The 60,948-nt window shown below is 45.1% G+C and overlaps 3 protein-coding genes and 1 long non-coding RNA gene across 5 annotated transcripts; 1 reads left to right on the top strand and 3 right to left on the bottom strand.

The window, feature by feature from the left end:
• Nucleotides 1-2,649: 2,649 nt before the first annotated feature.
• Nucleotides 2,650-23,898, bottom strand: LOC131504197 (pepsin B-like). 2 transcript variants are annotated; one of them, XM_058716223.1, is made up of 9 exons: nucleotides 22,212-23,898; nucleotides 10,309-10,465; nucleotides 8,985-9,102; nucleotides 8,361-8,479; nucleotides 7,479-7,678; nucleotides 5,826-5,948; nucleotides 4,150-4,297; nucleotides 3,187-3,285; nucleotides 2,650-2,957 (listed from the first exon to the last, which is right to left on the bottom strand). In XM_058716223.1, exons 1-9 carry the CDS (start codon nucleotides 22,253-22,255, stop codon nucleotides 2,805-2,807), a joined length of 1,161 nt encoding a protein of 386 aa, XP_058572206.1. In that variant the 5' UTR covers nucleotides 22,256-23,898; the 3' UTR covers nucleotides 2,650-2,804. The 2 variants fall into 2 exon arrangements, with proteins under 2 accessions (XP_058572206.1, XP_058572207.1); XM_058716224.1 differs by lacking the exon at nucleotides 22,212-23,898 and adding an exon at nucleotides 17,674-17,780.
• A 5,964-nt stretch (nucleotides 23,899-29,862) lies between these two features.
• On the bottom strand, nucleotides 29,863-32,394 carry LOC131504198 (uncharacterized). The gene is made up of 2 exons (XR_009257854.1): nucleotides 31,705-32,394; nucleotides 29,863-30,132 (listed from the first exon to the last, which is right to left on the bottom strand). It is a non-coding gene; the product is annotated as an uncharacterized LOC131504198 (long non-coding RNA).
• Nucleotides 32,395-34,410: 2,016 nt separating this feature from the next.
• WDR77 (WD repeat domain 77) lies at nucleotides 34,411-43,213 on the bottom strand. Its single transcript, XM_058716221.1, has 10 exons — nucleotides 42,946-43,213; nucleotides 42,506-42,691; nucleotides 41,366-41,507; nucleotides 41,034-41,083; nucleotides 38,153-38,223; nucleotides 37,964-38,018; nucleotides 37,419-37,490; nucleotides 36,743-36,851; nucleotides 36,125-36,193; nucleotides 34,411-35,533 (listed from the first exon to the last, which is right to left on the bottom strand). The coding sequence occupies exons 1-10, from the start codon at nucleotides 43,058-43,060 to the stop codon at nucleotides 35,374-35,376; spliced, it is 1,029 nt and encodes a 342-aa protein (XP_058572204.1). The 5' UTR covers nucleotides 43,061-43,213; the 3' UTR covers nucleotides 34,411-35,373.
• Nucleotides 43,214-43,307: 94 nt separating this feature from the next.
• On the top strand, nucleotides 43,308-57,954 carry ATP5PB (ATP synthase peripheral stalk-membrane subunit b). The gene is made up of 7 exons (XM_058716222.1): nucleotides 43,308-43,456; nucleotides 43,736-43,772; nucleotides 47,695-47,840; nucleotides 49,993-50,156; nucleotides 50,697-50,822; nucleotides 56,080-56,259; nucleotides 57,551-57,954. Exons 1-7 carry the CDS (start codon nucleotides 43,417-43,419, stop codon nucleotides 57,626-57,628), a joined length of 771 nt encoding a protein of 256 aa, XP_058572205.1. The 5' UTR covers nucleotides 43,308-43,416; the 3' UTR covers nucleotides 57,629-57,954.
• Nucleotides 57,955-60,948: the final 2,994 nt, after the last annotated feature.

Below are 60,948 nucleotides of genomic sequence, written 5' to 3'. Positions count from 1 at the left end.
GACTGAGTGGAAGAGAGCCTTCCACTTAATACAACATGTGTATGGGATCTTGTAGAGAACCTTGCTTTCTACCTGGAGACAGCCTCATGGAGGGAATGGTGGACATTTATCCAAAGACATCCATGAGACTCTGGAGGTTACTGTTTCTCCCCCTTCCCACAAGCCCCCAAAATTGTCAAATGCATCACCTATTAGAAAACAGAAAATGGGATCTCCCAAATGGGGTTGACTTGTCCCATTCTAATCTCAGGAGGAAGGCAATTCTTCTAGAAAGTTCCTTAAGTGAGGTGAATTTCAGTCAGTCTTTGAAATTACTTTCCTTTTAAGTCCCTCTGGCAATTCTGGACTTTTTTTTGCTCACTGCCCTTGGCTAAGGAGCTTCAGAGGGACACAGACCAGAGCACAACAGGGGCTTCCAGTTTAGAAGTAAGAGTAGGGAATGAGAAATAGAGGATTAGAGCAAAGAAGCCAATTTTTCTAGAAGATAAAATTACTGCCGAGGAAAAGGATGTCATTTTTATTTTTGTCAAGGTAGCTTAACATTTTCTTTCCTCTCCTCCAGAGCCACCCTTTCTATACTGTGTACTTTAGTCCTGAGTGGGGAGGTGGTCCCCAATACTACCTTTGGATTTCAAGTCCACCCAGGGTGTCTGTCTTGTGACTCTCCCAGGTATTTCAGAACAAAGTACTGACTGCTGCTCGGGGGCCTGGAACTGGGAAATAGGACATCATCATTCCACTCGCAGGGCATGATCTTGTGATTGATCAAGCAGTGAAGGCATAGGTGAGGTCTACACACAGGCACAGTTCCACATTCTCTGGCATGTATTTGGCAGGATCTGGGTACTGGGACCCGTTGGTAAAGTAACACACAAGTTTCATAGCTACACCCAGACGGGAAGACCAGAAGGTAGGAGTTGGAAGTCTTGAAACTCGCCATCTCCGTGCCCTGGGACTTTTCCGTGGGCTACCAGGAAAGGAGCAACAGAAACACTCTGGGGATGCCAGTTCTCCCTCTGGTTTTGGGGCTGGGGATGTGAGGAAGGCAGACAATGGGCCAATTTGGTGAGGTAAGACTATAAGCCAAACCCCCTTTTCAAAGACCTAGGAATGGAGTGAGAGCAAACAAATAGACGATAAAAATGGCAACTGTTTCCCACGAAGATTTCTAATTTCTGGAAAGTTAGTGATGGATCTGTTCTAAACTAGCACATTCTACTGCTACCTTAATTCCACACCCTAACAAGAATCATCCTGATCCTCAGCAGCCCTCATTACCAATGCCATATGTTCCCAGTGACTACGGATGGTCCCCTGCTGATGAATTTCAGGTTACTCATGATAACTTGGATTTTCTGTATCTCAGGATTGAGAACGTTCCAGAAATTTTACCACTAATGAAAGATCATGGCTTTATATCATTGAGGCTAACCACTAGAGAATGAATAGAGGTGATACTGAGGCAGGAACAGTAGCTGACAGGGCAGATGGTGAGGATGTAGGTGAATTGCAGCTGAACTGAGATCCGTCCCTTTGGCAAAAAAAATTGAAAAAGAAAAGTCTGTATCTCTTATAAGGAAACACAACAAAAAGGAAAAGGAATGGCCAAAGTGCTTACATTAGTCAGTTCCATTAGATCAACAACATCATAATGTCGGTAGAGGGGAATGATGCGATGCTGTGGAGAAAGGCACACCTCCGTCCACCACCACCACCCGTGCACATCTGGACTGAGAATTCTTTGCATCTTTCTTCCCAGATACATCTTTCTAATTACATTTCTGGAAACAATTTTGAGTCCCAGAGCCACACCAGTTCTTAGCTCCCCAAAGGCAGCATTACTGCAGTCGAAGAACCCACTGCAGATGATTGCCCATAACCTACCGTGGAGGGCAAGTTCAGCTACTGGTCTTCCTGCCATCAGAAAACCACTCTGGAGCCAGAGGCTCTACTTGATAGAAAATCCCTAGGGAGCCAACACCACGCCTCATTTATAATTGCATGCGTCCATGGCTTGCACATAGCAGACTTCATCACGTGGCAGCACAATAAAAGTATTTAATACCTTGAATCTGGATCTGATTTTAACACTAACTGTATGACTACCTGTCCACACCTCACTTTCTTCCACTGTAAAATGAGATGGGGTTTCTAAACTCAAAAGCAGTCAGGCCCAGGCAGGTAAAGTGCGTATGTGAGCAGCCTGAGAGCACCATAGGGAGGATAATGTCTATGAAAATACCAGAAAATATTCATTAAAACTGTGCTGCTCCCTTCAAAAAGAACCACATTTTCTGATCAGATTTGTTCTCAGAGCACCAGTTGGAAATGTTCTCTAAAGTTTCTTTTTCTTCTCTAAAATTCTTGAGTCAGAGACTACTCTGGTTCACGTTCTTGTCTAAGAATGCAAAGAAGAATGTGTTGGAAGGGAGAGGGCTGGGAGAGCTGGTCACCTCCAGCCAGAGTTCGTCATGAAGGGACTGTTGCGTCCTTAAGGTCTGTGCAGTGGGTCCTCACTCAGAGATCTCTGCTCCATGTTCTCTCCCATTGGTCAATTCACAGATTTCCCAACGAGCGGGCGCTAATTTTCAATTTAGAATAAACTACTACAAACATAAGGCAAAGAAGACATTTGGAAGGAGCAACAAAGACATTTGGAGATTCTTGATTTATTAGTTGCAGGAAGTAAGACTCTAGTGCACAGAAGGGTCAGATTAGTCTAAAATGCTGTGGTCAGCCCAGAGAAACTGTAGGGTAATCCCAGAGTCCTGCAGTGAGGGTGGAGACAGCTGCCTCTCACCTGTCTAGACAGAGAGGGCAAAGCCCATTCTATTGTTGCCCATGTCATAGATAGTGTAATATTCCTTGAGGAAGACATCTCCCAGAGTCCACAGGGGCTGCCCACTGGGGGAGGGCAGGTAGGTGGCCTCAATCCCAAGGGTGCAGTAGCCATTGTTCTGAAGAGACAAAAGACATAGGGATATAACATTTTTGCATATAAAAGCCTTTCTCCACAGGAAGTTCCCACCCTATATTCCATGACACCTGCGGGGTCTCTGGCTTCTTGTTCACCCTCAGCCCTGCTACTGGTGACTCCCCATAGGTGTCCAGACGTGAGCTGGGACACGGAACAGCTGTTTGGGCCCATCCAATCCCATGTCCGTGGAGCCCGGAGTGCATACGTACGTTGAGGACATAGGCAGAGGGAGGCAGAGGTAAAGGAGACCCGCTGATGACGAAGGTGATGGTGGGCATGCTCTGTATGGAGTTGCAGTTGACCACAAACTGAGAGAGAGGAGAGGCAGAGCTGTAGCGTGCCAGGACACGGGGGGGCCAGACAAAGGGCCCCAATCCCCCTTCCCCTGTGAGACTTCCTTCCTGACCTTCCAGCAGAGGCTGTTTGAGAGCATGGAAGGCAAAGCCCGATTCCCAGGCACAACACTGACCAGGTGCTCTGCTTTCCTGGGTCTCCCTGAGCACATCTCAGGTTTGGGATGTGTTGGTACGGCCGTAAGGAGTTAGACTCATTCCAGAACAGATTTCTACCTTCAGAAAGTGCAACTTACAGAGAAGAAACACAGGCCCAGCCTGTAAAAGCATGCTCTCACACAATTCATATCCCTGCTTGTGTGCATCTGTCCACGTACTCATCACACACACACACACACACACACGCACACACCCTGAGGAGCCAAGATTTGGTCTGACTAAACAAGACTCTTGCATGCTGGAGGAGCAAACTGCAGAAGTGTGTACAAGGGGAGCAGGGGTGGGGACGGGAGGCTGCTCAGATAAAAGCCAAAGGAGTATTTCTAGGTAAAAAGAAATCTCGGTGGAATGGGGAAATGTGATACGCCTGCCTCTATTGGCACACGTCGAATGACACTGGCCACACCAAGGTGAAATGTGCTCCTAGGGCCTGCAATGGAACAGCCGTCCCTCCTGACAACCATTCAGCCCATACTCACCGTCTGGTTGGTGTTACTCCCTCCCCTCACCCCTCCTTGCTTTGACGGTTCATGCCTGAAAGGCCATGCTGTGTCCCCACTTAATCTGTCCTGCCAGGGGTTTAGCCCCCCATCCAAACCCCTCTTCCTGTGCTGAGGCTGCATCATTGTGCAGAGAAATCCTTGGCTTCTGGTTACTCACATCACCGTACTGAGACACCTCGGCTCCTGTGGCCTGCAGGAAGGAGTTCATGTACTGCTGGGGCACAGCCAGCACGTAGGTCCCTGTGTCCACAATGGCCTGGCAGCCCTGGGAGCACAAGCCGGTGGGCTGGTTCCCAACGAGAAACCTGAGAGGAACACCAGCACGAGAGAAATGAGTGGACTACTGCCACACGCCTGTGCCATGTTCACCCTGATCTCCCCAACCTCGGAGCTCCGACATTCTGCCTCTTCTAGGAAGCCTGGCCACCCCACGACACAGCTGCCCTTATAATGTTGCTGTGCCTTCTTGGTCGGGTAACCCTTCCAGCTCTGACTGAGAGGCCTGGGGAAGCAGGGCTTATCTTCCTTTATCTTATCCTCCTTTTTCTGTGTCTTACCTTTCTATATCTACCTATGTGAGGTCCACACAGTGCCAAAGCTGGGAATCACTTCATAAATCACTTGCGCATCTAATATGTGCAAGACATTCTTGCAAGAATTATCTGCGATACAAACAGGAGCAGATTGTATTCACTGTTTTTAAAGAGTACCTTCTAAGAGACATGAGACAACACCATACGTTAAGCTACCACTTAATGCAGTAGCTGGTAATCTCCGTAATGTGGTCCTATGTGATTCAGTCGCCGGCTCCTTCTCTACCCTTCCTCTTCAGTCCATGTATCTTTTGGGTACTGTTGGTGAACCAAGGTACTTGGATGTAATGGTGAATAAGACACCTAACCAATTACCTCTCTCTCTACTCTTCACATTGGGCTGGTTGCACTGTGACATACCCAAAGATGAGGAGATGCAAGCTGGTAAGACTATGGGACTGAAAGAGAGACTGGGTCCCTGAGAGGGCTTTTCAAGGGAGGTAATAATTCATCTGGGCGCAGAAGGATGTGCAAGGACACGAGGACCACTTCAGGTGTTATAGTCAAAAGAGAAGAAGCAAGAAAGTCATGGTGAGGTGCAAGGACATGGTCAGGTCCGTGCTGCACATCCGGAAGTGGTGGGAAGGCTGTTCTGATACGTAGGGCTCAGCTGTTGGATGGTCTCGACTACTGGCCAAAGACATGTATCTTTATCTGGCAGTGATGGACATTTCCTGAAGGCTTGGGGTGTAGAAGTAACTGATTCATGTTCGTGGGTTAGGAGATCAAATATGCTTGGGCTCAAATTTTGAAATGTGTGAAATGTGTGACTTTGGATAAGTCACTTAACCTCTGAGCCTTGATTTCTTTATCTATGCAAAGAAATATACTGCTGACCACCTTATAGTGTTGTAGTGGAGATTACATGCAATAATATATTCAACAAATATTTAGCACATTGGGCACATAGAAAACACCCATGACGGCTATTACATTTCCTGATGAAGGAAGCGGTAAAGACTATGCTAATTGGGATAATGAAGCTTCCAGGAACAAAGATGTAGATTCACAGAGACCTAGGAATGACCAACCTGCTGACACGGCAAGGCTCAGTGACCAAGTCAAAAAGTTCAGTCGAGAGCTAGATGCCAAAGTCTACTGAGCTCCAGGAATAATCAGCCTGAGGGTTTGCTGATTCTCTTTAAGGGGTTTATGCCATGACAAGAACAGGAAATAGAGTCACACTGGAGGGACACTCTAGGGGTGTCCATAATCCATAGGAACTTTCCTCTGTACTTACTCATCGATGGCAACCTGCCAGTACATTTCCCGGGTGACAGGAGTCCAGACGATGTCACCAGAATAAAATTGGCTGTTCATTCCTCCCAGGATGAGCTCTCCACCATACTCATAGGTTGGTTGGCTAGGGAGAAGAGGAGAAGAGCGTGAGTTCCCACAACACACATGGCCAGGCAGCCCCTCCCTCCCCTCTCACTGTCCCTCTCTCCTTCAGACACAGTGGAACCAGAGGAAGAGGGGTCCCATCCTCTGACCTGCTCTTCAGGCTCCGCCAGGCTTAAGGCATAAGGGAGAGGAGCCTCCTCGGAGGAACACCCAGAGTATCAGAGAACTGGAAACACAGACTATGCCCATAAAAGAGGCGATGGGATTGGAAACCAGGCCTGTGAAAAGAAACTCTAAAAGCCTCCCAGGGACACCCTCCTGAGGACAAAGTGAGAAGAAGAAGAAACCCCTCAGAGAGTACCTGGAGGGGGCCTGGCCTGACAGACAGAGATCTCAAGTGGGCAGTGATGGGGATGCTCCTGTCGTGCTCAGGTTGGTAACTAGACGGTGTTAAGAGGATTCAGGCCTCTTCTGTTCCCTAACCTGGGCCTGCCAGTCATTGAACATTTGGACTCAGGTCCCCTGGGGATCATGAGGTTAGGAAGATGAAGCAGTAAGTAAAGTTTGCCACAAGAGTTCAAGGCCAGCAGAGTAAGAAAAGCACTGGATTTGTGACCAAGGTATTTGCATTTGAGTCATGGCTTCACCCCTATAAGTGATGACTACAAGAACTCTTTTTGGAGCCAGATATGTTCTTATAAATATCATTTTGTTATAGTTCTCTTTATTCTAAATTTATATTTATTGTATTAAGAAATGATCATGTGGCTGGTCCTATAGCTCTGAATTTGGTGAATCTAATACAACAATCTCCACATTTACTTATTAAATGTTGAGGGATTGTAGTCCATTTTTAAGAAAAGAGTCATCTTGTGGTGCCTGGTGGCTCAGTCGGTTGGGCATCCAACTTCAGCTCAGGTCATGATCTCATGTTCACGAGTTTGAGTCCCACGTTAGGCTCTGTGCTAACAGCTCAGAGCCCGGAGCCTGCTTTGGATTCTGTGTCTCCCTCTCTCTCTGCCCCTCCCCTGCTTTCACTCTACCTCTCTCTCTCCCAAAAATAAATAAACATTAAAAAAATTTTTTTTAAAAAAGAAAAGAGTCATCTTATGGCTTATGGCCTAAAATAAAAATTCTTCTAGTGCATTTAAATAAAATTCCCCCCCAAATATATTAGAAATCTTCAAAAATAAATGGATTGCATATGGCAAGTTATCCCCATTATGTCAGGATATGTTAAAACCTGGGCCTTGTTTGATGTTGAAAGCCCCCCCTCCCAGTGGCTCCTGGGTGGCTCAGTCGGTTGAGCATCTGACTTCGGTTCAGGTCATGATCTTATAGTTTGTGAGTTCGAGGCCCATGTCAGGCTCTGTGCTGACAGCTCAGAGCCTGGAGCCGGCTTGGGATTCTGTGTCTCCCTCTCTCTCTGCCTCTCCCCTGCTCGCACTCTGTCTCTCAACAATAAATAAATGTTAAAAAAATTAATAAAGTAAAATAAAAGCCCCCACAGTGCCTCATTTGCTGAGCCCTACAGGGCAAAGATGCTCACCGAGAGAAGTAGAAGCTGAAGATGGGCTTGGTGAGCTGGCCCTGCTGCATCATGCTCTCCATGACTGTTGGGCTATTCCCCACTGCCAGGTTGGGGTAGGCCATTCCCAGGATACCATCAAAGTTTGCATAGTAGAAGGGGTTGCTAGGTTCAATCTCACTCAGACCAAACTCCTGGTTATGGATGACGATGTTCTGAACCTGAGACAAGTAAAAAGAAAAGATTAACAATTCAGGGTAGACAAATCCTTCCCAGACTTAGGTGTCCGGGGAATGGAACCCAGACCCTTTTTTAAGGAGAAGAAATTGGCTTCTTTCATTGAGTTGGCTCAGTCCTAGCATGGGGCATGGAAAAAGAAGGGACAACAGCATCAGCCAAACATACATGTCTTGGAAAGAAGAGTGTGGGTGTTGGCGAAGTAGAGGCCATTGTTTTTTGGAGTTAGAGTTTCCACTTCCATGGACAGTGAAAGGACAGTGGCTGGTTTTATATCGAACAATCTGTGTGCACAAATGACATAGGAACTGCGTGTGCTTGATGTAAAGGAAAGAAAATAGTGAAAGGAAGGTCTTCAAATACCCAGAGTGAAGTCCTGTGGAGGAGGAAGCAGATGTGCTCCAGGTGGTTGAGGAGGGCAGAGAAGACCAAGGAGCAAATTCAAGGGGGAGGCACAACGTAAAGAGCCTGCAGCAGTCAGGACTGCTGTGGGGCAATTCTTGTCTTGGGACAAAGGTTTAATTAGATGGCCTGTGTCACTCTTTCCAAGAGTCGGCTTTTAGAAATGTGTACCTAATTAACAACCTTTGATATCTCTGACAGCTTAAGAGTCTAGAAAAGGGGAGCCAAATGGCAGACCCACAGAAAGATGAGAACAGCGCTTACAGTCACGGTGTCATATCCCAGGAGCACAGTCAGGCTGCCACTTCCATAATATAGTGTATAGGTTTGCCCATTGTTTTGGTAGGTGGAGGACATGCTGGGGTTGAACGTGTTGTGATTGGCTGTGCAAAGAGACAATGCAATGTTAGTGTTAACACATTTTCCAAAATACACGGAGGACACTTATCCCTGATGGCCTGGGACCATCAGACCAAGCCTGGGATTGGGCTTCAGCCTCAGACTCTGGGCTGAAGGCAATCAATAGCCCCAGAAAAGTCTGTCCCCTTGGGAAACAGATGTTGCCCCAATTCCTTCCAACCTACCATTTCCTGAAGCATGGGTCAACTCAAAAGTGCCAGGAATTGGGGCCCACAGGAGAGAGCTGAGGAAAGGGATCAATAGAGAAAGGAATGGAAGCCCTGGTCTACTTCTTTCGTTTTCTAGAGATGCAGCACTTGTGAAATACAGACCAAGAGCAAGATTTCCAGATGTTCTGAATTTAAGGAGGCTGAGATCATAGATATGCACCAAGAACTCTAGACTTGGATGATGGGCTTGTGCTTAATCCCGACTCTGCGTCGCCCTCTGCTCCTATCCGTGGGTGGGTGGTGATGGTGGTATACTCACAACAGGCCTGGCTCTTGCAGTAGGTGGAGGGCACCCACAGGTTGGATGAACCCGTGTCAAAGAGGACCAGGAAATTTTGTGGTGGTGTCCCAATGCTGATCTCTCCAAAGTAGTAGGACTGCAAAGAAAAGTTTGTTACCCCAGTGTATTAAGCAGCCAAGCCATGTCCTAAAGATTGAGATGAAGTTGACTCACTAGAAACCACATTGTGGCCAAATTATATTCTTCTCTTTCCAGAAATTCTCTTTCACTTCTGGAGCCAGACCCCCTCGATATTCTCCATTTTTGTCCTTATATGCAAGATTTTGACCAGGTGAGAATTAGTCTGGCAAGACAATCTCTTCTTCCAAATGTGTTTTCTCCTTTGCCATAAGGTGATACCTCCATGGATTTGCCGTTCTATGCCAGAACATGCAAAGCTGGAGAAGCAGTCACTCTTTTCTCCATTCCCAGTGCCCATCACCTTCCCCATCTCTCTCTCTCTCTCTCTCTGTCTCTCTCTGTCTCTCTGTCTCTGTCTCTCTCTCTCTCTCTCTCTCTCTCTCACACACACACACACACACACACACACACACACACACACCTCTTTCTCTTCCGGTGTTAGATATTTCCACACCATTCTCCTCCCTTGGTCACTTAGTAGCCAAGGTGCCAGAAATAAAAAAAGAAAGGTGGCTGGAAAAGCAAGAAGAGAACTTCACTGAGACATACTTTGAGTTCTAAGTGAATTTTAGCCAGTCATGTCACTGCCCTGCCTCTTCATCCACCATCTATAAAAGTGGGACTTGAGATAGGAGATTCCTGAAGTGGCTTCTAGATCTGACACTCATGTAACATCTCACTAAAGACAGTCCATAGGACACCAGTGTGTTGGGATGCCCTGAGCAGACACTGCAGTGTCAAGAACATGCAAATACTTGCTCTGAGCACCAGTGTATGTTCCCAAATGGGGAGCTACATAGCATCTGGAGCTACTGGAGATTTTGCGTGGCCGCTTTGCCTGTGCTTTCCCTCTTTCCCCTACAGCTCATCACTAGGACTTCCTTTCGATTGCTCAATTGACTGGAACATGGTCATTCGGAATCTCCTAACCATGTAAATGGGGCTTCAGAGACTGAGCCAGTAATGACAGGAAAGAAGGAAGGAGAGGGAATATGACAGTGTGAAATGGTACCAACTCATAACTTCTCCGGATACTTTCCTGAGGAAGGAGAGACTTGGGTTTAGTAAAAAGCCCAAAATCAGAGCTAATGAGAGGTCTAAATGAGTATCTGAGAATGGTTTTCAGCCAAGGTTTATAGACACCACCTTGACCCTCACTTACATTCAGGTAGTTGGTGAAGGGCTCATAAGCAACAGCATCATTATTGAAAAGATACTTGGCAGCTGGATCAACCTTTGGGTGGTTCTTCAGGAAAGTCTGTAGTACACCCCGCTCTTCCATCACCTGGCGGATGGACTTGCCTTTCTTCAGAATGATTCTGCAGAGAATAGGGCAAAAGGAGTGACCCTCACCTTCCCCATGAAAGCAATGCCTTCATTGATCTGATGTGGGTTTTCAAACCTTCTTATACTCTACTCAAGAAGAGCCTCTTATGAGAAATCCTCCTGGATTTTAGTGAGTTCTGACCACTGCAGTCACTCCAGCATTTCCAGCATGAAAATGCACTGCAATAGGTATTTGGGGTTTTCTGCTTACATATTGTTTACACAGAACAAATATCTGTTCCTTCCCAGTCCTTGCTCTAAGCTTTATAGATATTGTACATCCTTCCTTCTTGTCCCACAAAACACCAACCCACCTTTAATCACACACACACACACACACACACACACACACACACACCCCATCCATTGTAAGTCTTGGCTCCCTGGGTTTTTCAGTTCATGGTGCCAAACTATGATCTGACTGCCTCTCCATAAGATCTGTATGGGAGGCCTTTGCTCTACCATAGCTTCTGATGCTCCCTCAGGGCTGAAGCTGAATCCCCATACAAACCTTTCCACACCCTGTGAGAGGTGTAGACAAACCAACAACAAGACCAGGATCTTCATGGCGTTGATTTCAATGGCCCAGAGACACGTAGGACACAGTGGCAGACCCAAGGGATGGGACACACAGAGGGAAATTGGATCTCTCTTTTATACCCTGATCTCCCTGCTCTTTTCATCTGAAAGCACGTGAGTTTCTTAACCTTTGTACCAGCTTGTGCCCCTACAAGTCCATGGATTCTGTTTGTTTTTCCCTCTGGTAAGTATCATGGCCTTTCTTATCCACTCTGTAGTCAACTTAAAAAGCAATTAGTGGATTTGCTGATCGAATCCACAGATTAGGATGTGATAACAAATGTGAAATGCACTGGGAACAAAGGATCCTGGTGCCCACATCTACCGGGAAATGGGTGCTGACAACTTCTGCCAAAACAATGGAACAATTTGTGCTTTGACTCCAAAGGGCATGTGCTTTTGGGAGATTTACAATAGACTCTCCACTTCTTCCCCTTTTCCTTCTTGTTCCTCTCATCAGACTCATCTATAGTCTCCTGAATGCGATTCTCACAGTCCATGACACTGATCTTTATTTTCTATCTCTTAGTTCACAATTAGCCAACACTTATGGAATATCTACTCTATGCTCACCTCTGTGCTAAGCTCTGGGAGCACAAAATAAAATCAGAAATGGTCCTTGTATGCAAAGTCGGCATCCTGTCAAATGACTGACACCCTAGCATTCACATATGTGTTGAGTGAACAAGAGGGAGAAGAACAGTACGATAAAGCAAGCAGAGACAAGGCGTAATAGCTTCTGGAAGGATGGAAAAGCCTTCAGAGAAGAGGTAACATTTGAGGAAGGATCTTGCCAGATGGTAGTTGAGAAAGTAAGGAAAGTGGAAAATCCACTGGCGGCAGAAGCAGAGCCTGGACAACGGCACCCAGGAGTGAAGTGATGTGATGAAATCAGAGAGCATCGTGACCAGCGTGGCCAGAAGAGCAATTTTCAACGTGGCTCCTCGGAAGCCAGGACCCAGCCCAAGAACCTGCACTGGGGCTGAGCGGTCCTCATCATGCTAACTGTCGCTCTGGAAATTATTTTCTACTCAGGACCCATCGCAATGGAAAGGCCTGTAATGCTAAAATCGGAATACTCTTGATTCTGCAAAACTGTATTAAAGCAACGTATGTTCAGTATCCACAGTATTTTAACTTCTAGTCCATTGAACTATTTGTTATCATGCTCCATACTGATGGAGCACACCTTGGAGCACCCGGATCAAACTCCTGGAGCGCAGCACTAGGTGTCTACACAGACGTGACCAGATGGTGAGGCAGACCCGGTATGCCATGCTAAGCAATATGGGCTATATTCCATAAAGAGTTAAGGAACCGTTAATTTTTTTTCATCCTGGAAATGACACGCTTAATACACTTTACCTATTTGTAGGTATTTGTACCTATTTGTTTTCCTATTTGTAACACTTTGCCAGCTTCTAGATTGTAGTGTTTTAGAAGCATGTGGTAAAAGTAGCCAGTTTACGAAATGATTCCCTGCATAAAGTTGTGGAGGCAGGAACTTTGTCATGAATAAAGTTGTAGCAGCATGAGAGATTATTGGAACATTGTCATAAATCTACTCCTGAACACTTTGAGCTATGCACAAAACCTAAAGAGTTTCTAATTCCATATTTCTTTCTTTATACAAAGAAAGTCTTTAAAAAATTTTTAATGTTTATTTATTTTTGAGAGAGAGAGGTACAGGGTGTGAGTGGGTGAGGGGCAGAAAGAGGGAGACACAGACTCTGAAGCAGACTCCAGGCTCTGAGCTGTCAGCACAGATCTTGACGTGGGGCTTGAACTCATGAACCACGAGACCATGAGCTGGGCCAAAGATGGACACTTAACTGACTGAGCCACCCAGGCGCTCCAAGAAATACTAAAATGGAAACTTGAAGGTCTACAGAAGATATGCTTATATCAGTAACTCCCACTTATTGGCTTTGTACCAGATACATGTTTCATTTAACCATTGTAACAACCTTAGAAGCTGATTCAACTACCCCATGATCACATAGTTAATCAGAGCTGGGATTTCAAGTCTGGTTTGTCTGGACTCAACCTGTATCTCAGCACAGCCCCTCCTCCAAGCCCAGGGCGCTCATGCTTTCTCTGCTTCAATGTGCACAAAAGCATCAACTGTATTTTGTTGTTGTTGTTTGTTTGTTTGTTTGTTTATTTATTTATTTATTTATTTTTGAGAGAGAGAGAGAGAGAGTAGAGCACGAGCGAGGGAGGGGCAGAGAGAGAGAGGAAGGGAAAGAGAATCTCAAGCAGGTCCTGTGCTGACAGCACAGAGCCAGACATGGGTCTCAACCTCAGGAACCATGAGATCACAACCTGAACCAAAATCCAGAGTCCGATGCTTAACCGACTAAGCCACCCAGGTGCTCCAAATGTATCGACTTTAAAGACAATGACAGATTTAGATTTGATTTCATTTTCTGTACAGAGGTATTCTAATTGCTTTTTTTCTACTCTCCTAGAAAGTAGGAGAAAATGTAACCCTGTATGCTGCTGCCTCCTGGTGGCAATATTCCTAACTCAACAAAAACAGGGTTTGGGAACCTTTTATGTAACTCTTCAAAGTCAAATGAGAAAGTGACAACAGCTCCTAACATGGTGTCCACAGATCACCTTCCTGTGCGGAGACAACCGGTGCCCGCTCATTAGTCGTGCCCGTGGAGCTCGCGTCCTGCCCCCTTGCCCATCCGCGTCAAACCTTGCCAGGTGTTCCTGGGACTTGATCGCACATCTGTGCCTCTGGCCACCTGCCATTCCTTACTCCAGGCTCCCTTACAGCACTTACCAAGGCTTCTTTGCAGCGAGATAGTAGTACATGAGCTCTCAGAGTCTGTTTCCTCAGCATGAGATGAAATGGTGAAGCACAGACCAGCCACTGGCTGCTCCCAGAGGTACATCACTTGAGTACTTTTCTCTCTCCCACCTGCGAGTCAAGTCTTGTAGAAGCCTGGTCTTGAAACATCACCCACTGTCCTCAGCCCAGCGGCCTCCACTCGGAATCACCACTCAGAATCATCCACCAGGAGAGGGGAGACGGGAGCAGTATACACAGGCCTCCTTCCCCAGTTAGTCCGGGGGTGTTTGGGCACCTTCTCCTCAAGGTATGGGGCCTATTCGGATGTCACTGCTGTAGCCCCTTCTAGTGGTCCAAAAATAAATGTATGGATACACATATTTCTATATCAACCAATCCATATATAGTTTTAAATCATGATTTCATACTGATACTTCTGAGCCTAACGCCACAGGGTTCTTTCTAGCCTTTTCTGTTTTCCTATTTGTAACTACTTTCTCTGGCAGTGAGAAACATGGCCCTTCTTACCCACAGTGGATTTCCTTCTGTGTTTAATTCTGGAATGCACAGAAAGCAGTTTCAGAATATACGTGTCAAAAGCAAATTTGCTAGAGGCCAGTATTTGTCCATGGTTCCTCTTTAGCTTTTCAATAAGGAGGCAAAATGCCGTTTTCCAAAGTGACTAAGGCTAGCTCTTTTCTTCCCTAATCCCTTCAATGTGATTACGCTGTTGGTGCATTTTTAACATGGCTAAATACATTTGTCGCTATTTGTGCTTTAATTTTGAGTTGCTCTAGCCCCACCACCACCATCCTTGATTTTATTTATTTGTGGGATGTGAAACACTCTCATGGTTCGAAAAGTCAGAATGACACAAACACGTGTACTCAGGTAAGTGGCAACCCGCCCCCCCAACCCTTTGTACCCCGTTCCTGATCTCCCATTCTCTCCACACCACCCTCACTCCACACCTGCCAGTACCGATTTCATTATTTCCGTGTTTATCCTTTCTGTTACTATTCTGTTTCTTTCCTTCCGTAATCTTTCTGTTACTTTCTATTACTCTGTGCACAAACGAGCAGACGTGTGTTTTCTTATGTCCCCTTTTTCCTTACGTGGAAGATAGTGTACTACGGACATTTCTCTGCACTTTTGTTCTCTTGACAATAATACAGATGCTGTTTAAATGATGTGCTTAGAGGACAACACCAAGAGGGTGTGAATGTAAATACCGAAGAAAAGGGACCCAGGGAAGAGACTTGGAGCTCCCCAACATTAAGAGATCAGGGATAAGAGGAGAAATCAGCACAGAACGCTGTGAAGGAATGACCAGTCAGGTAAAATCAAAACCCAGAAGCATAGTTAAGGAAGTGTGTCACTGGGGCACAAGGTGGCTCAGTCTGTTAAGGGTCCGACTTCGGTGCAGGTCATGATCTCACAGTTGGTGAGTTTGAGCCCCACTTCAGGCTCTCTGCTGTCAGTGCAGAACCCACTTCAGATCCTCTGTCTCCCTCTCTCTCTGCCCCTCCCCCACTCGCTCACACACTCACTCTCCCAAACATAAATAAACATTAAAAAAAAAAAAAAGAAAGAAAGAAAGTGGATCAGGGAGGACAAAGTGACCAAGTGTGCCAGTGCTGCTGCTGCATCAAGGAGAATCAGAAGTGAGACTTGAACTCTGTATTTAACAACGTGGGCATCACCAGTGACCTTGGCAAAGAGTAGTTCTGATGTATTAATGGGAGGAGATGTTACACCGGTGTGACATAAGAGGATTGTGGGAAACCGCCCTGGAAGAGATTCTGGCTCTGACCACCGGCAAAGTGAGTGTTGTTCAAGGCAGAGAGGGAAGCAACATAATCCACACTGGAAAACATCAGCATGGGCTAGACCCAAACTCCCTCCTTCCAAAAACAGCAGTAGGGGAACGTGAACTTGAAAGGCAGAGCTGACAATTGCATTGCTCAGGTCATTTCAAGAAAAGAACTCCAGGGAACTCAGATGGATCCTTGTGTTTCCAGTTTATTCAACAGAAAAGAGATGAACTCCCTGTGGCTTTTGGGCCTGCTCATAACCGTGAACGGTTTACGAATGTCTGGGTAAGAGCAGCTCCTGTCAGGGGATCTACAAGAAAAGATAAGGGCTTTCCCCAGCTTCTGCCTTCAACAGAGCTTAGGCTCCTTGACACACAGCAGAGTTTTCTGGGTTTTCTTTCTTTAGACAGAGAGAGAGAGCACTTGTTGGAAGGGTCATCGAACTGACAGAGGACTCGTTCCCATTAATGGGAACACAGGGGTTGTCCAAAGCAAGAGGAATGTGTCCCGGGGCTAGATGACAGGGCCAGAGGATGGCCTCCTGCTTTGGGCTTCTGTCTGAAGACCAACGTGACCAACCGGGTGGTCTGTGTCCACCTCAGAAGTGGTGGGCTCTCTTCTAAGAGTCTTGGTCGGCCTGTCAGGAGTGACTGTAATATTTCTGGAGGGGGTAGTCATCATTCCAGGGGCTACAGCTCTCTTTCCAAGGGGCACGATCTTCTCTCCAGGGGACTTAGTCTGACCATGCATAGAAACCGTACTCATCTCTCCGTGAGTCATAGTGTCTCCGAGGGTCTCAGTCTTCGTTTCCACAGCCACAGTGTGCTTTCCAAAGGACATAGTTTCACTCGTAGGGGTCACAACCCCACTTTGGTGGCCTCTAGTCGTATCTGCAGACTTCCTATGGGTGTTAGAAGCCATAGACTTTCCTTCTGAGGACAAAAGCCCCATATCATTGGTTCCAGTCGGACTTTCGGGGTCAGTTCTTAAAGAATTCATAGCAGTTGAGAGCCAAAATTTTGGTGAAGGAGTTGAGCTGAACTCTAGAGGAAATCATCAGAACAGGATGAGAGTCCTGCCGCTTCCTCCCCATCCTGTTAATTGCTGGCAGGACTACGACCACTCCAGGGCTGAAGCACTTGCTTCCAAAATCCAGAAGTGAAGGATTTCATAATGCACTGACTTGAGGGCATAGATAAAATCCCACCACATTGAAGCCCTGCTCCCTCACCTTATCATGTTGATATGATCCCAGGCACCTATGGGCACTCAGCACATTTACATTTCTGGGGAATGACCCCGAGAAGCCTGCCAGTTTTCTATGCTTAAGGCCTCACTTTGACCTTACTGATGGCACCTTCGGCAAGACCTTGCTGCCCCCCAAGGCCTAATAACAGAAACCTCCTGTGTCCCCCATGGTAGAAGGCACCAGGAACAACATGGAGGGCAAGGAGACCACTCCTGACAGCATTTGGTAAAGAATTGGGTTGAAGTCCCATCTCTGCCCTTGACTAGCAGTATTGCCTTTCTGAGCCCCAGTGTCCTTGTCCCTAAAATGATACTTATAAATCATCTCAAAGGATGCTGTAGCTGTAGCATGCCAGATTCCATCTCCTAACTACCAGGGCAGTCTCTCCTATCAAAGAGGTTATCAAAAGAAATCTGACTTCCTCTTCTGGCCCTTGTCCCACGAAAGCAGGAGGAAGCCACAGAGAAATAAACTGACATATATCGAGCGCTAACATTGAGCCAGCAGTTTTCACTTCTTATCTCATATAGTTCTTATAATAATGTCATGAGTATAAGGATCATTCCCATTTTGCAGATAGGCAAAACAAAGCTCAGAGGGTCAAATGGAGCCTGCCTCTAAGCCAAGGAAATGGACCGGCCTAACATCAAAGTTTGTTCTCTTCCTTCGGTGCCATGCTGTCTCACCGAAGCCTGCAGATCTAAAAGAGCCTCGTTATACAGCTCCCAACCCCACTTCCAAGCCATAGGTACTTACCAGCTTGCGCCAGGAAACTACGCAACTTGGAGACAAGGGGGAAAGGGCCAGTGCCACAGAAAGTGCCCTTAACGTCATCCAGGTCCAACGTCCACACCATGGCTCCCCCAAAATTCTCTCCTTTTATGAACCTTGCCTGAAAAAGGAGTAGTCAGTCAACCTGCTGTGCTGGCCATCCCCCAGACTGGGTACAATGGCAAAACACGGAAGACAGACCCTCAGAAAACACTACAGTAGCATGGTTGGTAGTTGCAGCCTGTATTTGAATCTAGCCTTTACCACTTATTAGCTAAGGGATCTTGAAAAGGTCACACAAACCTTTGCCTCATTTGTAAAAAAAAGGGATAACATTTCCGATATTTTTTAGGAACCAAAGAATCCCTTCATGCAAATGCTACAGCATGGTTGGAGCTTGGAGACATTATGCTGAGTGAAATAAGCCCAGCACAACAGGACAAATATTGTACGATTCCATTCGTAGGAGGTAGAGGAGTCACATTCCCATAAATGGAAAGCATAGTGGTGGTCACTATCGGGGGTGAGGGAGAAGCGAATGGGGTTTCAGTTTGGGGAGATGAAACAGTTTTGGAGATAGGGGCGCCGGGGTGGCTCAGTTGGTTCAGTGTCCGACTCATGATTTCGGGACAGGTCATGATCCCAGGGCCATGGGATCAAGCCCCACATTGGGCTCTGTACTGACCATGAAGCCTGTTTAAGATTCTCTCTCTCTCTCTCTCTCTCTCTCTCTCTCTCTCTCTCTCTCTCCCTCAGTCCCTTTCCCCTGCTTGCTCTCTCTCTCTCTCTCTCTCTCTCTAAAAGAAAAGTTCTGGAGATAGATAGAAGGTGGTGATAGTTACAAAACAATGTGACTGCACTTAATGCTGCTGAACTGGACACTTAAAAATGGGCCAAATGGCAAATTTTATGTTTATGTATATTTCACAATTTTAAAGATGATTTTTTATATGAAATTTATTGTCAAATTGGTTTCCATACAACACCCAGTGCTCATCCCAAAAGGTGCCCTCCTCAATGCCCATCACCCACCCTCCCCTCCCTCCCACCCCCCATCAACTCTCAGTTTATTCTCAGTTTTTAAAAGTCTCTTATGTTTGCCTCCCTCCCTCTAACTTTTTTTTTCCTTCCCCTCCCCCATGGTCTTCTGGTAAGTTTCTCAGGATCCACCTAAGAGTGAAAACATATGGTATCTGTCTTTCTCTATATGACTTATTTCACTTAGCATCACACTCTCCAGTTGCATCCACGTTGCTACAAAGGGCCATATTTCATTCTTTCTCGTTGCCGAGTAGTATTGCATTGTGTATATAAACCACAATGGAAGACAATTTTTTAAAAAAGAATTCCTACATGTAAAATATTTGGATCAAAACCTTGCACATAATGAAAACTGTCTCACCAGGGTCCCAGTGCCAATCATTATTGTCATTATGCTGAAACACAGATGTTGCTATATTATTTTAAAACCACTTCCTCACACCGTATATCACAGTGACACTATAAAGAAGAGATAAAGCGGGTAATACTGTCACCTTTCCACAGATAAGAAAAGAGAGGCTTTTGTCCATGATTTTTAAAACTTCAGATATAGGGGTGCCTGGGTGGTCCAGTTAGTTGAGTGTCTGACTCTTGATTTTAGCTCAGATCATGAACCCAGGGTCATGGGATTGAGCCCCAAGTCAGGCTCTATGCCCAGCGTGGATTGGGATTCCCTCTCTCTCTCTCTCCCCCCCCCACCTCTGCATCTCTCTCTCTTAATAAAATAAAATAAAATAAAATAAAATAAAATAAAATATTTTTTACAAATCATTAAAAAAAAAAAACCCTCACCTATAACTAAATGGCAAGGTTTAGACCCAAATCCGGGTCCTATTATTACTTTGCTAGTATTCTCTGTCATGGCTGATGGGAAAGACAGACTCCATCACATCCAAATAACTACATGACTTGGCCAAATCAATGGGCTCCTTTCTGAGATTTACTTTCCCCAAATGTAAAATAAGAAGGAGGAACCCAATTATAGATAAGCTGAAATTGTCAAGATTCTGAGATTTTACTCTGCTTACAAACCAACAAATTAGCCTGCCAGTTTACGTGTGCGCACACATGATCTCTGGATCAGAGGACAGACCATTATTACTCATGGCAAAAGACCAATCACAACAACACTTTGACTTTGCCCCCCATGGCCTAACTGCCCAAAGAATGACATGGCGAGGGCCAGATATACACCTGTACATGCAGTGAGGTGTGCAGCACAGGAGAGGGATCCTGAAAATATGAGCCTTGAGTTTATGTGAGACAGCTGGCAAATCGGACCTTTCTCCCCTCTGGATGGCTTGAGAGCTTCACTGGGATGTAGACAAGTCCCTTCTGGGGAGGGGACTTCTACAATCTCTGAAAGTCAGCAAAGGCTCTGGGGGAAGAGGGGAAGGCAGCTTTCTATTTTTATTATAGCTGCTCTGTTTCTTTTGCTCAGAATGCCCAGACAGCGCAGAAACGCTGAGAAATCCAGGGATAATTATCTCCCGATGATGATCTCTGAGGTTTCTTCCAGCTCTGGGGTTCTGTGATGAAATCCCTTAATCACCCTCACACGGGGCTCTGTTCCCCTCTAGTTCTGCAAGGCACAGTAACTGCCCCTCAACGCGAGAACACCATCCCTGCTGGTCTCGGGCTTCCCCAGACACACAGGTCAATGCCCTCCCCCATGTCCTGTGGATCATATATTGAATTCCATCCAACTGGGTAATTCCACTGAGTCACTGGATTTTTCTGTGTGTGTCCTCTGTTCCCAAACTGGAGTAAGATCCTGGAGGTTGAAAGCCATACTCTGCACCTCTCTCTGCACAGCGGGCCTCCCCCAGTGCTGTGCACAGAGGAGGTACATGGTGGGTCTTCACGAATGCTGCCCTATCACCTTGTGCTTTCTACCCCAAACTTCCCCTAAAGAACAGCCAATACCTGTCGCTTCTGCATCACCTATAGTAGAGGAGACTGTGACTTTTCTCTAATGAGACCCGATATCCAGGCAGTTGCCAAGTGCTGACAATTTCTCATTCAGACCCTACCTCCACTTCCAACCACCTGGTCCAACCCTCAGTATGTCACCGGCACACTTCCGAGTCTCTCTCAGAGCTTCCAAAATGCCAAACCGGTTACAGCAGGATCACATGGAAACAAAGTAAAAACAGTTCCCAGATTCTTTCTAAGACCTGCTGAATATTCAGGGGTGGAGCCACATCTTTCTACATTTATCAAGTCTCAGGTGATTCCAAAGCAGAGGCAGGTTCAGAAATTACCAAAGCATGTCATTTCTGTTTTAATTCACTATTAAAAAAAACCTGCCAGACTCGACTTCATTTAACATTGCTTGCATGGGGAGAGGAGGTGCTCACCGTTAGGCTCTAAAGGTTTCAAACTTGCAGGTCATGTACCTGCACGGAAACCTGATTTTGCCTTAAAATGCCTGCAAGAAGAGGTCCAAATGTCTTTGCCAGCGTTCAAGTCCCTCTATAAACTGACCTGCACTTTACTGCCTTCTCTTACGCTTTACAAAACTTCTCTGCCCCACCCAAATTTTTCTTTGAACCTACTCTGAATGAGCTTTCAGCACCCTCTGACCCCATGTCATCATCTCCTGCCGCTCACCTCCCTGAGGAAGCCCTCCTTGACTTCCCTACTCCTGACACACATCTCAGTGATATTCATGGAGTGCTTAGCAAGTTCTACCTCATATTGGTATTTAGCTGTTGTGAAGTTATCTGGCCCAAGCAGAAAAGAAGAAACTGTTGCCAAAAATCTGTTGCCAAAAATCTGCATAAACTGAGAGAAGTCATTTCTCCCCTCAAAACCGCGACTCCTTTTCTTCCAAAGAAGAGGGTTGGGGCAGGGGGCGCCTGGGTGGCTCAGTCAGTTAAGCATCTGACTCTTGATTTCGGCTCAGGTCATGATCTCTTGGTTTATGAGTTTGAGCCCCACATGGTGCTCTGTGCTGACAATGCAGAGCCTGCTTGGGATTCTGTCTCCCTCTCTTTCTGTCGTGCCCCCACTTGCTCTCTATCTCTCTCTTAAAAATAAAAATTTAAGGGGCGCCTGGGTGGCTCAGTTGGTTAAGTGTCCAACTTTGGCTCAGGTCATGATCTCACCGTTGGTGAGTTCGTGCCCCACACAGGGCTCTGTGCTCACAACTCGGAGCCTGGAGCCTGCTTTAGATTTTGTGTCTCCCTTTCTCTCTGTCCCTCCCCTGTTCACTCTCTGTCTCTCTCTGTCTCTCAAAACTGAATAAAAGTAAAAAAAAAAAAAAAAAAGGAAGAAGAAGAGGATTGGATAGATGGATTTAGGAAACCCCAGTTAGGTCAGGTATGCCTGAAACTCACCTGATCTAGTAAATCTCACCTTTTCACCTCCACCCAGTACACACACACACACACACACACACACACACATCGTACAGATAAGAGCTTCATGGAAGCCAGAGGGAAGCTATATGCTGGAGCAAGAAAGGACCAATGTCTTACCTTGTGACTGAAGCTGAGGACATCATCATAGCCAACCCACACATTCCCCTTGTAGGCGTATGGGACTTGCTGATAGTCAATCCAGCGCTTCGTCGCTTTCTGGACGAAAGAGCAAATCTGCCAGGAGGATCACCAGGTTAGTTCCGGGAAGTCCATGGAGAGAAGCACCAGCAGGCAAACTGCTCTTTTCCCAGTGACAAAGCATCCAAGAATCCCTTGCCAGGGAATGAGAAGAGGCAAACCAAAGAGGGAGGGGAAAGCCACTCACAAAGGACCTCCTCTCTTTTCTGAGCAAAGTCGTATTAAAATATGTTCCTTTCTCTAATGTCCATGATGGAAAGAAAGAGAGAAACAAGGAGTGGCTGACATCCTTAAAAATCAAATCAGGGTTTTCTAAATAATGCCAATATCAAACTAGAATGGTAACCTAATCTGACCCTTGACCAAACCTGTATCTTTTTCAGAGAGTTCCCATAAACAAACCTCTCCTGTCTTCTTTAGAAATCAGCATAAAGGGGCCCAGTCTTGGAGGCCATCAAACTAGCTTGTGAATCTCTAATAAATTTCAGGTTTCTCACAAGTAAGGAGAACTGGGTTGTTACAATCAGTCAAGCATGTGAGTTTGGCTAGGTGCCCGGCATTGTGCTAGAAACCATACACCACGAAGAAGCAGAGGTATTCAAGCTGGTTGCAGAAGCCAATGTCTGAGGCTTTTCTTTCTTTTTCTTTCTTTCTTTCTTTCTTTCTTTCTTTCTTTCTTTCTTTCTTTCTTTCTTCTTTCTTTTCTTTCTCTTTCTTTCTTTCTTTCTTTCTTTCTTTCTTTCTTTCTTTTTCTTCCTTCCTTCCTTCCTTCCTTCCTTCCTTCCTTCCTGTTCTTTAAAGGTTCTGTCTATCAAACATGTCTTCAGTCTATAATGTCTTTCAAGACCATTATTTCAACTATGCCATCACTCATAACCACACTTCACTGGATTAGCAGGAAAACATTTCTACCCAGTCAGCGCAGAGCACTGTGCCTCCACTCCTACCTAAGGCACCCATGCACACCATGTGCCTCCGTACCCGTCATCCTTGGCCTTCGGGGCCCTTCCCTCCTGTCATTCCTGCCCATCAGGATCATTCCTGTGCTCCAAAGCCCTGCTCTAAAGCTACCTGCTCCATGAGACCTTTCCAGATCCCTAAGCCACACACCCTGTGCCTCTTATTGTCCTCTCTTATGTTTTATATTCCCTTGGGTCCAAGTCTCTTTCCTCCACTCAGTAGCAAGCTATGTTGAGATGGGGATTCAGGGAGTGGAATCAGGGTAAGAGGAAAGAATCTGTAGTAGAGGAGGTCTTGGAACTGCTTCAACATAATCTCGTAGCAGTAGGGAGGGAGTCAAGGAGCGGGCATGAAACAAGATGGGCCAAGAGTGGTTCGAGATTGAAGCTGGTGACGGGTAGGTGGTAGTGGCAGAGGAGGGGAGGAGGTGATACTATTCTTTTGCTTTTGCAAATGTTTGAAATTATATCTATTTCAGGTACTAATAGTTTTTATTTAGGCCAGATAGTAAGTCAGGATTGACTTGTATAACAGTTAAGATTCTCTTTATATAGTGGATTTCTCTTGAGCTAGTAAACTACCTCTTTGTCCTCCCGCCGTCACCCTGGCTTTTGCCCTGTTGTCTTTGCTCTTGCCCCAACAGAGGATGGAGACCTGACTAATAGACAGAGGTCTCTATTCCTGTCACCTCATAATAAGCCAAGAAGCCATCTTGCTTGGTGTACTTTCCTGAAAGCGCAACACCCTTAGCTTCAGCCTGTAGCCCATTATTAGAGGCCTTGAGGAGGTTAAACGTCCGTCCATAGGTGGGGAGCCCCATGAGGAGCTTCTCTGGGGGTGCCCCCAGATTCCGCCAGTATTTCATGGCATGTGCCTGCAGGTGGGAAGAACACAAACCCCTCCTTGTTACTGACGGCCAATGGCCTGGGCTCAGGGGCAGGTGTCGGGGCCCCTCGAGATCTTTCCTTACCGAAGATTTGGGGTCTCCAGGCAGAGAGAACAGGGGACTATTGTGTCCTGTGAACTTTTCCCAGCTTCCATGAAAGTCATAAGACAAGACGCTGATGAAATCCAAGAGCCTGCAAGGGCAGAAGGAAGAGATACGAAGGTTGGGCTAAGCAGATTTTCGAGTCAGGTCGCCAGAGGACTAACCAGCTGACTGGTTGTGTACTGGCCACTCCAGCTTCTCCCCCGTTTCGGCCTGGGGTGCCTGCCCATCTGTGCCAGCCACTCGAGATGTGTCACCGCAGCAAAATGCTGGCTAGGGACAGCAGTGCATGAAGACCAAGGCCATCCTGAGAGTTTCCATGGAAGTAGACGGGAGTCGGACCAAAAAACACATTCATGCCTGACACAAGTGCCAACCGAGGTCACTTGTCATGACCTCGGTCATGCTGTCATGAGGAAGGCGGTACTCCCCACAGCAGCTACACAGCTTCCATGCTTCTGCCGTTCAAGACACCAGTGAAACCATCTCTTCCAGGACACTCTCAGGATGACCAAGTGTAACCAAGTACTTACCAGGTCAGCAGTGCACCAGTGCACAAAAATGCCAGCATTTAATTTTGATCTGGCCGCTGGCCTCAGTACCATCGCTCTCTCCGTTTTAGAGCTGAAGCCGTTGAGACTCCGAGGTTAACTAACTGGCCTCAAGTCACCCAGCTGGCCTGCCCGGCTGTTGAGACCAATGCTGACAAACTCTATGCCCCATGGGGTCCCTCCCTTTTGTCCCCACACTGAAACCAGGCTCCCTGGTGTAATCACACACCGAACCACGCCATCCTCTATTTTGGTCTCTGTTAGCCTCAGCGGCTCCTCTGTCAACACTCGATTCTTGAGGTTCAAGAAAATTAGCCCAGAATTGGCGTGTCCAGAGAGAGTGAGTTATGAGCGGTTCTTTGTTTAGCTTTGTAACTTTTTTACAGAGACCCGCGCTCTGAAAACTAGGCCTGGTTGGGCATGCCTATTTCTGTTTTTCTGTCAGTGGCTGCTAACTCATCTGGCTCTCTGATGCCCACCGTGTGCCCCACAGTGTATGTCTACAGCTGTACTCTGGGACGGCAGAGACCAGGCCCCTGGTATTCTCTCCTTCGAGACTCAGCAAAGAGCTTTGCAGAAGGCTCTGCCCGAGATGATGTGACTGTGGGCACTGGTCCTACAGCTCCATCTGGTCTCCTAAAGAAAGCCCAGGGTATGTGGGGCTGGTCCCTGTCCCCACCTATGTTCCTCTGCCGGCCCCCCCAAATAGCACTTGCACATGGAGAGCTCACAGGCAGAGTGTTTGTGCCACGCCAGGGTTCTGAGCGTGACGTGCCTCCTTCCCTCCTGCCCCCCAGGCAGCACCCACTCACCTTCCCAGAAGGAGCACTTCATAAGCTGTTTTGATGATTTGTTCATCCCCAGAGACAGCGGCAGAGAGCAGCAGCTTGGGACGCCTGGTAAGCTGTGCCTCCTTCTGGAAGGCAAACAGGAGCTCCTGCCAAAAAAGGCAGACGCACAGATCCAGACAGAGCAGTCAGGGAAAGAATCATCCAGGATACCTTTATTTACAGAGCCCCTTGAGCCAGGCTCTAGGGACACAGAGGTGAGTCAGACACAGCCCCTGTCCCAGGCTCGTGACAGAGGTGGCCTTGAGCCAACGTGGTAAGTGACTTAATAAGAGGGCTGGCTGGGCAGGGGGAGCACAGGCTGCCTGTGGGAGGCCAGGAAGCTGCACTGAGGAGGCATCACTTGGGCTGCAGTGCTGGAGCAGGACCTGGGTGTGACAGTGAAAAAGAGCCACTACAAGGACTCCTGCTCTTTTTGCCAGACCCTTCTAGGATGGCAGTAAAAGAACATTCTGCTACCGCTCTCCTGCCCCTGCCCCCACCTGGCCTTCTGCTCCTCCTACACCCCGAGCCCAGATATGATAAAAGTAGAATCATTTCTGGATTCTGGAGCTGCCAGACTTGGCCTTACTTCAATTAAGAGGAGAAAAGTCCATCGGTCCGTCATGGGACTGCCTCTTACTCCAGGGTACAAGAAGAAGAGGTCCAGACCATCAAAGTTATGTGTCCTCAGGAGGGATATAACTGAATCAATAAACCTTTCCCGGTTGGCCGATGTGGAAAGCATGGTGGTGAACCTGCAGGAGACCCGGGGTGAGGCAAGGAAGGCTTGTCTCAGAACCACAACCCCCACAAAGCCCCTTGGTTTGCACCTGGCAGCTGGCCCGCAGACAAGGGCTGGAAGAAAGAAAGGCAGGTCTTTGAAACTCTCAACCCTTCTTAAAAGCCCCTCCCAGCCCTGGGGGCCCAATACCCAGGGATGGGGAATTCAAACAGCAGGGAGGGGCCCCAAAGTGTCACCTGGTTGTGCCAAAGTTCCACCCACCAACGGACAGCAGTGTTTTCAGCTTCCTGTTCCTGTGATGCGGGATAGAGGGAGGTAAGCTGGGTCCCCACTCCAGTGGGCCCCTGGGGAACAGTGGAAAGTTAGGGGGGGAGGGGAGTGAAAGGGGAAGTCAGGTGGAGGGACGGGCAGAGAAGTGCAGAGCAGAGAACAGGGAAGAAAAGAAAGGAAAAGAGGGGAGAACATTCAACCCATGCATCATCACAACCTGACCTCCCAGGCTGTCCAAAGTCCACCAAACTCCCCCACATCTCATGATGCTCTCGTGCGAAGGAAAAGAAGAAGTAGTCTCAAGATGTTTCTCTTCACTGTTTTCTTAGTCAACAAATATTTATTGAGTAATTACTATGTGCCGTTGATTGCCTTAGGTGCTTGACTGTGGTACAACAGAGAACAAGACAGACAAGCTCCCTGCTCACAGGGAGCTTGTGATCGAGTGATGTGGGATTTATACCCTGGCCATCTATAACTATTAGCGCAGTGACAGACCTCTCCTTGGACAGGGAGAGAACCCAAGAGAGCTGGGGACAGGAATACAAGCACTTACTGAGCACCACTTCTGCTCAAGGCACTCACCTAACCACTGGTACGCAAATATACAGGAGACACTGCTCCTTCCCTCAGGGACCTCACTGTCCTGGGGGGGTGGGGTGCAGGTGACAAATGGTAATAAAGACACTAGCATTTGTGAAGCATCTGTGATATGCAGACCCTCCTTGAAGCATTGTTTTTTTTTGCATTTAAAAAATTTTTTTTAAGTTTATTATTTATTTTGAGAGAGAGAGAGAAAGCTCAAGTTGGGGAAGGGCAGAGACAGAGAGGGAGAGAGAGAGAGAGTCCCAAGCAGGCTGCACGCTGTGAGTGTGGAGCCTGATGTGGGGCTCAAACTCACAAACCATGAGATCATGACCAGAGCTGAAATCAGACGCTTAACTGACTGAGCCACCCACGCGCCCCACCCCCCTCCCCGAAGCATTTTAATAGCATCAGTACATGAACTCCTTCCCTCTGGCTTGAAGGGTGAGCTGAGGGTTACCAGGCAGAGGCAACAAAGGCAAGGAGGCAAGAATGAGTTCAGGGTGTTATTCCTCAGGGAATTCTCAGGCAGAGATGATCCCGAGCCCCCCGTGAGAGGAGGCTAGGACCCGAAGAATCAGAAGAAAGTTGTTAAGTCACAAGAGAAATAGGCTTAATTTTCTTCTGTTTGTAAAATCTGAAAATCCGATCCCCACAGGCCATCGGAACACACTTCTCCTTGAGCTTGTTGAACTCTGGGTAGATAATTTTCTCATCCCGGAAATCCTTAGCAACGATGCGATTGTTGTTCATTGAGGCGAAGGCAAATATCAGGTGGGTACAGAGGAAGGGGTCCAGGTCACGGGGCAAGATCGAGGCAGGGCCAGGTCGACTCTGCGCCCAGCCGGCAAAATAACACACCAGTTTGTGGGCGGCGCCTGGCAAGGGAGAACGTGCGTTAGTTGGCAGAGGCCCAGGGAGAGGGTGGAGCTCAGCTTCCACAGAGTGGTGTGAACACAGCCCGAGAGGCCAGGCCACCATAACCCCCACATACAAACACACCCCAAAGCTAGACTGAGGTCTGATTCCCCCTTCACCCCAACCGCTGAGGCCCCAGGGGGGAAAGAACGCCTTATAAAATCCTGATAGGATGGATCCTCAAGTCTGGACCCTGCCAACGCAGAGTGACAAGTGGCAGGTGACTGAAAATCTGCTCAACTGCAGTGGATGGATGGTCCCTGACACAGGGGCCTGGGCAGGGAGGGGCTGCGGGAGACACTCAACACAGAGCGATCCTCAGCTGGGGGAGCTCCCTGGCTCCAGAGAGGAGGACACACTCTCCTTACCATCGTGGTGCCTCAGCACAAGAACCAGCCCTGCAGGAAACAAAGGGTGGAATCACGCTCTGATTCACATGCATGCCCGGAGTGACCTGCCCCGGCCACCCTCCAGTCCTCCCGGGCACCCACCACCCATGCCCCAGAGCCAGACACAGATGCATAAATGGAGACAGCCTCCCTTCACTTGTTTCCTCTTCTCTAAGTTGAACCAGTGGAGCCAAATCTATCAAAGCTCCTATTTAACCCCAACCAACACCATGTGGATACACACAGGCTCAGCACAGGGACAGCGATGACTTAGAAGTCAGCGAAAGCCGCAGGCCAGTGGTTGTCGCCTTGGCTGCAAGTATAAAAAGTGATACTCTGGCTCCTCCCCTGGAGATTCAGATTTCACTGGTCCAAGGTGGAACTGGGCATAAAGATATTTAATGGGCAGCTGGATTTGAGAACCACTGCTCAGATGACTCCTGCCTGGGCTCCTCTGTGCCTTCCCCATGTCCCATCCCACCTCCACCTAAGCTGCCCCCCCCCCCCCCATCTCGAGTCCTAGGCTGCTTCTCAGGCGCTCAAGAGGCCTTGAACATTGCCGTCTGCTGGACTGAGTGACCTTTCAGGGGCTGGGAACTGCCACACTCACCAACCCACAGCAACAGCTTCCCCATCTCAAAGGTCTGAGAGCTACAAGGCTAGGGCTCGAGTGCCTTTATAGGAACTTCCCCGGGCACAGCCCCGGGACAGTGCTGACATAGCCTGGCTACACACACACAAAACCAGGGGCGGTGATGAATGGGCTGCTGTCGCGTCACAGTGACCCCAGCGCCTCCCGTCCTCCATCAGAGCCACAGTGATGCCAGCAGCCTCCCGTCCTCCCTCAAAACCAACAAAGCAGCAGCTGGGTCTGACCCTGGCACACGGTGGGTGTCCACCACAGGCCATGGCGAGGGCAGGACAGCGCTCAGCCCATTTCCTGGGATTCGCGCCACAGGGACTGAGTATGAGGAGTATACACTATATGGAGGCAGTCATTCCATTGTTACCAGATTATTAGTTGGGGAAGGGGTGGAATATAAAGTTTAAAAGTCCCAGCCTTGGACCTAGGCACGGTAAGGTTTGAACCTCCGTGTTGCTTAGCTCTTTGAGCTTCGGCTTCCACACTCGTAAAACAGCTCATACGGTTTTATAGGAGTCAACGAGATGACGTACAAAACATTGTTAGTTCAGGGCTTTGCTTGTAATAAGGGCTCAGCGAACGGTAGCTGTTACTAAGGATGTCAGAACAGTTGCCCAGCAGAGCAGGGTTCTCAAACTCCCATCCGAGACTCGCCAGGCAGGTAATGTAAATGGGTGAAGCGGGCTCAATAAAATAGCTCACTCTCCACTTTATTAGAAGGATAGCAGTCCGAGCCGAGTGACATACACCAACTAACATGAAGCCTCTTGGTCAGGAGACACTAGGGATGGGTATGAACAGAGGCAGCTGTTCTGAGTAACCACTCACGGCTGCCATGTAGTGAAATAGACCCAGTGTTGGAAGATCCCTTAGTTTCTCAAGAGAAGACAAAAATCTGAATTTTCCTGTGGGTCAACGGTGTTTGAGCCAGTACATGAGCCAATGCTGAGAACGTGTTATGAACCTAAGGAATATAAGGAATACAATTCTGGATACCTGAAAGCCAATATTTTAAAAATACAACAACAACAATATGAAAGATAAACAAAAATAGATCTGTAGCCAGATGCTTTTATGATCCGCCAGTTTTCTTTTTCTGCTACGGAGGATCTCAAATCATGAGTAGGTCCCATATTTCCCCATCTGAATCTCAATCATGGAGGACCAGAAATCGGATGCTCATCTTCTCAGAGACTGACACTGCTCACCTCATCCACACTTCACCGAGGTACTAACCAGATGTCAATATAATAAATGACATGGCAAAATACAATGACTAGTGGTTAAATTAGTTTCACTTCCAGTATGAAGAAACCAGGAAGATCAATTTTTTAATCAGAAGATTGCTTGGGGGCATGTGGGTGGCTCAGTCAGTTAGGCGTCCGACTTCAGCTCAGGTCATGATCTCACGGTTCGTGAGTTTGAATCCCACCTGGGGCTCTGTGCTGACAGCTCGGAGCCTGGACCCTGCTTCGGATTCTGTCTCTCTCTCTCTCTCTCTCTCTCTCTCTCTCTCTCTCTCCGCCCCTCCCCTGCTTATGCTCTGTCTCTCTCTTTCTCAAAAGTGAATAAACTTTAAAAAAAAATTTAAAAAAAAAGAAGACTGCTTGGATATCATGGAATAAAAACAGTAGATGTTATAGGATGTGTAGGCAAGGAATATTTCAGTAAAACTCTGGGTAAGCCTGATGGAATACCCCACCTAAAAGAGACTGTCTCCACTTACTCATCCATCTTTGGCTTGCCTTAAGTACTCAACGAATACTTGTTGAGCATGTGCCAGGCCCTGCTAGGCACTCTAGATGCAATGGTGATCAAGACAGTTTCTGCTCTCAGGGAGCTTCTAGTCTAGTGAACAGGTTGTTCACACCCCTGAGTGTATGTCTCTCTCTTGGAGATGTATGCATCTCTCTCATCTCTCTTGGATAGGTGCAGTGGGGAAAATGTGAGTTTTATCACCAAACAGACTTACTCTGTACCGTCACTGAGGCCACTGGAGTCCCACCTACCTGCTCAATGCCACCCTCCATTCCTTGGGCTAACAGTAACCTGAATCAGGAAATAATTAAGCCTCCTGAGGGCAACACTGGATTAGGATGGGCAACAACTTGTACCACTGGCTACATTACCCCTGGTGTGGTTTCTAACACTAAGGACCATGTTCTTACTTGTTTCCCAATTTCTAGCCCAGGTCCCCTAATTCTTGTTAATGGGTCTCCACATTCATTTTTCTTCCTGTTCTGTAAACTGTAGGCGCTACAGTTGTTTCCCAGGGCCTGGGTCCTGACTCAGTCTTGCCAGGCACCTGGGGCCTTTGCTGGCTATCTTTTAAGACCTCCCGGATGTGGATGCATGCCTCTCTCTAATTCTGAGCCTCCCTCCTGCCACCTCCTGTCCCCCAGATTCCGTATCACTGAGATTTCCCACTAGGTTTGTGCCTTTCCATCCCGACTCCCTCCAGGAAGCACTAGCTCCTAATGCTGTCCCCAGCACAGAGCTCAGTCTGCCTGCCAATCTGCACCAACCTCATCTGTACCTGGGTCAGTCCTCTGGGATCCTATTCTGCTGCAGTGGACAAGGCAGGATCTCAGACCTAACCATTGATTCCATGCCTTTGCTATGGATGCATTGATTCCTTTGCTATGGATGCAAAGAACACCACGATGTAACAATGGATGCCCGGGAGGGACCTCTGCTTCATTCAGGGACGATCATGCCAAGGATAGGAACTATGACTCCATGTGTATAGCAGATGATGAATAGTAAATGCCGAGTGAGGGTTCTGTTGAAAGTCAGTATGCCATGTCACTCTGTCTGCTCTCAATCCTTGACATTTTGCTGTCAAAAAATACCATTGTTATTTTACACACCCACCCGGATACTTGAAAATACTCCTCCCTGGTGCCTAGCCTGTTCTCATGGGAAAACATTTACAAACGTCTTTTAGTTGGCTTACTGAAGAAATGCCTATGGCAGCGCACCCCCTCCCAGATTTTACAATACCCAAGTAGACGAAGGCAAGATCAGAGCCAAAATACCTCGGTTTTAGCAAAGCATTTGGCCAAACTTTTGTGATACTCATGTGGATAAATTGGACAAGTATGACTTGAACAAAATCAATTGATTGAATGAATCCAAGAGCCCAGAGTGTTGACTATGGATTGGTGCAAACTTGAAAGATCTTAACCATTTTACATCTTTAAAATGAATGGGATGAGGGTGCCTGGCTGGCTCAGATCAAGAGCATGTGACTCTTGATCTGGGGGTTGTGAGTTCAAGTCCCACGAGTGGCATGGAGTTAACTTAAAAAAAATGTTTTTAACAATAAAGTGGCTAGACAGAGCAGTGTTTCCCAATATTCAAGATAAAAGATTATTTTTTGTTGTGCATGAGGATTTAAAAAAAAAATTTTTTTTAATGTTTATTTTTGACAGAGAGAGAGAGAGAGACAGAGCATGAGCAGGTAGGGGCAGAGAGAGACACAGAATCCGAAGCAGGCTCCAGGCTCTGAGCTATCAGCACAGAGTCCGACGCACATCTTGAACTCACAGACTGCGAGATCATGACCTGAGCCGAAGTCAGATGCTCAAGTGACTGAGCCACCCAGGTGCCCCTGTGCGTGAGGATTTTTAAAATACTAACGTGTACTAGAAAATGTGGATTATTCCCAAACCTCTAATTTCATATAGTTTAAACATTGAGGCAGTTCAAAAAAGAGTATTTGATGAAGGTAGTACTGTTCGGGTATTTTTGCTGCTGTAACTTGGGGAGTCAGCATGAAATGCCTATGTAGCTATTTATTAAAGAGCTGACCTCCTGTCCTGTGGGGCAGGAGAGAGACCTTGGGAACCAGAGCAATGTCTGGTGCCACCTGAAACCATACTTGAGCCTCCTTCAGCATTCGGCTCTGGGCACTCACTACCCAAGGAGCAAGCTTCCTGTAACCACGGACTGGGGATTAGCAGTGGAATAGAGTGAGTCAGGCTGATGGGCTTCAGAGTAAGAACAATGAAGTCAGGGAAATGGATTCATTCCAGCATTAGACATCTGAACCAGTGAAATTAAATGCAACATAAACGCCCACAGTTTTAAACAAAGTAAAATGACCGGTTGGAAATCAAACTCACCAGTAAGTCTATGCTCATGCTACTGAAACCATTCCCACATCCAGGACCCAAGTGAATAACCCTACGTGTAATACCGCATTTCTCATTGTTTGCTCACTGTAACACACACACACACAGCCCGGGGGCGGGGTGGTGATTTTGATTAGGTTTGCAAATGTCTCGGTGGCAATCAACAGATGTGATCACTCTCATCAGCACAGATCAGAATCTAAACCAATTTTTTTTTAAATGTTTATTTTTGAGACAGAGAGAGACACAGCATGAGCAGGGAAGGGGCAGAGAGAGAGGGAGACACAGAATGTGAAGCAGACTCCAGGCTCTCCGCTGTCAGCACAGAGCCCGACGTGGGGCTCGAACTCATGAACCGTGAGATCATGACCTGAGCCGAAGTCAGATGCTTAACTGACTGAGCCACCCAGGCGCCCCCCCCCCCTTTTTTTTTTTTTTTTTACAATAATGTGGTTCTTCAAAACCTAGGTTTTCTTTCTTTCCTGTCATTTTAAACACTTGGGTTCTCATCTCCACTGCTTTCCTCTCCACCATGGCTGAGTTCACCAGGAAAAGGACTAGGCAAATTTAGTTCCTACCCACCTCACCCTTCCTTTCTCTAGGCCATCACAACTTTGTGAAGTTTACCTCTAAGAACTTAAAATGTTTCTACCCACCCACCCTATTACCTTCCAAGAAGCTGTAGTTAAGAACGGTGAAGGGTTTCATCCCACCTACCCCAAACCCAGTACAGCACAAGACTACAAATTCCACTGTTTTTACTTGGGGGTTATTGTGACAAGAGCTCATGCTTGGCAAGGGTGCAGCATGGAAGCTTTATTTATATTTCGTCCATATTCCTTCAAACTACCTCAGTTTCATGTGATTTTAGCTGAGCTAAACTTGCAAAGCACTAAAGTACATAATTGATTGTACTAAGTTTCATAATCCGTAATTGACCATGATTTATGGTGGTAGCCAGCCCATCAACCCAAGTGACTCAACATTTACTTTAAGTTCCAACTAGCTGCTCTAAGGGCTGGGGAAGCACACAGACAACGGGCTAGAAGACGAACACCCTGATGCCTCACGTAAGTGAGATGTGTCCAACTGCACATAACACACGCTTCAAAAGACAGGCCAGCAAAGCCTAAACTTTTTATTTCACCAACCAGTATTTCTGATTCTCTGATGCTGCATTTAAAATCTTCGGAGTCCACAAAAACAGCATTCAGACTTTCTACATCCAGAGAAAGGGATCCAGAGGCCAGGAGAGATCAGGCCCCAAGCTGGGGATGGGAGACGTGGCACATGTTTCTCTGCAAGCCTGGGTCAGTTTTTCACTTAATCGAAATGCCTTTAAGCTCTGTACCACCCCCCAACTTTTTCCATGGAATCTAGGACAGGAAAACACTCATCTTTCATACACACAACTCCACGAGGGGTGGGGAGCATTACACAGGCACCAGCCAAAAAATGTTTTTTTGAGTCAGTTTCACGGCAAGGAGATGTGCAAAACTATGATGAGTGTTCTGGCTCTTCCTCAAGGTGAGTCGGGCAAGAGTTTTGTGGATGGAAGCATTGCCCATGAGAAAGGTAGATTAAGTTTTATAAAAAATAAAGTTGCTTCTATCTCCATGAGTAGTATATAAGCTGCTTCCAAGAATCCAGGGATGCCCACATCCCACATTTCATCTAACCACGGCCAATTCCTCATGCACAGCTACATAGGAAGCATAAAACCCTTTTGTGAACTTTTTGGGGGTGTTTTGGTTTTGGTTTTTGGTTTTTTTTGGTGGGGGAAGGACTTGGGAAAGACATAAGATGGATTTTAATCCCCCCCCCCCACCAAAAACTATGCATCTACACACACACTCAGACACACATACATATCCAATTTTAGGAAAGTTTTTCTTCTCTAGGACTACAGGATCCCAGAATCCAGCCTTCCTTGGGCTGAGAGACAATGCCTATTAACTGCCCAGATCTAGTGTATCAACATAGTGTATAAGGCTCCTGTGTGGTCTCACAGACTGAGAGGGCAGGGCAAAGGGAGTGGTTACTCATGGGGGATTTGTTTTTTGTCTTATCTACTCGGCAACACTCTTAGGTCCAAGGGCTGGGAGAGGCTCCGTGGGCACGATGTGGTGGGTGACCTGATGGTCCCAGCCCACTGTGGTAAGGAGGGAGTGATTGAGCGGGGACCACGTAGCATCTCTCACAAAGTCCCTGTGGGCTCGGCTTCTAAACCTAGAAGAGAAAAAAGGAAAGTCTGGGCACGGTGAGAATGAGGAGAAAGCAGGCTTGGAGAAAAGAGAGAATCCAACACATCCAGGGCAACTTTTTGGGATGTGTTATACCAACTTCACCAGATGTGTGGCCTTGTCACCAGGATAGAGTGTAATCATCCAGAGAACTTCATCGACCCTTCAATCCAGCACCCTAACTTCATGAAGAAATGGTGGCTAGAGCAAGGGTAGTAACATGGGCCAGGATCAGAGAGCACATCATGGCAAAGAAGGCAGTGTAATTCAGGGACTCTGGTGCTTTTCACTGCACAGCAGGTTGCATTTCATATACGTGTTCTTCGCGTGAAAAGGGTCGACTGCCCCCTTCTGGGAGACAGCTGGAACACCAGACTTGGAAATCCCACCAACCACCACACCCCTCCTCTACCAGGGCCAGTTGTGAGCCAGCACTGGGGACGGGGAGCCGGTCGGTGTCAGCTGGCTCCCATCACCCAGCCCCCTTGAGAGAGACAGTGCATGGAGACAGAAAGGACCCAGCCACCCTCCGCTCTTGTCCCCGATTCCCGGTCACAGGACCCCACTTCACACTTACACCTCGGAAAGGCCCGAGTCCAGCACAGCAAGTGAGCAATCCTCACTGACAGAGGCCAGGAAGGGAGAGCTAGGAGAGCAAGGGGGCAGGGGGCGGTTATGTGAGGTAAAGCCATGGTTCCAAGACAAATCCTACCTGGTTTGCCCTCAACCCCCACCCCAAAGTAACCCAGAGGAGGTGGCCTGATCCCCATCTCAGGTTAAGGTCTGGCTACCACTCAAGTCCACATTACAAGTTGCAGGGAAGGATGAGGGAAATGGAGCGAGCCAGGGTTGACCGTCATCCTGGCAACTAACCGCCCCATCTAGGCCCTCCCTGCAGCTTCAGCAATAACCCAGAAACACAGGCTTTCCCAACCACACAGTCCCAGAAGCCCACGATATTCATCATTTTGGGTGTTGTGCAGGAACAAGACCCTATTTTAGCCATGTGAACACAAGACCGTGCTACCCAAAAAAGGACTATGGTCTTAAGAGATCTTTAGTGTTCTGAAACCTTAATTAGAGCACCGTCTGCTTTAAGGAATGACCTAATCAGCTAATGCTTTGCAAACATAAGCACTCCCCGTGTGCAGTTCCCATTCATACCCACCAGGCCCTTGGGAACAAAGGACGGTACCTGTGTGGGGAGAACACCAGTCCAGTGACACACTGGGAGTGCACAGCTGAGCTGAGGGCACACCTTGCACTCTTGGTGTCCACAAGGGAGATGGTCCCACTCTCATCACCTAGAGAAAAGAGGGAGCCCATCACAGTGGGTAAGAGCATGGGCCCTGGCGTCAGCCAGACCTGGATCTGAATGCTAGTTCCTCAAGCTTGCACAAGCTAACCATTCTGAGCATCAGTTTCTTCTTTTGTAAAGTAGGGATCGTTAGTCACTGGTGGTTGTTGAAAATTAATGAACGAGGTAGTTATTATTTCAACCACAGACTATGTCACCACACGCACAGCCTCATCACCACAAGAGCACGAGAGTGAGCCCTATTCTGCAACAGAAGTCCCTATACAGCAATCCACTTGTTTTGTACTCCACCGACTTGCAGCCAAGCCTGGAATATAGGAGCTGGAACGCACAATCAGCAATCAAATCTACCAGGAAAAAAGTCGTCGTGGTTTTTTTTTTCCCAAAGCCAAACGAAAACCACTTCTGGATCATCCCACCTTATCACTGGCATAATACAGGTGATGCCCAAGTGCACTGCTGAGATTGTGCAGCTGGAGCCTTGTGCGTTACAGGGTCAGCGTGCCCTCGTCCTCCCCCTTCCTGGCATAAAAATGTGGTGTGACAGGCTTACCAAAGACAAAGACTTCACTCTGCTGAGGATGCCAAGCCAAGGAGGTAGGTAGGTAGCCAGAGGCAGTGCAGCCTGCAGAGAGAAGAGGGCTCTGAAATAAGACTCAGAGCCTAGCTCTGTGAAGAAGCTTCTCAAACAAAGTCACTCTAAGTCCCAGAAGCACCTTTATTCGCCTTCCCAAACCCTGTGAAGACAGTTGTGTCCTTGCCCTTGACCCTCAAAACCTCATTGATCCCTCAGCCTCCTGCCCTTTCTGGACGGACCCGAGTCACAGGCAAGTTTCAGGCATAAAGCATGAAAAGAACAATTCTGGCCCCTCTGTCCACCCGTCCCAGGAACGGAATCGGCCACCCACAAGCCCACCCTTCCTTTTGGTCCCCACTGCACAAAATGGAATCAATAGAACCTCAGAGGGAAAGAGAGTGATTACGTCCCCTATGTCACAATGACTGAGGATCTGGTGACTGTGCCTTTGTCTCTCGCCAAGGAAGCCTCTTCCAGGTGGGTTGCCAGTACACCTTCCCACCACCGGCTCTCAGACTCACCCATCTGTGATGCTGGCTTGGGACAGCGGGTATCCCAGAGTAGAATTCTGTTGTCCTAGAAGGAGGAGGGATGGAAAAAGGGCTTCACAATCCCCAAAGCAGCTGCCGGCCAGGTGTCCACTCTAGACTTGTGGCCGGAGGTTTGAGTGTGGTTAGGAAGTGGGGAGGGAAGGAGAGGCTGTATCTCACCTCACTGCATGAAAGGAACACGGAATCCTTGTGGGGAGAGGCGGCGACACAGGTGACCTGCCCGGAGTGAGCTGTGAAGGAGAGAGAAAGTGAAGTAGGACAGAGCAGAAGCTGGACGCATTACTACCGAGCAGCTCAGATACTACCGAGGGAGGTGTGAGAAACGGGCCTTGTCTCAGGATGCGACTTAACCCGTTCTGTGAGAGATTTTGGATTAGACAAAACCCTGGAGAAAATGTTGGTGGAGTTACAGAACCTAAAAAGGCTTGGGGGAGAAAAATGAATTAGTAAAGACAAGAAAGAGGAATTAGGGGCTGAGCAAGAAGCATGAAGGAATGTACACCCCAGAATAGCAACTGTATTCTGCTGTGTAGCATGCACACACCTCCAGGTAACACAGAGCCTTTCAAGGGACTTCTAGACGCTGTTACTTTTAGGGAAGTAAACTTTTCCGATGTTCTCTTTCCTGAAATCGAACCGAGAAGCTGCTGCAGTCTGCCTGTGCCCCTTGCCCCCCTCCGCTCTCACATTTCCGTTTTCCCAGGTGTAGAAGGCACACGCACCTCTCAGCCGTCCCGCACCTCACCATGGCACGATGCCTAGGGGTACAAAACCCACAGGCATAAAACAAAGGGGCTTTTCTCTAAGAACCAGAGAGTAAAAGAAAGAGCACCTGGGTACAATCCAGTGGAGGGGCTGGCCCCGTTTCACCAGACCACAAACCACAACACACCACGAGCACCAGGGTGGCTCTGGGACTTATCTCTGTTTCTGCCTAACAATGAAAATTTTGAAAAATATGGCAAACGTTTGTGGTAAGGACACATCTGACAAGTCTAACTGAACCTAAAAACGAAGTCGGACTTTTTCTGACAGGAAGTGAAGTCTAACTTGGCCAGCTGGCATAACAGTGCCGATTGGTTTTTAGCCAGTTAGGTTATTCGGTAGATATTTTGCATATTGAAGAGGCTTAATCTCCAAGTCCAAAATTTTGACAAACATATCCTTGAAACCAGTACACAATAAATGACCAGAAATTACTTCCTTTGCAACCGTTTAAACTTAAATTAGTTGCCAATATAAAAACGTGTAAGAGGGTAATTTTTTGAAAAATTTTCAGGCTGACATGCTAAAAATTCTGAAGATCGCTGCTATGTGTTAATTACAGGCTGTGGAAACCACCTACTATAATGGCATCTGACCAGACTACCTGAAGTGGTCTGAATATGGCTCTACCCCAAGACAGGAGAATGTAATCAAACCACCTTCCATAGTTCTTTCCTTGCCCTAGAATCCATAGAAAGCCAACACAATGACAAAGGATTGTTCAAGTGAAAGCAAAGCTCAGACACAGGCACCATGGGAAAGTATAAAAGATAAAGAAGACGTAGGGTAGTTCTTTTTTAACTTTTTGAGGAACTTCCACACTGTGGAGAATGGGTGATGGGCACTGAGGAGGGCACTTGTTGGGATGAGCACTGGGTGCCGTACGTAAGCGATGAATCACGGGAATGTACCCCCAAAACCGAGCACACTACATACACTTTATGTTAGCTAAACTGACAATAAATTATATTAAAAAAAAAAAAAAAAAAAAAAGATACTACGTAGTGCCTCTGCCCTCAGGGGATTTGCAATTCAGACAAAAATACAAAGAACTAATGAAAAAAGCTGAACAGAGGAAGTACTGAAAGAGTTAGCACAGACCAGGAAAACCCCTCGTGGGCCTAAGAAACAAAAGGCACATGTAATAGACTCCAGCACCAGCATTTTAACATTGTTTGACTGCTTACGAGTCTTGGACCCTGAAGGTCCAGGATGTGTATGAGTTTGATTTTGCTTTGGCACATAGTGAATCACGCACTCCAAAGTTATAATTGGCAGGGAAAGGCCCTTAGCCATTGAATGAACATCTCTTAGCCACACACACATTAATGTTCTATGCGTTATCTTCGCGAAGATGTCATCTTCATGAAGAATGGCTCTCCGAATAAAGTCAACTGGTACTGCTATTAATGAAAGTAAGCAGAAAAAGTAACATTAATACGAAGTGATGGTTCTCACCAGAAAAACAAAACTTTTGTGGAAGTGAATACTCAAAAGCTCACGATTCCCAAGTTTCAGGTTTATACTTGGAGAAGGCCAAGGATCTACTATGCTTGGGTTTAATTAGAGCAGTATGTTTGAAGGGAGAGTGACAGAAGGGCTTGAATGCCAGGACAAGAAAATGGGATGTTAATCCACAAGCCACAGAAACCACAAAAGATGAGGGACTACAGGTAGAGAGATGAGGTGAGTACCACCATCTATGCGAGGGAAAGCCTGAAAACAAAAAGCATCAGAAATGGAAAGCAAGAGGGCGCCTGGGTGGCTCAGTCGGTTAAGCATCGACTTCAGCTCAGGTCATGATCTCACGGTCTGTGGATTCGAGCCCCACATTGGGCTCTGCTGACAGCTCAGAGCCTGGAGCCTGCTTCGGATTCTGTGTCTCCCTCTCTCTCTCCCCATTCTCCACTCATACTCTGTCTCTCAAAAATAAACAAAACAAAAAAAAAAAAGAAAGAAATGGAAAGGAAGATCCCTGACCAAGGGGAAAAAGGTTCCAAAGAACTTGGGGACCCACTAATAGTGAGGAAGCAGGAGGGGGGAACAGGACTGAGAGGTGGAGTCCCCTGTGGCCAAGAAGATGGTGGGGCCATCACCAGAAACAGGGAAATTCAGAAAAGGCTAGGGATAGATACTGGGGCCTGACTATAGTTTTGGAAGAAAACCATCAGGCAGAGGGCAAGGAACTGCTGCCCCTAACATCCAAAGTCAATGAGCCCAAGGGGAGAGTAACAACAAAACAGCTAAGGCCAGACTGAAAAGAATGTGTACTCACCCCGGTATGAATTCAGTACCATCTGCTGGGCAAGGTCCCAAACCTTGATACTAAGAAGCAAAAGGAAACAGAGTCTTAATTTTGACCTATACTATCTACATAAAAACACGTGTCCAAACAAGAACTTCCTTTGACATGTCCTATGTCATTGCTTACTGGGCTGCTACTAAGGTCTATTCACAATAGATTGCAATATCTCTAAGAAAATCTTAATCATAATTAATCACCGGGTTCTTACAATAAGCCCAAAACGTTACTCGATGAGGCTAATAAGATAGTAAAGGCACCCAGCAGAGGTCTAAAATACAGGAGCGATGAACACAAGGACCCACCAGAAGTCTTTGCTACCGCTGACAGCTTGTGTGCCAGAGCTGAGGACACTGACTGTAGACACGATGTCATCATGCTCATACTTGCAGAACTTGCTGACAATGAGCGTCTCATTCTCATCCAGCTCCCACAATTCAACAGCACCTGTTGGGAGTGGGGTGAAGGTTGAGGGAAATGAGCATGGACAACACCAAGACAGTAACTCACGTCTAAGATTCAAGTGAATCCATTGTCACTAAACTAACAAAGTAAGCTATCGCTATAACAGCAAAATCCATTATCATCAGAGGATTTAGCTAATTTCCAAGCCATCTGGCTTTATGCTGGCATTACTGTTTTCTTAGTTAACAATCCAGAAAACGAGGTGGGGAAAACTTCTAGAAAGACAAGGAAAGGTGGAATGACTGGCAAAATCCATTATCTGGCTTCCAGTGAGAAAACACTGGAAAATAAGTCTCAGGAGACAAGGCTAAAGTCTCCACAATCTGCGTAGCACAGAGCCCAGTGTGGTTAAATCTTCCCAATTGCTTGAACATTAGTATTTGTTGAACAACCTGCATAAATGTCTCACAGCATCTTTAAAAATATGCTGAATAACTGAATGTCTTGCAAAGGCACAGATTAAGTACAGAAAACACCCCAAAAGTTGTCTTGAATATGTAGTGCTCATGCTCAACTGTCAGAGAGGCTCAGTTTTTAATACCCCACTTCTATGCATGCCTTCCAACACCCAAATACTGATTTTTTTTTAATGTCAAAGACTCCATTGCTGAACCTGACTTTCAAAACAAAGGAAGCAAAATAAAGACATTTAAAAAGAAAATGGGAAGAAATGGAAAGAGACAACACAAACTGACTTAAGCATCATCTTTAAGATCAAGATTGTCTGCGTTTGAGGAGAGATACTGGGAAGGTTACTGGAAACATAAAATGGTTCTTATCCATTCCTTAATTTTGTTAGAAATTCCCCCCATGCAATTTAGAGTCTCCGAAAGGTATTTTCCCACTACACAAGAGCTCTCCTTTGGCCAATACCCTCAAGCCCCCCCAAGCACTGATTATGGAACATTAAAGATTGAGTCCAGCCCTACCAGTATCCCATCATCTATTTCACCTGTGGGGTCGAGGAGAAAGTGACTCACCTGAATCGGAAGCCACTAGGATACCTCTGTCCCCAACCCAAGTGAGGTCAGCCACTCCGGCCTCCGTCTGTACTCCAGCGGAACAGAAGCCTTCGTTGGGGGCGGCACAAGGGTCCTTGAACAACCAGAGGGAGCCAGCCCAGCAGCGGCCACTCAGGCTGGAGGCCCCGAGCAGGAGCGCCCCATCTAAGGGAAGTACAAGCTGTCAGCACTGGACGAGTGGAAGGGCTCGTCTCCATGGTGACCACACTGAACAGCACGCGGGCCGGATCTGGGTCTGAGCTCAGGAACGCGGGGTTAAGATTGGGGACTGAACTAGGCGACGCGAGGTGGGGGTCAGGAAGGCGTGCGGGGCGGGGAGGAGCGCTGGAAAGGCCAGTCCTGGGAAAGGGCATCCCGGGCAGGATGAGGGAGCTCCCAGGCCCGGGATCTTGGCTCACCAGAACGATACCGCGCAGCCTCCAACTGTCGTTCCATACAAGCGGGCGCATTAGGGGGAAGGTTCCACTCGCGGGCCGCCGAGGGCACTAGTGGGGGCGGCGTTTCCTTTCGCATCTCCACGGTTCCAACTCCAACCTAGACCCAAACTGAACGCCCGCCCGAGACAGCTCCGGCAGTCCCCACGTGGTGCCCCTCTGGGCCTCCGCCCCTCTCCACAAGCTACGGTCACTCTACATCTCGCGAGAATTGCTTGTACGGTTCCATTCCGCAGTCGGCTGCGCTTCGGCAAAAGGTTCTCCGCGTTCCGTGCCTCTTATCGCGAGAAAAAAATCCGAGGCCAGTTAATGGCCAGAGGACGCAACGTTGTGTTATCGCGAGACTTGTGAGCGACCATCTTGCTCCCGCCCCTGACAGTGTCTCTTGCCCGGGTCACTAGGACGCGGAGAGTGCTACGTGGACTCTCGTTGACTATGCTGTCCCGGGTGGTGCTTTCTGCGGCCGCTGCAGCGGGTGAGCCGTCTAGTCCCTAGTCCGGGCTATCAGGATGATTGCAAAGGAATGCGTCTAGGATTCCATGGGAGGGGTGGGAGGAAATGGGGTGTAGAAAGGCGCAGCAAGACTTGGGCCTGAGTGAGAAATGAATTACGTCTCTCGTAAGGGGAGCGCGGGAGTCCCGGGGGACAGGAAAGAGGAGTCCATGGTCTTAGTGGGCGGGCCTCGCGGGGACCGAGGGAGGGGTAGACTAGATTTCACCTTGACCTTGCTGACCTGCGCCTTGTTTCTGTGTAGCCCCCCGTCTGAAGAACGCAGCCTTCCTCGGTCCAGGGTAAGTAGGAGAGGTGTAATACTGCCCTTCGTTCTTGTTTTATCACCTCGTTTCATTTCTCTGTAACCCCCTTTTAGCTTTAGGCCTGAAGTTACCCTCTTTAGGTAATTTTGAAAAGCTTAAAGCCTCATTCAAACATTTCTGTTGTTCTAACCGCCAGGAACATTGTGTCATCTCACGGCAAAGATTAATAGGCTAAGTGATGTGTTCTAACTAAGCTGGAAACTGGTGTTTGGTGTCTTCTAAGCCCCGCCCCTTTCCCTTCTGACCTTCAGCTAGAGGTAGCTGCCACAGTCCACAGCCGGAATCGGAGTTGATAGATTGCATACCCCAAAACGAGTTCTATTAAATAAAAGAAGAATGTTGTTTTCAGTCTCTCCCAGATTCCAGCTTATACTACCAAATCTTAAGAGTCAGAGAAATCATTCGTTCAGTAAATATCTTCCTACCTACATAACCGAAGGTAGAAAAATGAGGAAGGCTAACTAACTTGGTTTTGTGGAGCTCAGTCTTCTAGAGAAGGCAGTGGTAGAGAGTAGTGGTTTAGAGCAAAGACTCTAAAGCTAGAACGTGATACACCTGGTTCCTCCACTTGTAATGCTGTGTGACTTCAATTTCCTCATCTGCAAAATGGAGATAATAGTACATTGTGGGTTATGAGAAGTAAGAGACTTGGTTCCTGTGAAACTCTAAGAACAGTGCTTGATACATAGTATGTGATTAGTGGTACCGTCTGTCACTAATGTTTGGTAAAACATGTCAGTTTTCTTTGGAATTTCTTTTTGCTTCCCGACTTAGTCCTAAATCTTGCCCGATTTGATAGCTATTTGTGCCTTGAAAAAATGGCTTTAATCCATCTGTCATTTTTGCGTGTGCAATAAAGTGAGGCTATAATTGCTTCTAGCTTATCAGAAAAAAAAAGATTACATACGGACAAGTTAACAAGTAATTGCAATAGAAGTCATAAATAAAATAACTGTATATAAGATATAGGGAACATCCTTGATTTCTCCTTCCACATTCCATATTTAATTCATTCAACAAGGCTCTTCCTCCAGATTTTATCTGGACTCTTGTTTTTTTCACTACCACTGCTACTGAAGTATGAACCACTGTCAACTTTCACCTGGTCTATTTCAGTAGTCTCTTAACTAGTCTTGTTGCATCTCCGTTCTTGTCCTGTTACAACCTGTTCTCACAGTAGCCTTAAGGATTACATGACCCCCACCCCCCCCCCAGTCCCAACAAAACCCTCCAGAGCTCCCCATCCCACTGAAATAAAATTCAGACTTACCATAATGCAGAAGATCCAACATGAATTGATCTCATCCTCCCTCTTGATTTATCTCTTTATATTCTCTTTTTAGCACACTCTCCAGCCATGCTGGCCTTCTCACTGTTCCTTTGAAAATTGCCAAGCTTACTGTTGCCTCGGGTCTTTGTGCTTGTTCTTCTCTCTTTTCCCCAGGTCATTGACTCATGTGTCCTCTGACCTCCTACCAAAAAAGCCTTTTGCACTGCATTGCTCCCTAGCTCCTTACCTTACCCCACCCCATTTTTCTTCATAGACTTTCAGTGCCTGAAATTGTATGTGGACCTACACACTCATACATTCCACAACCCCACTAGAATGTGAAGGCTGGGACCTTGTCTGCTCATTGCTGTACTGCCAACACGTGACATAAGGATGACTGAATGTGAGATTGGGGAGGCCTTTATAAAGGATATGCTTGAAATGTTGTGAAGGCTGCTTGGGCTTGGCAGCCGTTTAGTGAAAGACATACCAGGCAGAAGGAGCAGCATGAGGCATGTTTTTGGTTTTTTTTGTTTGTTTTTGAGAGCTGAGTAGTTCCATATGGCTAGAGAGTAGGAGAATGAAGGAAGATGATATAAAATCTGACAGGTGCTGAATCGTGTATGCTATATTAAGGAGTTTGTTTTCTGTAGGCAGGAGAGCCTATTGAAGAGTTTTAAAGTCAAATTTGCATTTTAAAAACATTGGCAGTAGCGGGGAGGAACCAAGTTTAAGAGGTATATTTGTCGAGAAGCAGGGAGACCAGGTTTGGGATTGTTAACTGGTTTAGGCCAGAGATAATGAGGGCTTGAACTAAGGCAGTTGGGGAGAGAATTTGAGTTGGTCTGAAGCAAGTTTTATGGTTTAAACAAGCAAGTTTGAATAGTTCAAGAACTTGTTGAAGCAACTTCTATAGTTCAAGATTTAAACCACTGATTTAAATCTGGTTCTTGTCCTGGAGTACTATTGCTCTCCAGGGGACATTTTGGCAGTGTCTGAAGACATTTTTGGTTGTCACCACTGGGTGGGAGAGGGGATGCTAATTGGCATCTTGTGTATAAAGGCCTTGGGGGTACTGCTAATCACTCTACAGTGCACAGAACAGCCTTCCACAGCAACAAAAAAATTGACAATAGTCCAGAAAGTCAGTAGTGGTGAGGTTGAGAAACCCTCATTTAAATGAAAGAGTCTTGAGCATGTTTCTCAGATTTCAAAAGTTGGTCGGCTAGCCAAGACACTGAGAGGCAGAAATATTCAAAAGACAAGCAGCAAACCAACATCAATGAAATAATATAAACCCCTACATTGCAAAGGGATAGAGGCAGAGCAGGGGGGTGGGGGACAAAAACATGTTGGGAATTTGAAGGAGACAGAGCTGACAGCATATATAAAAAGACTAGAGGATTTTATTTCATCAGAATTTTAATGAGATACCAATATACTGTAACTTCTAAAAATGCAACCTTGAGCTGTTGGAATATGAGCATAGTTTACAAACCCATGGTAATAGTACAGTGATTCAAGCCCAGTAATGGCATTTGCAGGTCTTCCATGTATATTTGGAGAGTGAATGAATTGATCAAGCTGTATTTAGAGTATTATGTTCAGTTCTGTATACCTCCTTTTAGTAAATAAAACCAGACAGCTCCTTGTGGAGGACAGTTAGGATTGTGAGAGAACTGAAGATGTTTAACCCAGATGCACGAGCGTTATGTGTGTTACATAGAAAAATAACATTAGAACTAATGGATAGAGGTCTTGAGTTTGTACACAGAAGTTCAGCTTAAAGACCAACATAATAGATCTATCCGACACTGAAAAGGCCTGTTTCAACCATGATTAGTTAGCACACCATCGCAGAGCATATTCAGAAAGGCCAAAGTCCTTGCCATCAAGGTGCTCTCAACACAGTGGACCTGTACTGTAATAGCTAATCGCTTACATAGAACTTTACCATATGCTTAGCACCATTCTAAGACTTTACATAAAATCCTCACAGCAACCCTATAAAAGCATGTTCTTTATTTCCACTTTACTGAGAGAAATCTGATTACAGAAGCTTAATCTTGCTCAAAGTCTAGTGGCACGTCTAGGATTTAAACCCAGATAATCTGGCTGCAGAGTCTATGTTATGTTTTCAGTTCCAGTAATAGACATACAAAGTGCTAGACAGATGACCTTTAAGACCTACAGAAGGGCTTCTGGTTTGGGTGGATAGTTACATAAAACTTTCAGTCAGGGTACCTGGGTGCCTCAGTCAGTTAAGCATCTTAACTTTGGCTCAGGTCATGATCTCGTGGTTCATCATTTGGAGCTGTATGTCAGGGCAGAGCCCACTTCAGAGCCTCGGTCTCTCTCTCTCTCTCTGCCCCTACCCCACTTGCATGCTCTCTCTCTCTCAAAAATACACAAACATTTTAAAAAACAAAACAAATCTTTTAGTCATTCACCTTTGTCACACAGCTAATTATTGAACCCTCCCTTTCCTGTTCGTGGTCTGTTCTCTTTCCATGATGACAGTGGGAAACTGCCTCTGTCCTCATCCCCATTCATTGTTTCTACTAATTGTGCGTACATTGTGTTCTTTTTAAAGAATAGGCTTTAAATTTGTATAATTGCTACCCGAAGGGTATTGCAGGCAACAAGGATCTTTCACACAGGGCAGCCAAGCCTTGCCCCTGTACCACCTCTTCCTGAATATGGAGGAAAAGTTCGTTTTGGGCTGATCCCCGAGGAGTTCTTCCAGTTCCTTTATCCCAAAACTGGCGTAACAGGTAAGCATTTGCCCATTGTTTGATAGTACGTTTACATGGTATGGTTTATGTGTACCTAGGATTTTAGTGGCCTCTTACCTCTTCCATATATACCCCAAAAATGAAGTCAAAAGTAAATTGTGGAAGTGATTCAATGTAACACTTTTGATTTGGTTGCTCTAACTTGTCTTTGGAGTAAATGTGTTAGGGATTTTAACTTGATTTTATAGCATTGTGCCATTTGTTGATACACCACATTTATTAAATGCCTGCCCTATGCAGGGCATTCTTCTAGGCATACAGGGGCAAACTAAGGTGCCTGCCATCATGGAACACGTGTTCTGTTACAGGACAGACAGTAAAGAAATGAGTAGTTGTATAAGGTATTGTCAGTGGAAGAACTATGGATTGAAATAAAGCTAGGTAAGATCATAGAGATTATTAAATTGTACATATAAGAATTAAAACAGAAATTGGGCCATATTAGGTTTTTCCCTTTTAAAAAGGCATAAACTATTCTGAGATCTTACATTTTTATAATGCAGTATTCTTTCACTTACGTTATTTAATCCTTAACAACAGTCCTGTAAGAACTTTTTATTTCACAGAAGAACTAGCAAATAAAGAATTTGCTGACATTTATTCTGTCTTTAGTGACTGAATTGGACTTACACCCAGGGTCTCCAATTCAGTGTTTACTTTTACTTTTTTACTTTTACTGCAATGCCTTTCTTGCTACAACTACTGGTGTGACTGTGGAACATAGGAAACCAAAGTTTTTTGGGTTTTTTTGTTTGTTTGGGGTTTTTTTTTAACCCTCCAGGGAGTGGCCTAAAATAGCATTTCTGTACCTGAATTTGCAAGAAACATTAGGGTCCTCAGATCCCCATAGGTGATAAAAAACATTACATATGAATAGGCTTTTTCGCAAATTCATGCTTAAATTGATTTGCATTCAGGGCACCTGGGTGGCTCGGTTGGTTGAGCATCCAGCTTCAGCTCATTTCATGATCTCATGGTTCATGAGTTCAAGCCGAACATTGGGCTCACTGCTGTCAGTGCAGAGCCCGCTTAAGATCCTCTGTCCCCTTCTCTCTGCCCCTCCCCCACTTGTGCGCTCTCAAAAATAAGAAAAACATTAAATAAAATAAAATTTTTGATTCACAGTCAGATTTAAAGTTTGTATACTGGAGTGGCATCTGAGTGCTTCAGTCAGTTAAGCGTCTAACTCTTGATTTCTGCTGAGGTCATGATCTCACTGTTTCTAGGAGCTCCCTGCTGACAGTGAAGAGCCTGCTTGGGATTCTCTCTCCCTCTTTTTCTGTCCCACCCCCACGTGGGCATGCATGCACACTCTCTCTCAAAATAAATAAACTTAAAAAAAATAAAATTTATATATTGGAGGCAAATTTTTTTTTAAAAAGGAACTGTTGAAAGTTTTTTTCAGGAAAATGGATAAAATAAATTTTAGACTATAACCCTTTTATTTTCATAATACATCCTAACATTCTTTGGTACTAGTGTTGCTCAGAAAAACTGTAAAATGCTGGCCTAAAGCCTGCTTTGTCCTTGTCTCGCATGTTTTGAGGCATAGCAGAAGATCCTAAAGAGACATATATCATGCTTTTGTGTCCTTTCAGAACTCATTTCCTAGTTAAAGAAAAAGAGAGCTATGTTTGGAGCATTGCAATTAGGTGCTGTAAGAATTGAGAATCCTGCGGTTTACTTAATTCATACAGCTTTTATATTGGGTTCTTTTTGCTTATTTCCAGTGTCTTTCCTATTCAATATAAAGAAATAGTATATTTTGCTTCACAAATTACTTCTGGAAGTAACCTGACGTTTAGGTTTGTTAAGCAGTTGTGCTAGGCACTTTACATACATTATTTCTCAGTTTCATCCACCCTGTGAAGAAGGTACCATTCCCGTTTTACAGATGAGGAAACTAAATTCAGAGATTATTTATATTTCTTATGTGTTATAGAGTCAGATTTCCTGGAGTCCACATCCTTATTCTTTCAACTCTACCATATGGCTCCTCAGGGCAGGGTCATCTTTAAATCCAGTTATCTTAAATCGTTCTATAATACCTTCAACTAATAAAATGCAGAGGTTTTTGTCTTCCCTTTCAGATACAGTATATCCATCATAAAATAACTTTTCTTTCTTTTAGGACCCTATGTGCTTGGAACTGGGCTTATCTTATATTTTCTGTCCAAAGAAATATATGTGATCACTGCAGAGACCTTTACTGCCGTATCAACAATAGGATTGCTTATCTATGTAGTTAAAAAATATGGTGCCTCTGTTGGAGAATTTGCTGATAAACTCAATGAGGTAAGAATCATAAACCTTATTTCTCAATTTAGATTGTGCTGAAAGCATCAATGCTGGGCGCCTGGGTGGCTCAGTGGGTTAAGCATCCAACTTTGGCTCAGGTCATGTTCTCACAGTTCATGACTTCAAACCCTGCATCAGGCTCTGTGCTTGCTCTCTCTCTCTCTCAAAAATAAATAAACGTTAAAATTGAAAGCATCAATGCCATCAAGTGATGTTTCTGATGTTAATGTTAATTAACAAGAGGTGAATTTAATTATAATAATGAAAATTGTGTTATGCTAGTTGCTAATTTGAGACAAATTTTTTTAAATCTACCAAACTTTCTCCAGTTTTTCCAGTTTTGTTCATTCAGCAGGATGTTGTGTAACTATTGTGGGCAGTTATTTTTAAGAATTTGTGCATTTTTTCCTGTATCTGTATGTCTCTTTGTGGGTGTTTTCACAAATGAAGAATATAACTTTGAAGAAGCATGAAATGAAGTTATTCTTGTTATCCTTTATGCTTTCATTGATCTTTGTCGTAAAATTATAATTGCAGCAAAAAATTGCCCAACTAGAAGAGGTGAAACAGGCTTCCATCAAGCAGATCCAGGATGCAATTGATATGGAGAAGTCCCAGCAAGCACTGGTTCAAAAGCGCCATTACCTTTTTGATGTCCAGAGGGTAGGTTTCAGAACCTTCTAAGGAGAATGGTTACTCGTTTGTGTGCATTTAAAACAAAAATTAGAATCTCTTATGAGGAATGGTTGAATATGTTGAACATATTTTATTAAGAAAAGAGATTTGGGTGGGGGTTGGCAATTACAGCTATTTAGATATTCAATATCTGTCAAATGGATAAATAATTAGAATTACTACTCTAAAATTAAAAGGTATAAAAGAACATATTTTGGATCCACACAGAAGGAAAGTAGTTATTAAATTATAGCTGACTAAAAAATGGTATTCGCTCTCTAAGGCCATAGGCAAAGTACATGCTCTGTGTTTCATATATGCTTGCTTCGAGGAAATCTGATACCTTATATTCCAGTTTACAAAGCAAATTCAGAAAACAGTGGAACTTTTTACTACGGTCAAGGCATCATTAGATGCTAAACTACTTAGTTTCTGGAACATTTTTGGAACACGGTCAAGTATTTTTGTTTTAACAATCATATTGTTATCTCCTCTGAGCCCAGTGCTTTATGCCTGATATTTACAGTGACATGGCCTTATATTGATATTTTATGTTACAGAAGCATGTATGAAATGAAAAATGGGATACAAGTATCTGAAATATTAAGGATGTAGGCCAGTATTTCTTAGTGTGGTCTCCACATGTGTCAGTCGTCTTTGGTGCAGGTTTTTGGACCCAGTCAAAGAATGGAAGCAGAATCTATGTTTTTAAAAACTGATTCATAAGGATTCTCAAGCACGTAAATGTTTAAAAACCTCAGTAAACTTTAAAACTTTTCTATACATAATTTAGATTTCAACCAGAGAATGAAATAAAATCTGACTTTTGAAGATACAGCTTTTTCATAAGACTCAAATAGGTAGTCACTACGTTTCTGTTTATGAAATACTTAATAGCTCCTGATCGTCAAGGCAGGTGTTGGGAATAAAAGAAAGTCTGCCTTCATGGAGTCTGCTTTCTAGCCAGGGGTTGAGAGAATGATAGAAAAACAATAATTGAGCAGATGGGAATGCCAACTGGTAATAAGTGAGATGTAGAACAATTAACTAGGAAAGGAATAGAGTTAAAAGGAACTAATGAGAGGAAAAGAGATTTACAAGGGGGGAGTTATTTTTATCAGGCAGTCTAGAAAGATCTCTAATGTGATACTTGAACAGAGACCTGAAGAAGTGATGGTACAAGCTATGTGGACTTCTGGGAAAATAGCGTTGCAGCAGAGGGAAGAAAAATCACAAGGGCCTACACCTGGAAACTTGTCTGGTGTAGTCCAGGAAGAGTGAGGACACCAGTGTAGCTGAAGAGGAATGAGTGAGGAAGAGAAAATGTAGCAAAGTAGGTAGTGGTCAGGGGCTGGATTAGGTAAAGTTTTGTAGGCTTCTCTATGGACTTTGTCCTCTGAATGAGAAAGTCATTGAAGCTTTTAAGTAGAGGAGTAATACAATCCCACTTTTGTTGAAGTGTCACTCTGATTGCTTTGTTGGCAAATAGCCTCCAGTCTTGTAGCACTGGTTTGAAATGCCTACAAGTTAGCCAAGTACAGTTGTTAGGTACAGACCATTGGATATAGGAGTCTGGAATTTATGGGGAGGATTCTAGGCTGGAGATTGGGGAAGTCATGAGCTGACAGATGGTACTTAAAATTACAAGACTAGAACATGATGAAAAGAAAAAAACAAAAACAAAACAGGTGAAAACAAGGACAGTTTCAATCTGTAGTCATCCTAGTTATGGTGAGGAAATAAAGGGCCTAAGAATTTGCTGTACATTTAGCAACAGGGAGGTTCTTGGTAACCTTGGTAAGGGGTATTTTAGTAAAGTGATTGGAGTAGGTTGAAGAAAAAGTGGAAAGAAGAAAGTGGAGTCAGGACAACTGTCAAAAATGTCTAGGAGTTTTACTGTAATAGTGAGCAGAGAAATTAGCAGCTAGGAGGGGAGGATGTAGGAATCGAGATTTTTAAAAGATGGAAAGTATGATTACATGTTAGTGTCTGATAGAATTTAGGAGAGAGAGAAAAACTGATGCAAGAAAAGGGGAGAGAGGTTTGCTGGAGTGATGTCCTTTAGTAGGCCAGAGGGCTTGGAACATAGCATGCAGGGGGATGGGCTGCATCCACGGTTCGGCCGCAGTTACAGAAAGGAAGGCAAGTACACGAGTATGGATTCAGGTGTACTAGGTTAAGTGGTGGTAGAAGTTTGTGGAAGTTCTCTTACTGCTCCCCTTTTCTCAGTGAAGCAGGATGGTCATTTGCTGAGAGTGAAAGTAGTCAAGGAGGTACCAGAGATTAGGAGAAAGAAGGCCAGGAAGATGAATGGACTAAAGAAATGTACTTAGAGGTATTAAGGGCCTACTTGAGATTAATGTCTCTGTGTAACAGGCAGATCTGTAAGGATTCACACTACAGACTAAAAGATAGCAATGTCCCTGTCACTGTTGTTGATTTGATCTTAATCTAGAGGTAGTAGGTGGTATTAGAGAAGAGAAAGGAATAAAAGATCTGTAATTTAGCAGAGGCAGTTAATCATAATTTAAAGCTTACCTAATTATATACCTAGAAAACCTAAGAGAATCAACATAACTCTTTTAATAACGAAATTTAGGGCGCCTGGGTGGCATAGTCAGTTAAGCATCCTACTTTTTGATCTTGACTCAGGTCACAATCTTACAGTTTGTGAGTTCGACTCCTCCATCGGGCTCTGCGCTGATGGTGTGGAACCTGCTTGGGATTCTGTCTCTTCTCTCTGCCCCTCCCCTGCTTGTGCATGTGCTGTCTCTTTCTCTCAAAATAAATAAATAAATATTTAAAAATTTTAATGATCAAATTCAGTCAGGTGTTTGGGTGCAACGTTACTAAGAAACGAAATCAGTGCCCTCCGTATACAAATAGCAGTCAGTTAGAAAATACAGTGGAAGAAGATAAACCATCTAGGAAGAGATGAATCGAGTACACCTCGCTATAAAAGTACAAACTTTTTGCTTCAAAAAATAGAAAATGCTCATGTGGTTTAAGGTTCTAAGAACCTTGTTCTTAGATTGGAAGATTCAATATTATAAAGAGGTACACTCTCCCTGCTTTAATCTCTAAATTTAACACATTCTTATAAGGAAAATACTGATAGCCTGAGGGTAGGGGATGTTGGGGCTTGGACAAATTGATTATTAATAGAAGCAGAATACCCAGGAATATTTTGGAAAAGAGAAGTAGTGAGAACCTATCCTGCCAAATATGAAAACCCATTATAAGATTATAAGAAACTATACATAGTATGTGCATTGCATGAAAAGAAGGTCAGGGTGGTGCCACGGAAGAGAAGGTCTAAACACTAAGGCAATTTAGACGTGCCAGTTTCGTCATAGAGGGGAGAGAATTGGGCCCCTGTGTAGACATGAGGTTGGCTTCCTACCTTTTGCTTTCTACTAAAATAAATTTCAAATGAATTAAAGGTCTTTCTAAGGAATGAAACCATAAAAGTGGAAAAAGAGAACGTGAAAAAAAATACAGTTCCTTTGGAGTTGGCAAAGCCTTTCTAATAAAGATAACAAAATCAGGATCTTCTGTGTGGTGACAGATGTTAACTACACTTACTCCGGTGACCATTTCACAATGAATGCAAAATACTGAATTTATGTTATATACTTGAAATTACACTTCAGTTTATAAAAATTAAATTATACCTCAGTTTAAAAAAAGTCCATGGATAAAAAAGATGTATATATACACAATGGAATACTATTTGGCCATAAAAAAAAGAATGCAATCTTGCCATTTGCAACGACGTGGATAGAGTTGATAGTAGTATGCTAAGTGAAAAGTCAGAGAAAGACAGCCTGTATGATTTCACTTGTGGGATTTAAGAAACAAAACAAATGAGCAAAGGGGGAAAAGAGCAAGAGAGAGACAAACCAAGAAACAGACACTTAACTATAGAAAACAAACTGGTGGTTACTGGAGAGGAGGGGGCAAGGGGTTGGGTGAAATAGGTGATGGGGATTAAGGAGGGCACTTGTGATGAGCACCGGATAATGTGCGGAAGTGTTGAATCCCTGTATTGTACACCTGAAACTAATATGCTGCGTATTTACTGGAATTTAAATAAAAACTTGAAAGAGAATAAAAATAGAAAAACTGCAAAACTCCAGAGATTATAAGAGGAAAAGTTCAACTGATCTCATAAAAATTTTACATGTACAAATTAGCATAAACAAAGTTAAATGACCAACTGGGAAGACTGTGTGTGTTCCATGTGACACAAAAGGGTAGTTACCTTAGGGGAGACCAATATCCCAGTAGAAAACTAGGCATAGGACATGGACCATTGATAAGTGAGTACATGTAAATGGTTCCTAAATATGTAAATTTTCTCCTTAGATAATGACAAAGTGCATTTTTTCTGCTTATGAGAATAGCATGAGGTAAAAGGTTTTCTAAACATCATTGGTCAGGGTCTGTGTTGCCAGTAGGAGAATGAAGTAGTACAAGTTTATGTGGAATTTGACAGTATTGATCAGTTTAAGAGCATGGGCTTTAGAGCCTGGCTCCTTGTATTCAGATCTTGGCTTCACAGTTTATTAACTCTGTAACCTTGGACAAGTTCCTTAGCTTCTGCCTCAGTTTGTTTACCATAAAATGGATATAGTAATAGTAACTGTCCCATGGTGTGATAAGACTTCATTGAATTGACACACGGTGTTTAGAACATAGTAGGTACTCAACAGATGTTATTATTACAGTAGAGACTGACACACAAGTGCAGACGTACGCAGCAGATGCAGCAATATTTGTAGTAGAAAAAAACAGGAAGCAGTCTAATCTATTAATAGAGCTTAGTTAATTAAACTGCCTTATGGAACCACCAGTATGGTTGAATTCAATGTAACTTAAAATTGAGGTGGATCTACGTGTCATAATTAGTAAAAGGGATGTGTGAGTGTGTGCGCGTGCGTGCTCCTGCCTTTACCTGTATTTTGTTTATTGAATGTTTCTGGGAGGAAATACAGGATATACAGGAAGATGGTGGCCTGTGGGGGGACTGGAGGAAACTTACTGTATATACTTTCAAACATACTTTTACTGTAAATATGCTATTAGAATTTTTTATCACATGTGTCTCTTACTCATATTAAATAAAATAATTTTGTGTAAAGTACAAGAAAGTGGTGGGGTGTTCTGACTGGCAGAATCCGCAGAGTGGAAGTGATCCTTCAACTATGCAAACAGTTTTCATCAATTCTTAATTTTGCCTCAGAATAACATTGCTATGGCACTGGAACTTACTTACCGGGAACGGCTGCATAGAGTATACAAGGAGGTAAAGAATCGCCTGGACTATCACATCTCTGTGCAGAACATGATGCGTCGAAAGGAACAAGAGCACATGATAAACTGGGTGGAGAATCATGTGGTGCAGAGCATCTCTGCACAGCAGGTACATGATGTTCTGAAACTTCTGGAGCTGTATTCATTTCTGACGAGCCTCTGCTGGTGCGCTGTTAGGCTAGGAATTGCTGGTGGGGAGTCTTTTTTTTTTTTTTTTTTTTTTTAACGTTTATTTATTTTTGAGACGGAGAGAGACAGAGCATGAGTGGGGGAGGGTCAGAGAGAGAGAGAGCGAGCGGGAGACACAGAATCTGAAACAGGCTCCAGGCTCTGCACTGTCAGCACAGAGCCCGACGCAGGGCTCGAACTCACGGACTGTGAGATCATGACCTGAGCCGAAGTCAGACGCTTAACCCATTGAGCCACCTAGGCGCCCCGCTGGTGGGGAGTCTTTAGGCTCCAGACGATGGGGTCGCCCTGTTTTGTTTCTCTGGATAGTGGTAACTTGGAGGACGCTGCCCACCTGCCTTGGTGGCTTTCCTCTTCACTCAGAACTTGGTATCAGAGAATCTCTCAGTATCAGAGACAGCGGGAGATAGTTGGCACAGCTTGTGGCAGACTTGTATTCAGGTTCCATCATTTGGGAAACGTTAACCAACAGATTTCATTTTTCTGTACAGCAGACTGAATAAAGCTATTTCTGACTCCCTTCCATTTCCTCATTCCATGATCTCTACTCCATTTCCTCTTCCTTGCCACTTAAATCACTGGTCATGAATGGAAAAGAAACGTTTTTATTATTTACCTAAATTTGATTTCCTTTTTAAAGTTTATATATTTTTTTTTAACTTGGTTTCTTCTTTCCTAAATATATAGTATATGAGGCATTTCTAGTTATTTTCTGTATAACACTCAAGGACTAGAAAAACAGGGTCTATCAACATTTAATGATTTTTTTCTCAATAAATTGTCTTGTGTAAAAGTAACACGTTTATTTAAGAAATGGGGAAGACAAAAAATAAAGAAAAGAGACAAAATTATTCTCATTTTTAACATTTCTGTGTTACTAATGTTAGGTTGGTAGTTTTCAAGCAACTGTTAGCTGTGTAACATCGGTGACACGTGGTTACAGGAATGTCTGGCTTCAAATTCTATGTAGGTTTCACTCATAAAAGCTGTGAGCCAGGGGATTTTAACTAGTTTCTGGGATTTGCTTTAAATAAATTGTATCTCCCCTATGTCACATAAAGAATTCCTAGTCTATCATATCAAGCCAGTAATCCATCTTGAGATTTTGTAGGAGCCTCAAGATCTTGTAGGAGGTATCCTTCAGAATTACAATGTTTATACCCTTCCGTAATTTGGAGATGTCTAAACAGATTGCTCTTTCTTTATCACAGGAGAAGGAGACAATTGCCAAGTGCATTGCAGATCTGAAGCTCCTTGCAAAGAAGGCTCAAGCACAGCCAGTTTTGTAAATGCATCTATCTCTGTGGAGACAGCTAGAAGCAGTTGACCAAGGAGACTCATCGATGTGGCATAGTCTTTCTGTGTTGCTGTCTACTGAAGTTACACTTAACCTTTCCCAAAAGTGAAGTTTGAATTTCACATGAGAATGAAAACAGTCTGTTGGCCAGTGAGATGTTTTTCATCCTTCTTGCTCTGTATTTTGAGTTGTTCCATGATCACTTTTGAATAAGCAGTTTGCTTTTAATAAATTTGTTGCCTGACTAAAGATTACCAAGTTAGAGTTTAAATTTGTAATTAATTCTACCATCTTGCAGTAAAGTGACAGTTGAGACTAGGTTTTTCAAGTTGTGTAATACTCTAAAATATTTCGACATTTGTCATATGGGTAAAAATCAAACGTCATTGAACTGATAATTTAGTGTAAGCTATTCCTGGCCAACTGACAGGCTATTGGAAACTTAAAGCTTTTTTAGTATTCTTAAAATAACTAAAGGAAATCTTGTGTATCAAGTCACATTATTGACTTTGTTATTTTAGTAATATGTCTACAGAAAATATGGACCCAATGTGTCATAAAATTATTCTAAAGAATCCAGCAAATAAATTTAAAAAAATCTTCCCTTCTATAGGTTTGTCTGCTTTTAATTCTCCAATACTTGTATAAGGATGTCCTTGTACACAGGACAGCTTACATAATAGGAAATATTTGAAAATATGTACCATATGGATAATTGCTATTTTCATTGACTTCTTAGGATTTTAATTTATGAAACAATAGATATCAGTTCAGTATTTATTGATGGATAATATATTCACTTACTATATAAATTAGATTGATACCCTTTTTGTTAAAGAGATTTTGCTAGGGTCAACAGAGGTGTTTCACATTATTCATTAGCAAAGGATTTATAAGAACCTAGTTGGTGCTAAGCACCACCCTGTACTGATAATACAGAGAGAAAATCCCCTATCAAAAAGTTAAAAAATCTTTGGAAAGGCAGTAAGAATATGTGAACAATAGAGCCTTTAGCACAGGTACTTTGAGAGTATAATGACAAGTACCATTTTAGATAGTCTCACTAGCCTCATCGTTTTTCTTGTATATAACTATCAGCGTTCAGAGAAGCAGAACTAGGATATATGTTTGTAAGGAATTTGACTGCTGTTGTGGGAGCTCGTTAAGCTGGTCTCTGAAAGTCTTTTTTTACCTTGGTTTCTGATACAGGAGCTTGAAGTCCACAGAGCGGGCAATAAAGAAGGCAAGGTGGATGTAAAGTGGGAGACACAGGAACAAGTAGAAATCGCAAGCACAGACTGAAACCCTTGTCCGTTTTTATTACCTCTGACTTTGATGGTATGATTTCCTCGAAAAGCCCGGGTCCTTTTTTTTTTTTTTTTTTTTTTTTAATTTTTTTTTTTCAACGTTTTTTATTTATTTTTGGGACAGAGAGAGACAGAGCATGAACAGGGGAGGGGCAGAGAGAGAGGGAGACACAGAATCGGAAACAGGCTCCAGGCTCCGAGCCATCAGCCCAGAGCCTGATGCGGGGCTCGAACTCACAGACCGCGAGATCGTGACCTGGCTGAAGTCGGACGCTTAACCGACTACGCCACCCAGGCGCCCCCCCAGGTCCTTTTTCACACATGCCTTGTCCAAAGGTTAGAAAAGCTGAAGGGTGATGCGGGAAAGGTGGGGAAGGCCTAGCTGCAGCTGCTGAGCCACAGATCGGCAACATGTACGAGCCACTGGACAGTTGCTGCTTCACACCTGCCCTCTGAAATTGCTCAAGAATCAAATGGCTCACTCTAAGCAAAACATTCAGGGAAGAGAATTCTGGAAAGTAGTTCAGCCTAACCCACTTGACACATTAAGAACCACCACAATAACGATCCTGTTAATAAATGTAACCCTGAATAAAGAAAGCAAAAACTCTAATCCCAGGAAGTTCAACGAACCTCCAATAAAACATGGAGACAGCATGGGGCGCCTGGGTGGCTCAGTTAAGCATCTGACTTCGGCTCAGGTCATGATCTCACACTGCGAGTTCAAACCCCATGTCGGGCTCTGTGCTGACAGCTCGGAGCCTGGAGCCTGGAGCCTGCTTCAGATTCTGTGTCTCCCTCTCTCTGACCCTCCCCCATTCATGCTCTGTCTCAAAAATAAATAAACATTTTTTTTTTTAATTTAAAAAAAAACAACAAAACATGGAGACAGCAGAAAGGTGGCAGGTCAGAAAAGAAAGGCTGAGCTGGCATTTGAAAGAGGAAGTTGGCCAGAAGAGTGAGGGATTCAAGTCCAGAAGGAAGGAGCAGCATTCATGATTGTAGAGAAGCTAATGTAACAGAGCAGCATTCTTAAAACTGAACAACTTGAATGAACTATGAATAGGAGTTAGAGTTCTTAATGCTGTGCTTAGAAGTTGGATTTTGTTCCGAGGAGAGGGAAGCCAGTGAAAGGTTTTAAGCAGAGGAATGCTAACTTTCATTTCAGAAAAGTCACTATCAACAGTAGAGGACAGTTTGGAGAGGCAAAGCTAGTTCGGCTGCTGGAACGTTCTAGCGAAAAGACATTGAAGACTTTTAAGGCCTTGGCAGTGTGGACGGAAAGGAATTGAGAAACACTAAAGGTAACAGTGGGATTGAGTGTAGAGAATATGGAAGAAGGGAAAAACGTGAGTCACAGCTTTCTTGCTTGAAAGAGAAGTGAAAGGGAGATATTCTCACTGTGGTTTGGAATACAGGATAAACTGTGATTCAGGGAAGAATAAGGCTCAGTGTAGAGCCATGAAAGAACATCAGTGTTTGAGAAATGGTAGATAAGGAGGATTCTGCCAAAGAAAGAATAGCGACTTACTGGAGGAAAACCAGGAGACAATAGAATAAAATCAGGACGGTGGCGAGTTCTGTGTCAGAAGAGCCACTTCAGGGAGATTAAGAGGACTTCACGCCCATCAGAGTTCATCACTTGGAAGTCTCTGGTGGCCCTGTTTAGAGTAGTTTTGGTTGAATAGTGGGGACAGAAGATCGCAGTGGTGGTAAAGGACTGAAAGGCAGTGAGGAAATGGACCTTCGTGGAATAATTTCCAGAACGCTACTCACCCTCCCTCATATTGTCTACATGCCCAATGAACAACTTAAAGGCATCTCAAACTGAAGTCAAAAATAGATCTCTCAGTCTGTGCCCACAGCCTGCCCTTCCCTCAAATAATGGCACTACCATTCACCCAAGCTGCTCAGGCCAAAAACTGGGAGTCAATCTTAAGTTCCACTCACTTTCCCTATCCAATCCATCAGCAAGTCTTGTTACCCTTACTCTCAAACTTCTCTC

Source organism: Neofelis nebulosa, chromosome 2 (genome assembly GCF_028018385.1).
Source record: "Neofelis nebulosa isolate mNeoNeb1 chromosome 2, mNeoNeb1.pri, whole genome shotgun sequence".
In the NCBI taxonomy this organism is placed as follows: Eukaryota; Metazoa; Chordata; class Mammalia; order Carnivora; family Felidae; genus Neofelis; species Neofelis nebulosa.
Note: the sequence above shows the minus strand (reverse complement) of the source record. Positions and strands in the feature narration are given on the sequence as shown.

What these genes read in the sequence shown, in the direction of transcription:
- LOC131504197 (XM_058716223.1), bottom strand. Translation starts at nt 22,255, where the DNA reads ATGTGTGGGTTGGCTATGATGATGTCCTCAGCTTCAGTCACAAG. An exon ending in TCCTCAGCTTCAGTCACAAG is followed by an intron (nt 10,466 to 22,211) that starts GTAAGACATTGG and finishes TATTCTCTGCAG; the next exon opens with AATCATTCTGAAGAAAGGCA. An exon ending in TTCAGCTTCTACTTCTCTCG is followed by an intron (nt 5,949 to 7,478) that starts GTGAGCATCTTT and finishes TCTTCTCCCTAG; the next exon opens with CCAACCAACCTATGAGTATG.
- WDR77 (XM_058716221.1), bottom strand. Translation starts at nt 43,060, where the DNA reads ATGCGAAAGGAAACGCCGCCCCCACTAGTGCCCTCGGCGGCCCGCGAG. An exon ending in GGCTGCGCGGTATCGTTCTG is followed by an intron (nt 42,692 to 42,945) that starts GTGAGCCAAGAT and finishes TACTTCCCTTAG; the next exon opens with ATGGGGCGCTCCTGCTCGGG. An exon ending in CTGGTGTTCTCCCCACACAG is followed by an intron (nt 36,194 to 36,742) that starts GTACCGTCCTTT and finishes TTGCTCTCCTAG; the next exon opens with CTCTCCCTTCCTGGCCTCTG.
- ATP5PB (XM_058716222.1), top strand. Translation starts at nt 43,417, where the DNA reads ATGCTGTCCCGGGTGGTGCTTTCTGCGGCCGCTGCAGCGG. An exon ending in TCCCAAAACTGGCGTAACAG is followed by an intron (nt 47,841 to 49,992) that starts GTAAGCATTTGC and finishes TCTTTCTTTTAG; the next exon opens with GACCCTATGTGCTTGGAACT. An exon ending in AGAGCATCTCTGCACAGCAG is followed by an intron (nt 56,260 to 57,550) that starts GTACATGATGTT and finishes TCTTTATCACAG; the next exon opens with GAGAAGGAGACAATTGCCAA.